Source organism: Passer montanus, unplaced genomic scaffold (genome assembly GCF_014805655.1).
Source record: "Passer montanus isolate IOZ18808 unplaced genomic scaffold, ASM1480565v1 scaffold15, whole genome shotgun sequence".
Lineage (NCBI taxonomy): Eukaryota > Metazoa > Chordata > Aves > Passeriformes > Passeridae > Passer > Passer montanus.
The window spans coordinates 8,961,379-9,011,954 of NW_024362051.1; the positions used below are offsets into that span (position 1 = coordinate 8,961,379).

Sequence of the window (50,576 nt, forward strand, 5' to 3'; positions counted from 1 at the left end):
TAGTACAAGAAATAAATTTTTCTTTGTGTTTCCAGCTGCTGCGTGGAACAACCAGCAGTAAAAAAATCCATGGAGAGAAATTTCAGAAAAATCTTTAATTTTTTTATTGGAATCAGCATGAATGTATGATTCAATAAATATATTTTATATACATTTAACAGCAGAAACTTTACATTCCATCTTCAAACTGCTGAAATAGAACTTCTGTTTTAAAATTTTTTTTACAAGCCAGAAAAATAATTTGCCACTGTGGCTGTGTGGTCATGCAAATTGTCTTAAGTTACAGGTTTATGTCTTCATGATGTAAAAATACTGATTTGAAGGAAGCAATTGCTTTGCGCTCTGACCAATGTAGCAAAATATCCTTAAATGGAGTGTAAGGCCATACCAATTTTGTGTATGTATAGATTTATACATATGTATATATAGTAAATTCATACAGAAAATACAGGGACATCCCTTTTTAAGGTGGAAAGGGAGAAGATATGAAAGTACTTCATGATTAAGCTGATTAATTTGAAAAATTTTACATCTTATGTTTTAAACACGACTGCACTTTATATTTTATATTTCTCACCTGCCTCCTTTGTTCTTGGAGAGTAGCATGAAAATTAAAAAGCACTGACTTTTCCATTCTTTTTTCAACTCGTGTAAATGAACCAGTAGAGGTACTCAGAGAGCACTTGCATTGCCCACTTCTTTCCTTCTTACATTAACTCCAGGGATTCTTACTCTGAATATTTTTCTGGTTATGTCCTGTGAGATGTGGATATTTCAGCACCCACCTTGCAAAGAAAACAGCTGCATACGCAGCTCTTTCATTGTTTTAAAGAGGCTCATGTGAAGTTAAAGGGAGATGAGTTTTGTCCTGTTGAGAGCAGCTGCTCCTTTTTCCTGTGCTGAAAAGGTGATCAAGCTGTGTCAATTTAATGTCACTGCTTCTGAGATCTTGGTGAGATTGAAGAAGAACACTCTGACCTTGTTGCCATCTTTTCCTGTTGATGGTCAATTTAATGTCACTTGGTGAGATTGAAGAAGAACACTCTGACCTTGTTGCCATCTTTTCCTGTTGATGAACAACCTTGGCGTGTTTTTTTTTTTTTTAGCAAGCAAATGAAACCCCACGTAAATAGCTCAAATCTGGATTCAGTGCTGACAAATAACGCTGATACAGGGGCTGTGGTGGACCTGTGTGTCAGGAGGCTCTGTCCTACAGCCAAGGTGTGGGTCTGTGTGAAACCCCACATCCTAACCCTGAGGGAGGGTGGCTGGCATTGCCCTCCCGGGGCACCCTGTAACATCTCCCAGTGCTGCTGCTGAACCCGCCCAGCCTTTGGCTGCCCCTGCTGTAAACAGCATCAAGGCGCTGTTGTGTTTGGGAACAAATGGGCCTTAGTTAGCCAAGTTTTGGAAACAAAGATTTTCTTCATACAAATGGCTTGCAGATGGGAGAGATACAGAAAATGGGGCAGTACAATGCCACTGCTTATTAGGCTTTTTTCTGAAATTTTGGTGAGTTATTCTTCCTAGATACCAGATTTTGAGGGTTTGATTAGTGAAGTAAATGCTGTGGGAAACTGAGATAACGTTCATCAAGGACAGAAGGAAAATGCTGTCTAGGTGCTGAACTGTTCCCACTTCTATTTGTTTTGCATATTTTCAATTGGAGAATATTTCTGCTGTGTGTATCTCCCCTCCAAAGCAAAACCAAATGTGCAATGGTTGTCCTGAAGAGAAATATCTTAATATTTTTATTTTTCTTCTAAATTCATTTACAAAACAATGTAAATGGGTGTGCGTTTATAGTTGGATGGGAGAAATTTGAGGGTCCTCCCCCCCCCTTTATTTATGTCACTTAAGTAAGTTTTTCAGTACTCCTTAGTTGTAATTTAACAAGCATGATATGCTGCACACTGTGGTAGAAGGTGAGAGACAACACAGTCCATAAAATGCCACTGTCCACGATGTTTAGCCTGTTCATGGCTGTGGTTTGATCTCAGGTGGGTGGTGACAACTGTTTGGGACAGGCTTGAGCATCTTCAAGGTTCCAAGGCTGTTTCCAGAGTGGTGTCACCAATGCTGCAGGATGGCAAACTGCGATGGAATGCAGTGACCTTTGCATGTCAGGCCATTTTTAGGTGAAGTCCTCTGTGTGTTGCTTTGTCTTTACATCTCTCAGTCTCTTAATCCACTGAAGTTTTGCTGTATCTCTCACACACACAAATATGAATGGCTTTTAGCACAGTTACCTCCTATTTCAGTTCTTTTGAAACAGTCAAACCTTTGCTGCAGCTCGGTAAGCCCATGAAAGAAGAGTTAAGCTCTGGTCATGGTTAGTGCTGTCAGTATGTCATGACCAGACTTGGGAACCACATAAACTTCTCTTTTTACGTAGGAATTCCATTTCACAGTAGGCTTGAGGCGCTCCAGGCAGTGCATTTTTCAGGATCATTCATTCCACGTGCATGTGGTGAGGTAAGTCCCTTGGCCTTTGTGCCTCAGGTACCTCTGGAGCTGCTGGTGTCCCCTGACCCACTGCCCTGGTCACAGGGAGCACCAGGCTGCTTGTACAGTGAGAAGGAGCTCAGAGGCAGAGTTCAAGCACAACAGCTCACTCTTCCCAGCAAGGGGAAGGTTAACTGCTTAGCTGCCTTGCAAATTCTCACATAACATCGCTGTTTGGATCTTAATGTTTGTTTCCCAAAAGTTATAATTTGAATGCTCCCAAAGCTGACAGATCCCCAGATTAACCTGCTGTTGTGACCTGATGTAAGGATGGATGGATCAATTATTGTTCTGAAATGTGTTTGTGTGTCTCTTAAATGCCCTGTCAAGTTAAGTGGCACTGGGCAGGGCTGGAGGGCTGTGAATGGGGTGGGGTGGGACATCAGTCTGAGTGTGGAGTTGCTGTTTTTACAGTTCTCCACTCTGAGTAGGTTAATGTGGGGATTTGTCAGCTTGGCTCATGCTGTTTCTGAACTTATTTTCTCATCTGATCTATCCCTGGAATTGGAAGAATGACAGTGTTTTGTACAAAAATATAGCAGATGTGGGAAGATTGGAATAGAAAGGAAAGTACAGATTCAGTGTAGGCAGAGCGGAGTGTTTCAAAGCCCTGGTTCAGTTGTTCCCTGGCCTAGATAAGCACAAGGCAAAGGAACTTCTGCTTCCTTGTGCTAAGATTTTGTAGGGTCAGGCTCTAGCTGAGCATCTCTTGTACAGCTGAGCTCTACTGCTGTGACCAAGGGACTGGCCACAGCCACTTAAAATGGTAGTGAGAAGATGCAACAATAGCCTAAGTCATTAGATATTTTTAAAAATTATTCTGGTTATCCTGATCAAAAGTGGGATTGATGGCAAGTAGAGGCATGCATCTGAACCAGGACTTGCCAGGATGGTTACACTCCTGCCTGTGAAGGATGTACCTGTGTCCCACACCTTGGCATGCAGCAAGGTGTGTTCCCAGCACCATTCTTAGGTAACAGGGGCTGCCCCCTCTCCACTTCCTTTCCTTGCTGGTTTCTCGAGCCCTGCTTTCAGAAGTGACACCGCTCGTGGTGTCCCATGTCTCTTCCATGGGACAAGTTCAGCCTCCTGAATTCTCTTTCCAGCCCCTCAAGGAATAAGCAGCAACTTATTAATTAAAGCCTTGACTCCCAGGAAGACCATATTGGTTGCAGTGACTGCACTTAACTACAGCAAAGAGTGACTACTCCAGGTTCCTCTGCCTTATGTGGTCCTTGATCTGCTCTTCCTTTCTCTTTTCAGATCCCTGCCTTCACTCTGCTTTGCCTGGGGAACCAAACTCTTAGGACTCTCCTACTTTCTAACAGTGCAGCCTCAGCAGAGCAGACCTGGCTGTGGTCACAACATGGTTGTGGCACATCACAAGCTCCAGAGCTGGCCCTGCTCCTCAGGAACTCCTTGGTTCTTCACCCCAGCCTGAGTAACTGTGGTGAGGATACTTCTGAGAATGTGTGAGTGCATACCCAGGAGAGGTGGCTAAGGCACCTCCCATGGCACAATCTCCAATATTGCATAGTTTTCGTTCAGTGAAGGTCAGTGTTCTGGGATTAGGTGCCAAGCCAGAAACACTGGAGCCCAGGCCCCAGCTCTGTTACCACTGCAGGCCATGCTCTGCTGATGTGTGCAGGGCTCTGACAGGGCGGTGCTGCTTTCAGCAGTTCCCAGGCCTCCTCTGTAATTGTGACTGCAATGGTGTCCTCACTGCAAAGGTGGTTCAGGCTTGACCCTGGAGCAGTAATTTAGTGCCCAAATTCTGTGGTGTGTTTAACCTAGGCCATCTGGCTCAACTGGTTGCAGCCTGAAGCCTGATTCATGTCTTTGTCAGACAGGTGACCCAGCAGTGCTGCAGTGTCACCAAGTGCTGGATAAGGCAGATATCCTCCCACAGACCCTCTGGGGAAGGGGATTTTGGCTTGCTACAGTGCTAACAGTCCTGGGCCCAGCTTCTCAAAAGCCTTAGCAGCAAAAACTACCCGTGAGCTCTGTGTCCCTCAGACCTGGCAGCTCCAGGCAGCTCAACCTGCCCCTGCTTGTGCCAAACTTGACTCATGTGCCACAGCAATGACATGATCACAGCCTGGGCACATGGTTACTGATGATACCTCATGCCCCAGTTTCCTGGATAGGTGAGGAGGATGTCCTTGTTTGACTTAAGCTACTTACGCAATTCAAGTGGAAAATCTGTAAATAAAAGCTAAATTCAAGCTGTGCTGATGGCTTATTTATGCTGGTATCATCCTCTGCCCAGGAAAACATGGATGATTTTGTACTGGAAGCGCTGACATACTTGACCCTCAGTCTGGGGACAGGGTTTTGTCCCCTCTCCTGGCTGGGAGCTGCTGCTCCCTCTCCCTTGTGCTTTTTGAGGCTCTGAGTGCTGCAGGGATTGTTAAACCAAGACTCAACAATCCCCCTGCCTTTCCCCAGAGTGGCAACGTCAGCTTGTGCTGAATCTGTTCCATCTCTTCCCTCTCCCTGTGCATGGTCTGGGTCAAACCATAGCTGACCCAGCTCCAGCACTGTTGGGACCCAGTCCTATCCCAGGATGGGCTTCAGCACTGTCTGTAATAGACCCAGGAGCAGGAATATCACAAACATAAAACTCCCTCGTCATTTCTGCTCAGAAATCTGGCAGTGAACTGCACAAGGACTGCAGCTTAGGTTTGCCAGACTTGATAGTCATATTTTAATACAATCATATAATCCATGCTGCCTTGCACCATCCTTGTTGGCCCTGTTGGCCTTGGATGGCAGGAGTGACGTGGCATGCAAACTAAACCTCTCCTGGTGCTTTTCCTTCCCCTTCCTCTTCTCTGCCAGTCTTTGCCAGGATCCTCATTTGACAATTTAACCAGTAATTTCCTCTGCTGAGGGCTGAAATCATCACTCTCCTTGTTTCCTGCCCTGTGGTTTGTGTCCTTTCCAATGTTACAGCAGCAGGCAGGTGGTGCTGGGACAGCACGATCAGGTAGGGAGGAGCTGAAGCAGGAAAGCTGCAAAGAGAGGTCATTGTTCCTGGGCTTGGGGGCTCTCAGGTCGGGCTCCCTCCCCTGGCACAGGCTGTGCTTCCCACTGCCACGCTGGCATTGGTGCCTCTAACCTGGGCTGTGCCCTTCAGTGCTCCTCCAGCCTGGGACCACCTGAGGGCATCACCCCAGGGCTGCTCATGCCAGCTGCTCTCACAGAAGGTCTCAGCCACTGCAAACAGCTGCAGGCAGAGCTGGAGCTCTCAGTGGGTGCTCTGCTCAAAGTGCAACAGCTCCTTCCACCCTGCCTGGTTCACTGCAGCTGATTTCTGGTGGGGGCCTCTGCTCCACACCACGGTAGGAGACAGAGAACGCAAGGAGCTGGTTTCCCATAAGCAGCTGCTGTATAGCTGGATCAGTGTAAAACAAGGAGCTGTACAGGAATAACAGCCAGAGACTGAATTCCCTCTCATTGACCCTGCTTTCTGTCACAGAGCACAGTCAAGAAAGCTCTCAGTGGCCACCTTGGCATTCCCCAGGAGTCATCTCCATGCATGGCTGGCCATGAGAGCTCTTCCCTAGGAGCTGTCACCATGGAATGGTTTTAGTGCCATATTTTGCCAAGACACCAATCTCAGGCCCTTCAAAGTCTGCAGTGCTGAGGAACTGAGCCCCACAGGAATGAAGAAAAGGGAGATGAATACAGAAAAGTGCATTAGACTCGAATGAAGTGAGAGGCTCGTGCAGGTTCATTTGAGCAAGAGATGTGCAACTGCCCTTAAGAAATAATTGTAAAGGAGAAAGGAAGAAGGGAATGGGAAGACTTAAAGAACCTGAAGTAATTTAAGATGCTAAAATTAATGACTATTAACTTCTGCTTTGGTGCTCATCCTAGCACTCTGAAGAACAATCAAGTATCTCAATTTTCTACTTAACTAGTACACTCCATGCAAATAATGGAAAACCATTGGTGCAGGAGCAGCACAAGATGCCCCTTCCATCCACCTCCTTTTGAGAAGAAGACAGGAATGTGTGGGTGCTTCCAAGCTGGGAATAGATCAGATAATTCCTTTGCTGAGCTGAACTCTGTGGGGTGCTGGAGCAGGATTGGGGTTTGAGGTACTGGGATCCACATTGTGCTGTGCACTGCTGCCAGTATCAAGGTTTTGGAGCAAGGAATAGCGTATTGAAAGAGATTGTCTGTCTTTGGCACAGGGTTAAGAACTATGTTTTATTAAGTAATGGTAGTACAGTACAAAGATATGATTGTATACAACCTTTGAAATATATGGCACCACTGAAAACAGCCTTTTCTCCTTTCATATGTTCCTTTCTTTTCATAAATATACATTGTAAATGCTTCTAAGGTTTTTTTTTTCCCTACCAGCACTGGGAAATGAAGTCTTTAAATCATAGTCAAGATAAAGGGAAGCCAACAGTGTAATTTGAATTATCTTTGCTTTGTAAAATGAAAGATCTTCAGAAGAATAAGAAAAAGCTTCCAGAAAAGTCTGAGGAAAACAAAGCCAAAAAACATTCTTGTTTGGAGAATATGAGATTATTCAGCATTTGAAACTGTTTGATAGTTTTAGAAGCCAAGTCCCCCAGGCCTGACAAGCAAAGTCTTCTAGGACAGGAGAATTAGGGCACCACCAGAGCCATGGAGGGAATGACCTGAGTGTTCCCAGGCAGCTGGTGCTTGGCCAAGGCCAAGGCTGAGCTCTGCAGATTGCAGCAGCCCACGTGCTCACTGCTCTGTCCTGGAGCCTCTTCAGCACCTCTCTGGCTTCCATGGCACTGAAATCCCAGATGGATCAAGTATTAAAGTGGGAGGAACTCCTGTACCTGATCAAAATATATTAAGCTGGACAATTTTACTCTGGACAATTATATTTATGCGTAAGGAAAAAGAATTCCTGCTCAAAAAGCAATATGTTTCCAGCAACATCTGGAAATAATATTTGGGATAAAGCTTTCTTTTTGCAAAGAAGCCAAGTGAATTAGGACCCAGTTTTCTCTCTTTACTGCCAGACAACTGCTGTTTTATTCAGAGATTTTGCTTCTGAGCCTCATTCTTAAGGAAAAATAACAATTATGGAGTTAAATTCCACCAATATACTGGGAAGTTACCCTGCAATATCAAACCCTGTGCATTCTTACTGATGAACATAATTGCTGGCACCATTAAAGCAGCCTGCTTTAAAGATGAGATAACTTATCAAAACGAGTTCTTTTGCAATACAGAGACTAAACACAACCTGATACAGATGGAGGAAAACGTTTGATTTTGAAAACTACCCAGACCTGCCAGGGACAGTCTAAAGTCTTGTCTGGGTGGTGAAACTCTCTGGCAGGACATCCCTGGGACAGTTATCTCAGCACTGTCACACCTTCACCAAGGTTCCCGTGTGTTTCCTGGTGGGGTGTGAGTGCTGCTCACTGTCACCCTGCAGGCAGCCCTGGGGCTGCAAAATGGCCCAGATGGAAACTGGCAGCTTAAGGAAGAGAAAATAACACTGCTCATGGTGAGCATCAAACGTGCCCAGAGCTTGGCAAAGCTCAACTGGAAGCCAAGGCAGGCTGGTAAAGAGTGTGACTCTTATTTCAGTCCCTAAACTTCCATGGGCTCCACTGGCAGCTGTGGTATGGGCAACAAACAGCATCTTCCTGATGATTTTTAGTCCCTACATGCCTTATTCTGTGCCAGGAAGTGGCACTGGAGCTCTAGTGAAGCAGCAGCTGTGACATAACTGCATCTGCACCCAGGAGGTGTGGGATGAACACGGGACTCTCTGATGTACAGCTGGAGCAGAATGAAATGGAAATGGAAATGCCTTCCTCCTCCTTGCTCTGCACCTGCCCTCGGTGCTTGGGTTTGATGTAGGACCAAAGCTCAGCTAGGTGGGAAGATGGGGGGTGGGATTTGCTCAGCTACAGGCAGCTCCTTTAGGAAGGAGCCTTGCTGTGCCCTGGAGAGCCAGCCCAGGTAGCCTGGGGGGACAGAAGGTGTGTGAGCCACAGCCTGATTGCCCCAATCCAAAGTGCAAGGTCCAGGCAGTGAGACAGGGCTGTTTTTACCCAAATGACAGCAATTTGAGGTCATTCACCTGCACGAGGAAGGAGCTGTGGTATGTGGGTTGCCAAGCCTCTGCTGTGCTGCCGGGCAGGGAAGGAAATTCCCTGGATTTGCCTTTCATCTCAGACAAGGACACGGCGTTTGAAGCAATCGCAAACCGCAGCTGGCACAGCCGGCCCTGCGCACGCGGGGAGAGCTCAATAATTCAGCAAAAAAGCCCAGAGCCAGCAGCAGACTTGGGCTCCAGCCAAGACTCGGGACGTTGCCCCAGCATCAAATAACGCCTCTGCTTGAGATCTCCCTGCCTGGGAAAGCACCGTCTGCCAGCGGAAGGAGAGATCCTCAGCCCACAGGTTTTCTGCTGCTCCAGCGGAGGGAAGGGCTGATGTGCTGGCTCATGCTCCCACTGCGTGACCTGGTGACCTGTCCCTGCCTCAGCACTACAAAGGGACTCAGAAAACTGGGTGGCCTTTGCCAAAACATTTGCCCTTGTCCACACAGTGACAGCTGTGGTTTTTATATTTTTTTCTTCTTTTTTTCCTCTTGCTATTTTTGTCCTTTGTTTCTTTCTTTCCTTTTTTTTTTTTTTTTTTTTTTTTCTTTTTAAAAATTTTTTTTCCTCTTAAACTAAAGTGTTTTTAGTGCTGGTGAAAGGTGCTGAATGGCAGCTGTGGAGATGGATGTCCCTCTACCCAGCCCCTGCAAGCCCTGGTGTTTTCTCTGGTGTTATTCTCCTGGCATCATCCCTGTGCAGGACAGCTGCAGGTCCCAGGCTCCCTTGTCCTCTCACCTTATCCTTTCTGTGCTGGTTGAGACACCCATGGCTAAGCATGACTTCACCCTCCCATCCCAGGCCTGGGTGCTGCTGACCTGGCCGGGCTGGACCTGGCAGTGCCCCGGGGCACTTTGCTGTGAGCTCCTGCAGCCTCTGCAGGAGGGAGCTGTGTGCTCCCAGCAAGCAGCAGATCCACAGCCCAGCTCAGCTCTGCTCCCATCCTGGGCAGGAGAGGGAGGAGGGTGGATGCACCCTGTGGGTGTCACTTTTCTCTCTGCGTTCTTTGGAGCCTAACCCAGACCTGACCCCAAGTGCTTCAGTGCAGACTGATTGTCTCTTCCTTGGTGCTCTCTTCCACCTCTCTCCCTAAAGTGCAAACAAACACAACGGAGTCCCCATGGGTGCTGCAGCCAGCTCACACCCAGGGGCCCAGAGGGACAAGTGGGACATCAAGCCCTTGGCTTGCCCACAGGCCCCTAGCCAGGCTTTCAAGTAACACCCTAGAGGTGCTTGGCACATTTCTCCCCACCCCAAACACCAATGCCAACCTGTGCTACCTCTTGGGCAAAGAGAAACCCCTTTGCTCACCCCTTCCCACCTCCCTCCCCCCTGTCCCCATCCCCACCAAGCTGTGCCAGCCTCCCCCATCTCTCTGCCAGGCAGCAGAGAGGGGCAAAGCAGCCTGCTCCATCTTCCCATCCGTGTTCAAGGTAAATGCAGCACCAAAATAGATACAAAAATAGAATTTTGGGTCCATTGGCCCAGCTTCACTATTAATATAACTGCTATGAAATGTCAGAAAATAAAAGCTGCTCTCTCTATACACACCTGCCCCCCACCCCCCTTACTGACAGTATTGCCACACGCCCGGTCCTGTCAAAACAAGGCATCAAGATGCCTGTTTTCTCTATATTTTAAATACAATTGCTTCCATCCCCCATTGTAAACAAACATGGCGGAAAGGGGTTTGGAAAAAAAAAAAGAACAAACAGAAAAGAACTATTTTAAAAATCCTTCATCGTTTCTAGTGTTCTGAATAACATTTCTGCCTCCTGGGACTTGAATCCTGCCAGGTTGTTTAAAAGGACAGAAGGTACCTGTGATTTCTGATGAAGGCCCTGATGTCCTTCTCGGGTTTCCTTTGGATGCTCTCTGGTGGGGATGACAGAGATAATGTATTTGCTTTCCTCTATGCAAAAGTCACAAAGTGTTTGATCGGCAAACCCGTGACTAAAAAAAGTAAATATATAAAATAAACAGCAATCCACAGCCTCTTTCTTAAGTTTCCCCATCTATCCAGTTTTCAAAGTGCAAAACCTAGAGAATGATTTTCTTGAGGTGTTTTTCCCCTTTTGTTAGGTTTTTTCCCCCACGTGCTTGACTGGAATGGCCTTTCTATAGCAAAAGTCAGATAAAGCATAATTGCAGTAGTTTCTGCACATGGAATCATGAATCATTCCAGTGACTTGAGAATCTAAGCTGTTAATAGGCTAAAAAAGGAAATTTTTTTGTTGGTCTTTTTTTTTCTTTTGTTTTCTTTTTGCATTATAATTAAGCATGAATATATATTACTATATTACACTGCTTGGATTGCTGGAGCAATCCACATCTTCCTATGCTGTAAAACTAACTCCCACCCTGCACTCCCCAGATCAAGAACTTCTTTTCTTCTCCCTGTGCCAGATACCCTCAGTTCACATGATTAAAAGTCCCTCCCAGCCCCCCTCCCCTTTTTTTTGTTTTTTTTTTTTTTAGTAGATATTGCCGCATTCTTAAATTCATGCATTGCTGCATTGCTATTGCACATATATAAAGGACTGCTCGCTCCCTCCCGCCTGCTCCCCTCCCCTCACTGGTTGTGCACGTCCTCTCTGCGGACTATCTTGTAGATGATCCAGTAGAAGATGTTGAAGATGAGGAAGGCCATGGGGAAGCCGATGCGGGAGATCTTGTCGATCTTCTTGGCTCTCTGGATGAAGAGCTTCCTCATCTCCTCGGGGGAGCGGGACGGCGGCGGCACCGGGTTGGCCGTGTTGTTGTTGTTGGCTCCCTTGACAGAGATGCCATCCTTGGCTTGTAGACAGGCTGGCCCCATCCCGTAGGCGGTGAAGTTGAACCTGCCTTCACCAGCTTCGTCCTCCTGGAACAGATTGAGCATGGGACTCTACTTAAAATGAGATATAGACAGTGCACCCTCGCTATAAGGCTCTCCGCTGACAGCGTCCTGCTCTGCACGGGAAAGGTGCTCCCACCATGCCCCATCCTTGGCACCCTTGGGCAAACCCCCTGCTCTTGGGAGATCAGCCTTATAGAGGGGTGCCAGCTGTGTGATGCACAGATGCAAATCAGGGGATCCAGGCACCCTGTGGAGAACAGGACTGACTTCCACCCCGTCGAGGTCTTTGACCTATTGAAGGGTTTGTGGCACTGCTTTCATTTTTCCAATTGCATCCCCTGTTTTGCTTCTGCCTCTCCCTATCCCCCCCACCTCCTATCAGCACCTTCTTTGCTTTGCCTGTGCAGTTTCAGCTTGCCCAGAAGGAGTGGGCTCCATGTAACTCACGTAGCCAAAGCTGCAGCTGCTTCCTACAGAGTTACATGGATGTGCAGGAGCCAGGAGCTGTCCAGGAAAAGAGCTCTGCAGGCAGCGTGCAACCAGCCCTCACTCGCCTGCCCACGGCACCCACAGCCATCCCCAGGAGCCAGCTTTTAGGTGAGGAACTGAAGTGTCCTTCTGTGGGCCAGTGGTAAGACATGGCTGCTTGTGGTAATGCCAATTATTGAGAAAAATAGAATTTGTGTGCTAATCTAAAGGCAAACAGTGTTGTTATTTGGGGTTTTTCTGTGAAAGCTTTGCTGGAACCCCAGAATGATTGAGCCTTATTTTATTGAACACAGGGATGTAATGACAGAGAAAACTAAGTTTGGTCCAAGTAATTCAAGCAGTGATTTGCAAAGGCAGAGTCAGAATCTGAAGTCTCTTAACTTCAGGTCACCAAGGCAAATTGTAGAGCAGTGGCACTAATTACTCATTAGCAGAGGCTGATCCGTGCTGTGACCCCCAACACTGATCTAGCAGCTCCCTCCCTTGTAGCTGCCTGCCCCCTGTGCCCTGCTGCCCCTTCCCCTGTCCTTTGAAGAGTGTCTTTTCTGGATGGCCCCTGCATCCCATGGGCAGCTGCATGAGATGAGGAGCAGAACACAGAGGACACTGCCATATCTGAGCAAAACAAAACTACCCAAATAAAATAAAGATCTGGCTTTCTGCAATACTCAGAGCTTATGGACCTTCTCATCATGTCTGTAATGTAGGGGTTCAGCAATACTTGGACCTTCTCATCATGTCTGTAATGTAGGGGTTCAGGTAAAACTGCCTCTGCCCCATTGCACAAACAAACACTGGCCTGTGTCTGGCTTAGCCTAAACCACTCAATCCTTAATTTACTGAATTTTTTTATCTTTTCATTGCTGAGGGGCCACTGGCTGTGACATTGTTTTGGCCACTGTGGCTTTGTTTTGGTGAGTGGTGTAGCAGGGTTAGAGAAGACAACAGTGCCTTTTTCAAGGTGCCATGTCAAAGGAGAAAGGCAAAGATCACCAGCCACACTGGGAAATACACTCCACGGAAATATATTCCAAATGCACTCCATGTGGGTCCAATGATGGTGTCATGTTAACCAGACTGGTCCATACCACTGCAACATGTCACTTTTTTTAGCCTGGTGTGTCATGCATAAATCAGTCAGAGCTACCCAGACAAGTCAGGACATCAGGACAGAGCAATTAGTGCCTTTGGCAGCTGCATTAGCCCATTTACATATTAGCAGTCAGCTTAGTTTTCTGATGAGCCTGCAAACCTTGTTCACTTAGCTTTTGCAAGTGTTTTTGTTTATGCTTTGCTCCAATTAAATGGCTGTGAGGTTGAGCAGGGACTGTGCTCACAGCCTTGTGTTCTGTGGAACAGCTCTGGCAAATATCTCTTAAACTGGTCTGTGTATTAGTGACTTTCTTTTCCTTCTTACTGTTTTATCAACAGACTGATCTGCATACAACAGCACAGATCCACAGACGGGATGCTTGAATCCAGATGAAGAGATAAATCCACCATGGAGGCACCCATGTGGGTGGGTTTAGCTCTGCCTCTGTTCAGCTGCATCTTCTGAACCAAAGCTTTGTTGATTTTGGGAGGCAGAGCCCTGTTCTGGTCAAACAAAATCAGTGGGTGCTGAGGGTCTCATCTGTTACTTCTTTTCCCTTGCATTTGTCCAACACTTTTAATCCCTGGTCCTGACTGGGTTGAGCAAAAATGAACAGTTATCTCCTGTTTTGCAGATAAATCTAGAAAAATACAGGGATTCCTGCCCCTCAGCCTCCACTTCCTCCTGGAATGGTAGCAGTTCTGCAAGCATGCACTGTGAACTAGTGCAGGACAGGGGAAAGACTTTTAGTGGCTGGGACAGTGAAACAATGGAATGGGAGAAGGTTTCTGGATGGGATGGATCATGGAAAGTAGACAAATACCCATGAGGAATATTTACACCAGACCTTGGTAGTCACCTACAGGTTTTCTTAAGATTTGCATCAGCAAAATTGCCTTTGTTTTTTGTCTCCTAGAAAATGTACTGGTTTTTAATGCTCTCTCAAGGGCAGCCTCTTGGGCCTGGTGCTGAAATTTTGCTAACCCCTTTCCTGATTCTACCAGTTATATAGGGACAATTCTTAGGTGCCTTTGGCCTTGTGATCACAGCCACCTTTATGTTTCTTTTTAACGTGATCTGTGAGGTGAGACCTTTGCTGTTGGAGGCCAGGCTGGGGAGCTGTCAGAGCTGCGTGCATGCTCAGGTTGGGATTGGGATCAGCCACGGCAGGTAAGCATGGAGCAGGCTAAGGCTCAGAATAAAGCTCTTTCCTTCCAGGAGGAATTTGCAGTCAGTCTGAGAAGCAGATGCTTTTGGACATGGAGATGGCAGAGACAAAAGAGGTGTCACTTACCTCGGGGCTGCTGCAGGCTGTTGTGATGTGGGTGCTGCTCTCTGACAGACACCCCTCACACCGCCCTGCCTGCCTCCCCCAGCCCTGGCTGCAGCTTCTGGGGAGGACAGCTCACACCAGAACATTGCTGTGTGACACTTGTCCTGTTGAGAACAACACTTTTGGCTAGCAAAACCCAGCTTGCTGGACTCCTGGGGTCAGCAGGCTGTTAGAGCAGGCACAATCCATTGAGGCAGCTCTGCTTTTTGGAGTGTGAGCCTCCTTAACATCTGACCAGACCCTGGGGACTTCTCTGGGGGCTAGTGGCTTGGTTCAGCTGACCATGGCATTCTGCTGGGACAGATTTCACTGTGTCCTTCATGCTTTATGTATTACCTTATGATGCCTCCTCTTCCTTCTGAACCTGAGCAGCTCTTTGTGCTGCCGAGACACGAAGTTGACGGCAGCATATTCCAGAAGGGCAGAGAACACAAACAGCAAGCACACAGCCATCCAGATGTCTATGGCCTTCACATAGGACACCTAGGAGTCAGAAAAAGAGACAGAAATGGGCTGGCTTCCTTACCCAAATGCATTTTTAGTTGGTGTTTTACCTGGCTGACATCTGTTCTTGGATACCAGAATCTAACTCATTAATGTCAATGCCTTATCAGGACACTGAAACTCCTCATGGGGTCTTAAGTAGCAATAATTCCACAGCTTTTAATTTATTCAGGCCTTGATTGTGATTGTTTATATGCAAGGAAAACAGTAATCCACAATGCCAGAAGCCCTTCATAAAGGGAAATTCAGTACTGTTATAAAAGTAGGATGGTCAAGTGACTAAAAAGCTAAAATGTAGAGTACAAGTCCATGTGTGGTTTTTGCAGGGATTTGTAAAGTACAGCTCCTGGTTACTGGGAGTTGTGGTGAGTGCTGAATCTTAGGGGAAGTTTTGCTGCTAGTCATAGAGAATATAAAAAATTTTCAGGATGGGGCTGGAATTTGCTCTGTTTGTCCTTACACAGGAATTGTGCAAAGGCAGCAGGAGGATCTGTGCAGGGATTTCCTTAGGTGCTGTCCCCAAAAGGGGCACGATCTCCCTGGTGTCCAGGGGTGTTCCCCACCTTGGGCAGTGATGCTCGGGAGCCAGAGCTCTGCGTGGTCATGGTGAGCACGGTGGTGATCCCCAGGCCCACACGAGCAGGTGCAGCATCCATGTTGATCCAGAAGGAGATCCAGGACAGGATGACAATGAGAAGGCTGGGGATGTACATCTGGATCAAGTAATAGCCCATCTGCCTCTCCAGGTGGAAACGAGCTTCTATGCAGGTGAACTTGCCTGAGGAGGATGGGAGACACATGGGAGGTTATTGGTAAGGCACAGTGAGCCTCCTGCTCTCAGCCAGTGTCTGGGGATTTTCCTTTTCCTTGTGTTGCCTAAACCAGAGCCTTGTTAGGGGAGGAAATGAGCAGCTGTTGCCCAGGGCATGTAGTGATAGGACAAAGGGAAATGCCTTCAAACTGAAAGAGAGAAGGTTTATATTAGATATTAGGAAAAAATTATTCCTTGTGAGGGTGGGGAGGCCCTGGCACAGGTTGCCCAGAGCAGCTGTGGCTGCCCCTGGATCCCTGGAAGGGTTCAAGGCCAGGCTGAACAGGGCTTGGAGCAACCTGGGATAGTGAAAACTGTCCCTACCCATGGCAGGGGGTTGGAGCAATATGGTCTTTAAGGTCCCTCCCAACCCAAACCATTCCAGGATTCTGCGAACATTAACACAGCAAAGAAAACCCTTTTGGCAGTATGTCCTTTGTCACTTAAATTTCAAAGACAAAAGAAGGTTCTAGGAGAGAAGATCCCAGCCAAACACCATTGAATTGATGCAGATGTTACCGGGGACAGGAGGGTTTTGCACATTTATGTCCATTAGCTTTTCATTTGCTATATATATAGTTTCCACATGCCTGTTATCTCTGGAAGTGTGGGACGAGGCCAGTCTGTCATCAGACAGAGCAAGAGATTCTGGCAAATGCACAGCCCTGAATTCCTCTCCACTGAACCCCTCAGTTAAGGGTTAACAGCACTGACCTGTGTTGTAGTGCTTGGTGCAGTATCTCAAGTCTTTTTCTTCTTTGAGGATAAACTGAGGCAATGTCAGCCCGTCAGCAACTTGCACTGCTCCTTTTTCTTGCCACTCAAATATGAGATCATTCATTGTGTAGCCAACTGTTGAGAGGAAGGGACAAAAGGCACATGAATCACACCAAATACTGATCTGGAAAGGGACAGTGTTGCAGGAGAGAGCTTGGAGGCAGGGGTGCATCCTGGCCTTCCTGACAGTGCTGTCATGAATGGGATTTGGGTTGAGGCAAAACTGCTTGTTCTTTTGGTAAGGGCAAGGGCAACAACCTCCACTGGAGCTGCAATGGATTTTCTGCAATAAATAACATTTTTTCCTTGAATTTGGCTTGCTGAACTGTTTTCTACTGTTTCCAACTTGACTGCTTTCTCTGGAAGCTTATCATCTTTCCCTCCTTTGGGATAGGCAACATGTACAAGTGGCAGATGTTCATGCAGAGAAAAAAATCCCACTTGCAGCTGAAAGCACTTTCACCTCTCCTGCAAAGTGAAAGGCCAATGTAAAATGAGCAAGCCAGGGCTCCTCACATGGGATCTTTTGAGGTTTGGCTTCTCTAGCAAATGTCACATAGGCTGAATGAATGGAAAATCCTGAGCAAGAGGTTCTCGAGCAAGACTCCAGTGAAGGCTGGGCTGGGGATGGGCTGCAGCTGGGAAAGGAGATGGCAGGGGAGAGCAGCAGGGAAAAGAGGTTTTCTCCTCTCTGAAATGTGCACAGGACTCACAGCTTTCCAGCTGCATGATGCACGTCTGGACGTCCATGGGGAAGTTCTTCAGGTCCATGGGGCAGGCCAGAGTCAGCGTGATCCTGAGGAGAGAAGAGAGCACAGGAGTGGCAAACAGTGGGCACTGCTGGGGGCTGAGCTGGGGGCATGACTGATCATCACCTCCTCCTGCCTGTGCTCTCACTCTGGAGCTGGAAAGCGCCAGAAATGCTGAACATGTGGGTCTGTGACAGCATTCCCAGCAGAGCCTGCTGCTCGTTCCATCGCAGTGATGTCTGTTTGAGACTGAGTTCCCTCACAAACAGTTTTGCTGCTTTTCCTGTCCTGCCTCAGGTTCACAGCAGGCTGGGTCAGCAGAGAGCCCAAGCTGGAACCCTAGAGGCATTTCTAGAGACTGACACTGCTCATAAGTCTCTGAACAGAACATTGGTGTGACAAAAAACCACCACAAAGAAGTGTGATCAAGATCATATGTTTGTGTGTGGGGAAAGAAATACTTCAGTGGAATTTTCTGCAGGGAAAATGCCTTGTGATAAGCCAATATGAACTCCTGTACCTTCCTGAATTCCTGCAGAGCCCCTGAGACCTCTATTTCTGTCTCCATTTTCCATTAGGTGCAGGCTGCATTTTCTGTGTTATATTGCTGTGCTGCTCTGAACCATGATCTATGCTTAAAATGTTTGGTTGGTTCAACAAGCTGATACTAAATTATTTGCTCCAGATAGTTAGACTTGAGTTATTTGGTTTGATAATGTTGCAAATGCTGTTTCCTGAAGTGTTTAGGGTTTTCAGCTTTTTGCCTTGATCTAGAAATAGCAGAATTACCCAGGGGAGAAAAATTGAATTTTTCTATCATCAGACCTACAAGAAACTTATCAGGAAGGAAAGATACTTTAAAATCTTATGTTGTTAGAAATTCTCAGCTTGAGTTTGGAGGCATGTTGGGACAGAAGATGTGACAATGTCCACCTTCTTGTAAATGCCTTGCCTGGAGTTTGATTATTGCTAGCAGTAGCAAAGAACCAGTTAGAAAATGGCAGAGCACACTATAGAGATTTTTTTATTTTGAAGGGAAAGACTATTTCTCCTTCTGGAAACTCTTTGAATTTACAGTGCGCTCTTCTTTATTTTTAATTTTCACAGGAAAATGTACTTATAAAGAAACCTATATTTTCATTCAGAGATGAGTGAGATAGGAAAGTTGTTCTTTTTAAACAAGAACTGAAATATTTTCACGTTTTGCCTTGAAAATGGTGATTTTCCCATGCTCCCTGCTGAGTCATTGCTCTTCTTGGCAGAGCAACCCCAGGGCTGGGCACCCTGTGCCCCTCTGCCCCTGCAGACCCCTGGAACAGGGCTCTGTGCCATGCTCACTGCCAAGCTGCTGCTGTTAGTTTTTCTCCTTGTCTGGTTTTTAAAACAAAGAACTGTGAGGTTTCCCCATTCAGCCAACACACGTGGCAATTCTCTCGTTGTTTTGGCCATCAGGCCTTGGGGCTGGAAGCACCTTGGTGTTTGATGGAGGCCATCCACTTTGCAGCATTAAGCTGTTTATTTCCCATTTTACAGCTCCACACTGCTTTTCCTTCCCATTGCTGCCCCTGGGAGCTGCAGTGTGGGATGGGGTGTGTGTTCCACAGGCAAATTTACATTACACATGAGGTAAAAGATCTTCAATACAGAGTTAAACTTTCCCAGTCTAAGCCAGTGGAGTTTGATCTTAATTTCATTGGTTTAAAATAAAGTGTGAATAGGGTTGGAAGTGAAGGTGGGGGCTAAGGTTGATTTCCTCTGGGAAATTCAGTGTAATTAGTTCAATTTTGCTGGTGTAATCCTGGATCTAGCAATAAAAGGATATCTGGGAACAGCTAAGCTGAGACAAAGCCATGGGGCTCTACTTAGCATTTTTCCTGATTTTTATTTTTTTTGGGTCAGGAAATGCTGCAGTTTGGAAAACAGAGTGTTCATGAGCTTCTACTGTTTTCACACAGCACAGCTGGTTTTAGGCTTCTACAAGCACAAGATTTCTGAAGTAATTTTACATGAGGGATGTTAAGGAATCTACAAGCAGAAGTCCTTGAACTGAAAGAGGTGAAGATGAATTAAATTCCATCCCAGACCAAGTCTCAATATGCTTTAGCAAAGGTCCCTTTCTGTCACATTCACATTTTCTGAAAAATCCCTTCACCCTGGATTTTTCTCCTGAGAAGCTGAAAAGCCTCAGAGAAAAAAACAAACCAATAATTATCTCATTTACTTCTCCTGTGTTTTATGCTTTTAAAATGTGCTTAGAAATTGTATATCCACAGGTGATTGTTTTATTGGTTTCTGCTGTGAGTTATTTTGACTTATTAGCCAGTCAGTGCCAAGCTGTGTCGAGACTCTAGAGAGAGTCACGAGTTTTCATTATCTTTTTAGCCTGCTATAAGTACCCTTTCTGTATTATTAGTATAATATAATATAGTACCCTTTCTGTATTATTTAGTATAATATAGTGTTCTTTAATATAATAAAGTATCGTACAATAAGAAATTAGCCTTCTAAGAACATAGATCAAGTTTATCAGTCCTTCCTTCATCGAAGCACCCTGCAAATAAAATACTTTCCCACCACATTGCTTCATCACTGCTAATTGAATGATCTCACACCTTAAAAATCCCTAAATTTCCCTTTTCCAACAGCATGCCCAAAGGCTTGGACGACCTTGGTGGAGTCTCCTCACCTGATGCTGTAGAGGACGTTGCCATTCCGGGAGATCCTCAGCAGCTTGTTGTCCGTGGTAATCTCGTGGAAATGGGCTCCTTTCTCGTTAGCAAAGAACAGGTCAGGCTTCCAGATGGAGTCCAGCATGGAGGGGTCCAGGTCCAGGGAGTCGTCGGGGTACTCGTTGTAGGCCAGCCGGGGGTCGTTCCACTGCTGCCGCAGGAAGATGTTCACCCTGTAGTCCTGCACACAGACACACAGCAGAGCTCAGAGCAGACTCAAGGCGCTGGCAGCTGGGGAGCACACACTAAAACCATCCTGAAATGAGCCAGACCACGTCCAGGCCTATGGCTCCCAAGCTGTGCCAAGTGGTTTTGGTATTATTCCTCAAGGAACTGTTATTAATTTTTAGCTTTGTATCTTACAGCTATGGCATAGCATGAGCAGCTGCCTGTCCGTGCATCCCTCTGTTACAGCAATTGTCAGCTGTGTGGGAAGGGCCAGGACCTCTCTGTCTGGACCCTGGGGCTGCAGAGGCAAGGATGGAAAGCAGAATGGCCACTGTCAGCAGCAGGAGGTTCCAGGGGGGAAAGAAACTGAAACCAGCTTCCTTTCAGTGCTGGACTGTCCCATATTGTGACTATCTGTAGTTCCCCCAGCACTGGGAAAGGAAAAGGAAAAGATACAGGGAGACAGATTGCCCATGAAAGAGAAATTCCATGTGTGTCTGCTAATACAAGGATAACTCAGATGAGCTGATGGGAGCAGCTGCCCTTGGTTAGAGTTTGTGAGCAGGAGATGGATGTGCATGAAGTCTGCTCTCCTAATCCTGGGCATTCTGGGTTCCCCTCTCTAATGTCAAAATGCCATAAAGGCAACAGATTTTATAGGGTGACCATCTTCCTTAATTGAAGGTAGTCCCTCAGCACTATGCAAAATTATACTTGCTCCATAACCATAAATTCCCCAGGTCAAGGCTGGCTGCTGAGACTGAGTTCAGACACTACTGGAAAATTAGGGGCAGTTTCTCTTCTCCCTGTCTGACCAACATCTTCCCATGCTCCTTTTCTTCTGACTTTCACATAAGAAAGTGAGCCAACAAATTGAAATGGAGAGAGGATGTGCCAGCTATCAGGAGAGGGATGAAAGCTCCACAACCATAAATTAATTGACATTTTCTAAGTATAGAGGCAGACTGCGTCTGAAGAGCAGCATATAATAAACCAATTCCACTGCCCAGGCCCAAATGAATAGTCCTTCTCATGATTAAGGGTTTATTTGCTGCCTTTCTAATATAAATGTACTTTGAAGACTTTTATTAGGACACAGTTAATGGAGGGTGTCTGATGTGCTTGCTGCTGTCTGCTACCTGCTGCAAGCACTTGGTGAGAGGCTCCCCTGACTCTGCCACCAGCTCTGTTCTTTCCATCTGGAGAGCACAGAGCTCTGGAGTTGAAGGGTGCCTGTGTAGGAGAGACTTTCTGATGCTGCTGCCTCAAGAGCTCACTTGACTGTGAACCTACAGCCTCTTGTCAGCAAGGACACAACTCTCGTGGTGTCCAGAGGCACTGGAGGGTTGGGAGAGGATGTTGCAGTGAGGTAGAAAAATCATAAAGAAAGGCTTCATAAAATCAAGCCTGCTCCCCTGGAACCAGTGCTGGCCTTGTCAAAGCTAGCACTTTGCAAGTTCTCATGTGAAGCAAATCTGGTGGGAGCAGTTTAACATAACAATCTATTCCTGGGTAAAAACAACCAGCAGCTGTATAAACTGTTTTTACACCTTAGATAGAAACATGAAAACTGTCTCTTATGAACAACTTTCCCTGCATGTACACACCAGGGGTTTGAGTGACCAATCAATACAGGATAACAACTTGTGACTAACCAATAAAAGTTGGCAAGAAAACTACTGACCAATTGGAGTCCCACACAAGGTCTGTAAAACTGTATAAAAATGAGTTATTTGAATAAAGAATAGCCTTTTTCCACCATGAAGAAAATGGAGTCCCGTGTGGTTTATTCCCATAAGAGGATTGTGTTGGGTGCTCTGTGTTTTGGGCAAGGCAGTTCTAGCCAAGCACATGGTCTGAAGTCTGTTTCAGGCCACTTGGTGCCATCTGCATCCTCAGAGCACAGGAGCTGCTAATGACATTAATGATTGTGACAACTGCAAATGAACCACGGACTTGACGCTAAAAGGAGCAGACCTCTGAACACAAAAAAGAGTTGCAACACTCTCCTTCTGCTGATATTCCAAGTGTCACCTTCACAAGTCCTAGTGCATCCCTCTGACTTAATTATTCATCTCTGTCGACCCTGGATAATGTGTCTGGAGGAAATGTGAATAGCTGGGGACAGCTGGGGACCAGGGCCTCAGCAGGGGCCAGCCCATCATGCAAGCCTGGAAAAGGAAAGGAGCCATGAAATCCCACTTTCCACAGCAGGCAGCAGCTCCCAGAGCTACCTGTATATTTTCAATTCTCTCTTTTCTGTGCATCAGGGTCTGCAGCCATTGCAGTCAGGGGAAATCAATGTCACTGACCTAATAGGTAGAAAGCAAAAGGTTGTTTTGCTTATTCAGCTACAAATAAGCTGGATGCTAGCAGGTCAGCTCCAGTTTGGGTCTTCTGTCATGTACGACACAAATTAAACTCATGTTTGGAAGAAACTTCAGTGGTAGCTGCCCAGAAGTGTGCTCAGCCTGATGGAGTAGTAGAAGGGGGGAGGGAATGGAGCCAAATTCCCTCCAACAGCCTGAGTTACTGTGGGTAAGCTTTGTTAATGGAGTAAATTCACTGCTTCAGCTCCAAAACTTGCCAAAAGGACAGGAAAGGGTGGGACAGGAGGTGCTGAATTGTTTATGTTGCCACCACAGCAACAAACTACAGGTAGAATGATATCCATAATCTTTGTAACCACGAGGAAGTATCTCAATTAAACACAAATGAAAATTAACCTCTTACAGTGAGAAGGCCCCTCCTAACTCACCTCCAGAGTGACAGTGACCTGTCCTCATGTCCTGCTGAGAGCAGTCCAGGGGCACCCTGTGAATGGGTGGTGGGAGGAACTGCCCCACTGCCACCCCAGGGATGTGCAGCAGTGTGGGGAGTAACTCTGGCTTGTTTTACCCTGTGCTCCTCCTTTGGAGACAAGTGTTAGCTGTGGATATTTTTTGTTTTGGAATACAGAAAACAAGGCTTTTGTGCTGTGATATAAAACGGGCAAGGACATAGAAATATGATACATGCACTGAATGCAATTCTCTGGCTTTGCCATTTCGGGGCATTAATATTTTACCTCTGTGTGTGCATTTATGCAGATCTTCCTTCTCAGGGAGTTTACTCCACAGTCCTGGCCTGCTCACTGAGAATGTGGTTTTCTCCCAGATGCCTTTGTCCTTATGTCATTGCACTGCAGTGTTGAAGGTTCTGAGCAGCCTTTTAGGTTTCTTGTGTCGAGCCTTATTTGAACACAAATGTAAAACCGAGCACTGTGACTGCAAACTGGACATGACACTGCCTGAGGAGCCAGCAGAAGGCATGGGGAGCAGCCAGGGTATGTCTGTGCTGTGACACAGGCTAAGAGAATGGTTGCAGTGTTCTGTTCCAGCTGAGCATCCTCTGTGCTGGAAGCTTTGTCCTCAGCATTGCAGTCAGGCTGAGAGGTGATGAGCCAAGCAACACTCACTCCTTGGCTACCTGGAGAGATGCAGCATTTCTCCTGGATGCTGTATAGGAGATCTTAATTAGCATCCCCAAGAAGTTCAGTTATTCCTAAATGATGGACAGCATTGGCCAATTTCTGATGTGAACTTCCAAGCAAAGAAAGAAGAGGTTTGACTGGTGCTGCAAACTTGGAAAAAAATAAATTCTCTTGCTCCATATCCTTCTTATCCCTCACATTCCTCATTTGTGTGCCCATCACATCCAGGCATTGATTATCTTGTGCAGCCTGCTCCTCTGGCTGGCTTGGGAGAGGGGAGCAGCAGCTCTGTGCAGTGAAGGCATTCAGGAGCTCTGCAATTTGGCACAAAGGCATTTTACTCCCAAGGGGGAAATGACACAAGGCAGGAAGAGAATAACTGGAGTGATCAAAGTAGTTCAATTTGATAATGCTGAAATGAAATTCTGCTTAGTGACCTCGCAAGGAGACAAGGAAACAGGAGATCATTTGAGACCTTCCCTTCCCAGGATCCCACAGCCTTGACATCTTGTGCTGAAAGCAGAGGAGGCTGGAGGCAGGCTGAGCAGGAGGGATGGAGCCCCTCAGGACACTCCATAGCTTTCCCCTCCTGACACAGGGGCTCTGCCAGAGCAGCCTCTGCACTGAACAGTCTTGGGGAGAGATTTCCCCTTTGATAAATTTACATTTTGCTGGTGGAAAAAACAGGGTAGAGAGACTGATCTCCTTCAGAAGGGGATTCTGGGACCTCAGCAGAGCATGAGGGGCTTTGTGAGCATTGAGTTAATTCTCTAGAATAGGAATGAACAAACACTTTGAAGGCAACCTGCCTTATCAGGGAGGTACAACAGACTGCAAACACACCAAGCACACCAGGAGCAGCCCTAGGAAGGTTTAATAGCCAAGTAGCCAATTTGAAGCCTGTGTGAAACCACACCTGAGCTAGGGGAGGAGGATTCTGTGTCAGAGAAGGGCAGACACCTGGTGAGGGGTGGGAGCAGTACCTTGGTGCTTAATAAATGTGGGGATTTTTATGCTGGAACCCAAACCAGAAAGATTTTTCTGTGTCTTCCTCCATAAAGTGGGGGATATATATCTTTCTGAGCTAGTAGAGCTGCTGGGATGGGAGCTGTAGCCAGCACCAGGATTGCAAATGTAGGTATTTAGTAGTGGGATCTTGTTTTTCAGCTTGGGGGGGTTTTTGTGTCCTTGTATTTGAGTTGCACAGTTGTATTTCATGGCTTCTTTTTGCTGTTTTTTCTTTTCCCCCTCCCTTCTCCATTAGTGCACAAGCTCCAATCACAGACAGCTGGAACACTGCAGGTCTAACACTGAGATGGCAGCAGACTGTGAGTAGCTGTGAAAACCTTTTCATTTTGTGTTGTGTGACTTGTTAGGTGCTTATCATCTCTGTGGGACTGATGGCTGGGTTTAAGAATGACTGACTGCAGGAAATTTTGCTCAAAACGTAACTTCTGCTATGGGCTTTGTGCATTGAAACTCATATATTTTGCTGATTTTGGAGTGAGTGGGGCCAGTATTAAATGTGGGACCCAAGTTCTTCATCAGAATCTCTGCTGTACTGTGGTTTGTGAGCCTTGATTGAATTTCCTGGTCTGCTTTGCAGGATGCTTTGTTTTCTCATTGGGAATCTCATGTGCAGATGTCTCTGAACAAGCACTTAACATTTGGACAGTTGCAGCCTCCAGCTTCTCCTGTCCCCAGGAGATGCTGGGAGCTCAGTTGTGGCTGTGCTGCAGCTGGCTGGAAGGTCACATTTGCTTTGCTCTTTTCAGATGAGATAACTATGGCATGAAAGCAGCAAAAATGAATTTGCATATTTACACTGTGTCTAAGGGAGGCTGTGCTTGCTCTTCTGTGATTTTTCTTTCTTTTTCAGTCTCTTTGCTGTGTGTGGATCTTTTTTAAAAGAAAAGTCTAGCAAAGCTCATCCTGAGTCCAGCTGCTGGCATTGCTAGGTGATGATATAAAAATGTATTCCTTCTTCTCCCCGTGCCTCCACTGTGTACAAAATGCTCCCAGTTGCCTAAGCCAGTGGAAGGCCACAAAACTGCAGCTTCCACTGGAAGAGTGAGCAGGGGCAGCACTTAATTTCAGTTTGCTGTTATAGCAGGGAATTTGTTAATGAAATGCTCAGATAATCCTATCTGTTGCCTCACGCCCCAAAGAAAAGCCAAAAGCTGGTGCAGTTTATTCACTTCAAACCCGAGACCTGTTCCCAAGGTGCTCCACTTCCATTTATTTGGAATGAGGAATTTGTACTTTTGCTATAGGTTTCATGGTCTGGTATGGCTGGGGAGTTGTTTATGCTTTTGAACAGCAAAAAGGGATTTAAGAGTTTGTGTTTGGGGGTTGTTTGGTGTTTGCCATTATAAGAATTGCAGAGAGTGGCTGCACCTTGCGCTTGTCCTTGGGAGCCCCTTGCTGTTGGATGCACTGGTGCAGTGATGCTTTGGGACAGGAGCTCTGGCTGTTGGGGTTGGTCCTGTCCCTCCCCTTGGAGCACAACAAGGGATGTGTTCCAGTCTCAGCCTCCCTTGTCCTTAGAGCTCCAGGCAAGTGGGGCTGGGTACAAGCTCTGAGCTGCAATCCAACATAAATGTCCCATCAATTATGTGCAGCACTAGAGGTTTTTATGTTGGGTCTCCAGCTCTGCAGGATGCTTAAAGGAGTTGCTTCCCTTGCTCTAAATCAGCTCTGCCTTAGGAATTCAGTTTGGTGGGTGACTTTGCCTTTTAATTTCTGTTAAATTCCCCCAAACCTTGAATCAGTTTTCAGATCTTCATTTCTTGCCTTGTTCATTTTGAACCTTTGTGGGGCAGGTAGCAGCTTTCTGCCCACTCTGGGCAGTTTGTGCCTTCTCTTGGCTGCAGCTCATTTTCTTTCCTTCTGAGGTTTGTAGACCCAGCTGTCTACATCAAATACCCAGGTTTTTTTCTATTTTTCTGTATTTTCTCCTCTTCCTCTACCCCCCATGAGGCCTCAACCCATAAGTGAGCACTCTCCCTCTAATTTCTCTGATCCTCTGCATGGTGAGCTCATGGTTTGCACTGATTTGTGATATTCAGGCAGTGTCAGCTTAGAGGGGAGCAGAGTATTTTCTCTAGGAAGTATCAGCCCACTATGGAGATATTTTAAAGCCTTCTCTGACTGCTTGTGGGGTACCCATAGAACCCTGTGACTTAGCAGGCAATAGTGTAATAGTAATGAAATATAAGGTGATGTAGTACTCGGACCTGAATCTGACCAGGCTTAGAGTGCCTAATAATGGGGGTTAAAATGAAATTTTCTTTCTCTTTTTGGCCAGTGAAGCAGCTGGGGGAGTTTTGCCATCATCAGTCCCAGGGGTCATTTATAGGCTATGGCTTTCTTTCAGGTAAAACACTGATTTGCCCCTCTCCATTTTCAAGCTTCCACCCCTTCCTCTGATGTTTGACCATTTGTTTGACTTCAAAATGGTCAGGCCTGTCTTAAAAACCCTTCAAGACAGGACAGTCTGCTTTTCCCAGAAGCTGTTTGGGAGCTGACACTGCCTGTTTGTCCTGCTGCATCCTCAAACAGCAGGGAGGGGCTGGCTGCTCTGCAGAGCAAATCCCAGGCTACAAAATCCCCAGGACCTCTCCAGCCTGCTGAGATCTCCTTTTCAGCTGTTCCAGTACCTGTGTTCTTGTGTTGCTGTTGGTGTTTACAAGCAGAGCTGCTGCTCCCACACAAGAGCATTAGCTCAGGCTGCGTGCTGCTGCGTCAGCCTGACATCTGGGCTGGCTTGTCAGAGCTGCCTCGGATATTTCCAGACAGAGCAATGTGCCCACAGGGTGTTCTCGGGCTCCCGTGGGGATTTTTTTTTCCCATGGAAGATTGCCTATGAAATGAGTGGCATCTGGAGATGATAGCAAGTCCCTGCAGCGTGTCTTGGAGGTGAACTGCATCTCTCTTGTGCTAGTCTGTGCTAATTTTATGGAGCATCCTGCTTACAGGGATCATGTGGCATCTTTGGCTGCTCCAGTGCATCTCACAGCGTGGGACAGATGCACTGAGAAACACTTCAGTGGGATGTGCTCTGTGCATTGCACAGATCCTTTGAGGGCTTGTCCTGCTCCCTCACACTCTGGGCTGGTGTGCAGGAACAGCATTTATTGCCTGTAAGGCCAAAGGAGGTAACCAACAACCAGTAAATTAGGAACAGATGTGTATTTCAGTGGCAGTTCTTCCTCTTTTGCTTTATATACCAATGAATCCACGCTGCACTCCTCACCTGTGAGCTCTGACAAATTCTGCAGGCCAGGTAGGAAATCTGTTTCCTTGTGCTTGGACAGAATAACAGCTTTTGTTTTCTCCTCCACTACCAGAACTAAACTGTCCCAAACCAAATATTTCCAGCAGAATGATGGAGTGTCAGAAGAGACTTACAACCTGAGCTGTATGGCTGTGCCTCTCCTCTGACAGTGGTGTGCATGCCAAGTAATTTGTTCAAGTCAAGGGCTGTGATCTCTATGCAAAGCCTAAATCTTCCTGCCTGAATGCACAGAATGCCTGAAGCTGGAGCCTGGCATTCTTCATTCAGCATTTTTCTAGAAAAAGAATTACCAGAGGGTAATTAAACACCATATTTCTGGATTATCTTTAATTAGCACAGCAGTAAGGCACAGTACCTCCAGAGTTTTCCTTTGCTGTTCACTGGTTATGTCACAACCAATCTTTAATAGTTTTCAGATGGAGCAATTATCTCCTGTTCTAGTGATCCTCTGCTCCTAGTGCCTTGCCAATTAGATGCAGCCTTTAGCCATGCTCACTAATTTTGTATGAAGTGAGCCTTAACTGAGAAATATTGGTTTTGATTTTCTACTAAAAATCATTGTCTACCAAAAATGTCTCCAAGAAAACAATCATTGTGGTCTTTAATAATTCTCTTAGTCTTTGGGAATTTGAAATCCTGGTGCAAGCTGAATTTGAGTTCAGCTGATTTGCCTTCTCTTTGAATCCAGATTAATTTTGGATTTATGCCCACTTAAACACAAAGTATCTGTAACTGTCGCTGAGCTTGGAGCCTCAGGCAAATCTTCAGAAAAAGATTATTTGTTTTCCTTTCTGACCCTTGTCCTTTGCTCATGGGGTGTTTTTATAAGATGCAGATGGAGACTCTGTGATTTTCAGCTACATGGAATGAGTCTTTTTGACCATTAATTCACTCAAACTTTGAGTAAGCTTGGGAGCACTGAGTGTTTTTTCCTGGTCACTCCGAGGAGGAGGGTGATGCTGCATTTTCTGGGAGTGCAGTGAGGCAGAGGCAGTAGCTGAGCAGCTGTGCTGTGATTTTTACTTACCATAGTTGTTTCTGCAATCGAGCCAAAGCTGTTGATGAAAATGTTGCAGCTGACGTTCACTGGTGGGCCTGCATGACAAAACAGATTGGAACAGCAGTTCAGGGTGTGCTTGTGGAACACAGGGTTTCCACTCTGGAGTTAAAACCTGCACTGGGAATGGGGGGAGCAGGGGAGGAAGGCCTGGGTGCCCTGCCAGGTCCAGCCTGGGTTCTGATGCTGCTTTGACACCAGAGAGGGCTCGTGCTCTGCCTCTGCTCCCCTCTTTGACAGTGTTTACAGATCTCTGCTCAGATGAACAGGAATAGATCAGAGCCAGCCAGGACAGTCTCTAGGTGTCTTGGTCTGGCTATATAGGGGTGGTAATTTCACCTTGAGTTTGATAGCAAAGTATCCCAGAAAGGAGCTGAGAGATAATTGACTTTTATTTAGAGCTGTACTTATGAAATAATCCCTGTTCCTGAACTAGGATGATGTTCTCCCTTCAAAGCCAGTGCAGCAGGGTGAGCTGTAGGGATCAGGCTGCTAAAGCAGCAAACACCCCACATGGTGATGGTGGTGTTGGTGGACACTGCCTGCTTGACCCTCTGCATCCTCAAACAGCAGGGAGGGACTGACTGCTCAGCAGAGCAAATCCCTGGTTACAAATCCCAAAGACCTTTCCAGTGTCCTGAGACCTCCTTTTCAGATGTTTCAGTACCTGTGTTTCTTATGTTGCTGTTGGTGTTTCCAAGCAGAACTGTCTGTAAACCCCAAACCCCAGGTGAGGACCCTGATCAGGGCTCACAGCTGGGTAGGAAAATTCAGGACTCTGCCAGCAGGAATTGTCTGCCTGTCCTGTTTGGGCAGAAGGTAATCCTGGTCTCTGGGCCATGCCTCTCCTGGGCTTGATTTGCTTTCAGACCAAAGATTTGTTTACCCTGTTCATACTGGAGAAGTTAAGGGGTCACCAAAGGAAAGGAGTAAAGGGATGACAAGATTGTGGTTTGAGGGCATGGGGTCAGTCTGTGTGGTACTGGTGCCCAAAGGTGTGACTGGAAGTGTTTCATAACATGGCTTGGGAAATCTGAGGTGGAAATGGTGCATTTCCACAGAGGGAGATGCCAAGAGCTGCAGTTCAGCACAAAGCAAAATGCTGGGGAATATTTTGGAGCCAGGGCATACCTGGTGCCTGGCAAACCTGTGGCTTGCTCACACATAATGAGATGATTTTTTGTAGAGGGTTGAAGCAAAAGGGGCCTCTGGAGGCTGCCAAAGGCTGCTGTGGGCAGTGCCCAGGGTGTGGTGGAGAAAGGCAGCCCAGGCAGAGAGTAGAGACACTGCCCCAGGGACCAAGGTCCCTTTTTCACCGGGAGTTAATCCCATATCATCCCTGAGACAGATGCTTCTGTGAAGATAAGATCTGTGACAGTAGAGAGTGTGGATTTTCAGATTATTCCCCCATTTTTTATGAAATCAGGGATGGTGTCTGCATTTCAAGCACTGCCTGGTGGCTCAGCCTGGTGGGGGAGTGATGTTCCTGTTAAGGTCACATCTGCAGTCTGGCAGTTGCTGCAGCATGAAATACTGGCGGGGAGGAATGGCTTTAACGAGAGCCTTGTGCCTCTAATCAGTGCAAACTTCCTCCTGTGTGGAAATTAATGGATTTTCCTGATTACTGAGGAACATTTAGAGCTTGGTTTTCTTCTCTTAATTTCTTTCCTCCTCTCCTGCTTTGGCCTCCTCTGAAAGTTTGTGTCTGTCCCCTGCAGTGATGCTCTCTGCTGGGTTTTCTTGGTGTGAGTCCCAGGCAATCTGAGCAGGCTGTGTCTAACCAGCACTGCCAGCTCAGCAGCATCTCACACTGCTCAGTCTGTGCAGCTTTCTCCAGACTCTTAAACACTGGCATGGCTTGAGCAATCAGACACAAAAATGTATCTTTTTTTCCCCCCTTGCCTTCACCAACCCCTCTTATCCAGAAGTTTATCCATAAGCTGAAAACACACAATTATCAGGCTTTAGTACTTGTTTAATCCCTTCTGTTGAGCTCAGGGGCATGGTTTTTCTCTTCTGGATCCATTCATGAACCACATAAAAGCTCTTTGAAAAGGTGATTCCCCTCCCAAAGGGCACAGTACAAGGAAAGCACTGAGCTGGTCTCCTGGATGACTGCACATGCTCGTGACTCTGACAGGTGGGGAATATTTTGGTCCCCCTGCTCCTGAAGCAGAGCTGACATGAGGCTGAGTGTGGGGTGGGTTTGGCCCCTGCATGTGAAGGCTCCCTGGGGCAGCCCAGCTCTTGTTGAGGCACTGAACTCTTCTCAGTGTATCTAATCCCTGCAGAATTTGGTGATTGTTGGTACATTTTTAGCTTGTGAGAGGCTCTAGAAAATTCCCTGCCTGCCACTGAAATATTCCTCCTCTCTGCAGGGATGCAGCTGTGGAGGAATGGAGTTTTCCAGCAGCAGGGATGAGGGCACAGCCTGGGTGAGAGATCCCCTGCCAGGCTCCTCTCTGTCCCTGCTCGAGCTCCTGACTTCATCCACCAGCTGAAAACCCAAATGCTACTTATTTGTTCTCAGGATGTGAATCTGCAGCTTTTCTGTAAATGCTGTAAAGTCTGGACTTAGCTGTGATCTTCTTTTTGTTAATCTTCCCCTCCCCAAAAATCAATCTGATATGGATCTTCGGTATTATTTTCATTTAGATCTAAGCAATTAAAATGTCCTTATGAGTTACTGCAGTTAATTTAAATGATGTGCTTTGAGAGCTACAACCCCAAGCTCTGTAAAACACCTCCTATGCCTCCCATATAAATTGGAGCCTGATTTATGTGTGGGAGGCTAAGCCAGCAAAACTGCCCTGAGGGGAAGGTGTAGTTCATTGAAATAAAACTGAAATTAAATTATCTCAAATAAAAATGCAATACAGCTGCCTTCAGCAGGAAGTGAATGTATACATTTCATTAAATATTAAAGTTTAATTTGTGTGTGTGCATAATTTAGAGGTAGGCAGGTTTACAGGGTGGTATTTTAACTCCTTGTGATTTGGATAAGAACAGCAGTGTCTTCTGTTGCCTGGTTGGTTACTGGGACAGAGTTTCCTACATTTCTTTGGGTTTAAATGCCCAGCACAGAGTTTATTGTTCAAAGCTGGGTGCCAGGTGCTGTCACCAGTGATTAATGGGTCCGGGGAATCCTGTCAGCCCTGCCAGTGGCTCCAGGGGAGAGGGAACTGGTTGCAGGAAACAAAAGAAGTCAACAAAATGATCTTTGGAGATGGCTGGGCAGTGGCTGAGAGGAGCAGGTCCTGCTTTATCTCTGGGTGTGATGTGGGGCCAAAGAACCCCGGGGAAGGTGAGCTCAGTTAAAAAGAAAGCAAAACAAAAAATCATAAAATGTTTTGAATTGGAAGAGCCCTTAAAGACTCTCCAGTTCCATCCTCTCTGCCATGTGCACGGACATCTTCCATTAGACCAGGCTGAAAAAACCCCACACTTGCCGGAAGAGGTGTTTTGAGGAGAAAAGAGGTTTTGTGGCCTCTGCCAGGGTTTGATTCAGTGCTGCTTGCTTGGCTGCCATGGGATATGGGATAGACTGGAAATCTGGGTGTGAAGCACAGAGCAGTGTTGGGCTGAAGAACCCCTTTGCTGTGGGGGACAGGGATGGGTTTGGGCTGCCCCTGGCATCTTGTGGGGTTTCTTTGGAGCTGGTGGGAGAGGCTGCTCTTGGCTGTAAGGGGGGAGCATTTCCTGCCATTAGTGGGTGCAATGAGTCACTGTGGGGAGTGACTCCAGGGGAAAGGCAAGTTGGGGATTTTATCTTTACCTGTAAAGAGGTTCAGCTTCCTGCCAGTCACTGCTTGGTTGGACAGGATCCTCGATCTCTATATTGAGATTGATACACTGGGATTCCCTGATCCAGGCAGGGACTGGGGGCCCCCTTGTTTACAGTATGTGAAGTTCTTACAAGGTTGTTTCCACTCTGAGCAGACATTTGTTGATGTCTTTCCAGAAATCTACAGGGACCCATGTGCCAAATATCCTTATAATACATACTTGGTAAGAACATAAATATTCATATTTCATACAGCATTAGGAAGATATTAATGAGGATTGGATGCAGTTTGCAATCCCAAAATGAGAAAAAGCTGGTTTTTTTGCATACCTTTAAAATTTGGTCTGATCCTGGCATCATATCCTGAAGTTCTCCCCATCAGCTTATCCAAGAAGTCAGAAGGAGACATGGGTTTGGGGGCTGATCGAGCTGCTGCTTCAGCTTCCTTGGAGGCTGCCAGGCTGTGCAAGTAGAAATAAAGAGGTTTCAGTGTGTATCCCATGCTGGGGAGGGCTTGGGGTCCAGAAACAGAGCAGTCAGCATCTTATTCCTGCTGAGGCAGGATGGGTACCCATGTGAATTCCTAATGAGGCTGGTCTCAGCTAATCTGTTTGCCCAGCCCAAACATCTCCAAATGCAGAATCCCAGCTGCCACCAAAGTAGAAGAGAGATGATGAGCAGTGAAAATCCTTTTGTGAGTTTAGGTATAGCTCCTTGGTGTGCCACTAAATTACAAATGTGAACTCTGGCGCTGAGCTCCACAGGTAAAATACACTCTGAGATTAGCCTTGGGCAGCAATTACTGCTTAATTACAGGGCAAATAGCAAGGAGCATATTCAGTACTCTGACAGTATGATTTTCCAAAAGGCAAGTAGGATCAGAGAAATCTGGAGTCTGAGGTTTAAATGAGCATCATGTGGTGCTACAGCTCATGCAGAACCTGTGGGGCTGGAGGGAGAGGGGTGGTTCTCCTGATCAGTCCAGCCTTTGCTACTGGTACCTGCAATGCAGGGTCTGAGTTCAACACAGAACTGGAGTGGCTGGAGTGTGAGCCTGCAGTTTTACTCGTGTTGAAGATGAAAGGAAATGGAATCTTTCTGGGACCTGTGTGGACTCAGGGGCAGAAAGAGTGAAATCACTAATTTATCTGTAGAAGACAAAAACCTATGGCTGGCAGTGTGCCTTCTGACTCGAGGGGAGTCTGCAAGATCTGCAGGGTGATGATCTGGGCTTAGGAAATCTGTTGTTGCCATCTACAGAGGAGCAAGTAACCTTTGGTATTAGGTGCTCATTCTCAGCTTTGCAGGAAGGTTTGACTCCCTAGACAGGAGCAGACACCATTCAGTGTCCTCCCTCTGGTTTTATGGTGTCTATTTCAACACCAGTCTCTTCCCAGGCTGCAAGTGTTGAGTAAAACTGCCTAGATGATCCAAAAAAATCCCACAAATCACCTATGCAATGTGGTTGGGGTGAGCCTGTGGGTTCAGGTGCCTGGTGCTGAGTAAAGCCTGCAGGCAGCATTGCAATGCAAATGTACAATGAGCCAAAGGAAGCTGCTCAGGAGGAAGTGAGTGCTTCACACTCTGCAAAACTCCTGAATTATTTAAGTACAAAGGCTGTGGGAATGGTGAGGAGCCCCTGATAGAGCAGCTGGGAGGTCTAAGGTAGTTTAAAACAGGCATAAGATATTTGGCTAACATTCCCCACAAGTGACACCAGGTCCTCTGACGGCATGGGGAACCCAGCGAGCAGCTGGGAGGTCTAAGGTAGCTTAAAACAGGCACAAGATATTTGGCTACACATTCCCCACAAGTGACACCAGGTCCTCTGACAGCATGGGGAACCCAGCTTGGGAAGTTTTGCAGCAGTGAGACCTGCAGGAGTGGTGCTAAGTACTGACACAAGATTTTTCTGGGAAAAATTTGGGACTGTAACTATGATCTTGCCCCCAAAGATGAGCTATTCCAATCTAAATTTGAGCTGAAACCTCAAAGAGACATGTTCTCTTGACAAAGCCTTGATAAGAGCATTTTGAACCATTTGAGTCCTCAGAACTTTAAAAAATCAGATGGGATTCAACAGTGCTTAGGTGCCTAATTTCAAAATCAGGGATCTGCTGACCTCCATTGCATTGACTTTCTTTTCTGGTGTCAGCAGTGATGGTTTGCCAAGCCTTGGTTTTCAGTCCTGCAAACTCACAACTGCAGTCTGGCTCCTTTTGCAAGTTGCAACAGAGTTCTCTGATTGCTGGATTTTTAACTGTTAAAAATAGTTTGATTTGCAGTGGAGAGGGGAGATTAATTCCAGATGGCTTCCGGTGAGAGCCTAACACTGGGATTTTGTTCACTCCTTTGTGTATTCCAATCCACTCCCTCCCTGGACCATTTCTGAACAGGCTGCTGCGCTTTCTCTCTGACAAGTTGTGGATCTTGCTCCTGCTACAACCATGTCCCTTTTCTTGTCTTGTCCCCTTCTCTGCCCCAAGAAAATACTGCAAAGCAGAGCCAGTGTGTTTCAGGGGTAAATGGGGTTGTGGAATGGGTGATGCTTTTTAATTTAATTTGTTTTTAGAAGGAAAGCAACAGGGTGCAATTGATTTGCAAACGCAGAAGAAAGCTGGGAGTGGGAGGACAATCAATACTGGCTTGACTACTGCATTCCAATGGAGTGTCTGCATGGCAATGAGTCCAGAGAAAAGATTTCAATTAAGCAGCAAATGACTTGGTAACCAAAGTCTTCTGCCACTTCAGCAAGATGCCAGACAGTGCAATACACTGATTTCTTCTCATTAACTGTAGACTGGATGAAGTATATGGAAATGGAAAATGTGTGTGGGAGGGGAGAGGCAATACAAACCTAATAAGCATCTAATAATCTTTAAGTGGAAAAAGATAATTAGAAACTGTAATTCCCCTGGCATTTGTTTTAAAGAATGAGGTGGAAAAGCACAGAAGTTGGTGCTCATCTTTCCCCTAAATTCAGTGTGAAAGCCTCTACTCGATATATTCACCCCACTTCCAATGAGTGAATCTGTATTTCTTGGGTGCCATTTTCTGATCCTTTCTGCATCAAAGCTGCAAATAAATTAATGTCATGGGCTCACTTCCCACATGGAAATAAATATTTGGATAACTGAAGCTCAGAAAGCTCTGGGAGAGGATCACCCTCTCACAGCCCCACTGCTTCCTGCAGCTTCGTGCCCATCCCTACAACCAGTCCCTGGCAGCACCTCTGGGGAGGTGCTGGAACTGTCACACCAGCCTTCAGTGGCTTGATGCACGTTTTAAAATCTGTCTGCTGCTGTGTGGCTTTACCTGGGCACAGTGAGTTCTGAGTTCTCTCCAGCTTCTGTTTGGTTACTAGATGCTTTCCTAAAACTAGACTCTCCCTGGATTTAACAAGAAAAGGCAAGAAAAGAGTGCATAGGGAGCAGCCTTTCTAGAAGCAGGCAGCTGAGTCTACTCTCTAACTCAGAAATAATGGCAGAAAACACCACTGGGATCTGCAGAGAGGCTGATCCACCCCACTGCTTTAGGTGGATGGATTTTACCTAGCACAGCCCCAAAATCTTCACTCTGGTTGTGATAGCTGAGCTTTGCAATGTCAGCTTAGCTCAGACAGCACCCAAAAAATCTGCCAGCTTCCTCTGTCCTCCAGGTCTGTCTGGACTTTATGTGCTGTCTTGGGAGCATTCTGGGATTTTCTCCATCCCTCAGTCCTTCCAGAACACCCTCAGAAGTCCCACAGGACTGTTTGTCTCCTGGCTCACAGACACAAGGAGAGGGGAATTGCCAAGTGATTCCAAAATTATTGGCGATGGAAGAGAATTGGAAATTTGGAAACATTGGGTTGTTGTGCTGCTCAGAGAGAAGATTTATTCTGTGAATAAACAAAGAGAGGCAAAGGCTGTAACAAACCCACCGAGGATGGAGTTTGCAGTGGTGTAAGAGTTGTCTGAGCCGAGAATCTCGGCGCATTTTAATAGCAGTCAGACAGAGGCTTATCTTATTTATGCTGCTGTAATCCCTAGTGGATCTGGCTGAGAAAGTGCCATCAGGCAATCATCACAGCAGCTACAATGGGAAGGATCTCTTCAAAGGGTCGATGAACTAGCATAATCTTTTGTGATATTAATGCTGGCGTGTAAGCAGACACCAGCAAGCCCCCGGGAGGTCCAGCCACGAGCAGGATGTGAGAGTGGTGGAGATGAGCAGCCCAGCAGCTCAGGGTTGCATCCCTTAAAACAGAGCAGTCGAGCTTTGCAGGACATCTATTGCTGGTTTTTCCCAGCCTATACAGGCACTGTTTGCTCTGTCTGCATCATTTTGTTTCAGCTAAACAGATGATATATTCTTACAAACAATTATTTGGTTTAGAAAGTGGCTCTTCTGTAGTCTAGATGTGTCTGTTCACTTGATTCTGGGTCCCCAGTTGGCTGTTTCCTTCTCTTCCTCCTCCCATTTGCGTGATCCTTGAGCAATATTTTTTTAAAATTTTTTTTTTTTTGGCTGTGGCTATGGTTGTCCATCTAATTAACTCCAACATCACAAAATGCCCTGTTCTGGCTGAATGCTGATACTGAGAAATACATTTTTCTTTCTTTTTTTTTCTTTTCAAAGAGGAGTGATGAAGGAATTTAATTAGCACAGGGCCTCTATTCCCTTGTCAAATAATTTAATTGTTAATCATTAATTCTGAGTGTAAAAAATCATGTCTGGCAGCAGAAACAAACTGTTGCCAAACAAGTGTTTGCAAAGGAAATATCTCTCTGCAAAGTATGGAAGACTCAGTTCCCTGTGAAGGTAAAGGTAAAGAGAAGTGGGATCTCTGCAGGCTGGGGAGACAGAAGGTACCCCACCCCTACCCTGGTTCTGTGCTGCTCAGCAAAGGTTTCTGAAGTGGTTTGATTGGGGCTTTTATTATTTTTGAAACACAGCAAGCCAGAAACCTTGGCAGGGATGTGCTGGGAATAGCGTTCAGGTGAGCTGCCTCACACATTTGTCCTTCAAATGAGACGTGTTCTTTAAGAAGGTCCCAGGGAGGGAAATATCCATCAGGTCTGAGGCTGAGGGTGCAGAATAGCTGCTTCCCCCATTACCTTCACAGCCAGGCTGGGGCAGTGCTGGGGGATGTGAGAGGATTCACTTTTGTTTTGTTGACTGCAGTGGGCTCTGAGAGGGGCAGCTGCACAGAGACCATCAGAGAGCTGGGCAAAGAAAGACATCGTGCTGTCCATGGTTAACAGTGCAGCCCTGGGTAACCTCTTCTTCCTCCTCCTGAACCCTCTCCCCAGGCACAGAGCAGAGCCTGGAGCTCAGCAGAGCCCAGCCTGCATTCAGATGATGCTGGGGCTGCCTGTCTCTCTCTCCTCCTCTGCAGCAGGAAGGACAGATTGTCCTGAAAAGAAAGAGGGGCAGCCCTAAACTCTGCACCCAGACATTTATTTCTGACTGCACACCAACATGTTATCTGGAAGGGAATGCTGCCAGACCCTTGCTGGGAAGGCTTGGCAGAGACTGCAAGCAGACTTTTTATTTTAATGATTAGATTTACTATCAAAATTAATAGCACAATCAATATTGATATGCAATTCAATTAAATAGGATGAAACTCATTGCCTGCCTGTTTTTCTCCATCACCTTGTCTGAATTTCTGGCCTGCAGCATTAGGGGTGGAAAGGAGATGGAATAGTGGAGGTGTGTGGGACAAAAGAGCCCCAATACTGAATTTTTGGCCTATCCTGGTGCTGAGTAGAAGGAGCTGAGAGTGTTGCAGATGTGCTTCTTGCACAGTGGTGATCTCAATCTCTTGTGCTCAGCTGCTGGTGTGTTACAGCCCCTGGTGTGTGGGTGTGAGGTGCCCTCAGGGGTCAATTTTAAAGTTAATTCTCACAGGTGGGAAGGGAATTTGGACATGGTTGTTTCCTTAATTCAGTTGAGTTCTTATGCAGGATAGGCAGAGAGCAGGCCTGAATACAGGATCAGGACAGGAAAGTGGACATGTACAGTCAGGCTGGAGAAATAAGGAAATTGAGAACCTGGGGAGAGATTTCACTCGGAGAAGGAAATGGGCAATGAGCTATGATTTGTCTCCATTAGTGGCAGGAGGATGAGGACAGAAAAGAAAGAGTAGGCTTGTTAAATGTTTCTGTCCTGGATGGCTGTGCTCTGCTGCTGTGAGCTCTTTAAACCAGTTCTAGCTCTTGCACCAGAAGTAACTGCATTGCAGTAGTCACAGGATGTAATCAGTTAAAGTTTTAACCCAAAGGATCCCAAAACACTCTCAAAGGTCCTTCACCACCCCTGTTGTCACTGGTTCCTGTGGCTGTACCTGAGGAGAGGAGCTGGGAGGCACTTTTTCATGAACCTCAGAGAATTAACCCTCTGTGGTCATTCCCATCCAGGGAAAGCTGTAACAACTTCACTGGAGTGAGAAAAATCTCTTCAGACTGCAGCATTCTGGTGTCTGTGCTCCACTGCCACATTCCTGCAGCTCATGGCTCCTATGCCATATGGCAAAACACTCTGTCCACAGCTATAAACCATCCCAATTACACTGATTAACTCTATGGAAAGACACCAGCACTTGGAACATTTGCTGACGCTGCCTGGACAGAGCAGTAAGAAAATAATAAATGACTGGACAATTGGCTGGGGGGAGGAGAAATCTGCATGTTGTATATAGTTGGGAATAGCACAGGGAGACCAATAAATTGTATGGGAATAATGCTCAGTTTTGTGCTGGGTCTGCTCCTCACAAGGACTGTTGTTATGTGGTTACTCTTGCTTATTGCATACTAAAAAGTGTTTGTTAAATTAATTTTTGAGCCACAGGCATTATCTTCAGTGACTTTCTAAAGTATTCCCTCTTCCAGAAGCATCTACAGCTCTTGGAGCACATGCAGTGACTTTCTGGAGATGTGTGTGATCCTAAGCCTCTGAGACAGATCTGAAAACAGTTCCAACAACAGAGAAACACAAGTCAAAGCTCAGGTTTTAACCACTTGTGAGATAAATCCAGCAAACACCAGCACTGACTCTCACCTATGCCTATACTGAGAGGCTTACAAAAAAACCCAAAGTTATAATTGCTTTTTGTTTTTTGTTGAAAAACAAAGGGGAAAACATCCTTGCAAAGACAAAAGCATGTGTCTGTAGCTTTACACACACACACTGCATATTCCTTTTAAAGTCAGGAGGGCTAGTCAGATATTCAAAGCCGTGCATAAACAGCCCTCCTGAAGGCAGCAAATAAAGGGGGAAAACATCTTAACAAGATGAAACTTCATCATCTAGGTAAGAATATTCTCTTTGCTGATGTGCTCCTGATTCGGTGTTTGGATGGAGAGCTGCAATGGGAACCTCAATTGACGTCAGAGGGTTTCAGATCACAGAGCAGACAAGTGTCAGGGAGTTACGGGAAGTCGTGGGTGCTCTTCTATCTATAGCTCTGCAGTCGCGCTCTCGGGCGCGTTCCCGTCAGTTCAAATAGCTCACCACGGCAGCTTTTTAGAAATTAGTTTTAGTTTAAGGATTTATGCTGCTTGTTAAGATGGGGTAAGGATATTGTAGCTTTTTTGTGCTAAATCAGAAGTGATATGACACGTAGTGCGGAGTGCTGGTGGATTTTATCTTCTGAATTGGAACTTTTTGCTGCAGATCCTTTGAAGAGGTCTCCTGAGCTAACCTATGTAACCTACCTACAAAAAGTGTGGGTGCCACGGTAAAACTGGGGCTCTCTGATGAAATTTGTGCTCTGTAAAGTGAGTTGTGTGATGAGAGTGCTCAAGTTGATATTTTCTGATGGAATTGATCATTGTAATTGCAGTGCAAATACCCTGCTGGACTTGAGTGCTCCCTCTGTGCCATCTGTGATTCCTGGTGTAATTCAGCAGTTTATTCATGAGTAATAATGAACTGTAACTTCTGGAAGGAATGGCTAACCCCTGGGTCCCCTGCCCAGGAGGGATTTTTTCCTCCTCACTCTGACTTTGTTTTGTCAGGGAACTGAAGAAACCAAACTCCATCTTTTCAGCCCAGGAGAGCAAGTTGTGTTTGATGAGGCTGCTGCTTTGTCAGCCACACTGCTGGGAGATGATTTCAAAGTCCACAGCTCTGTGTCAGGGTGTGATGGATGGGGCTGGAAGCTGGACAATGATTACAATTCCCAGGTCCATGGGGTGGCAGGAGAGGTGGGATACACACATTTTGGGTTGTAAATGAGATCTTGGGAGACCTGATGCAGGAAAGAATTCTGTGTTGTGTGTGGGTGTGCCAGCAGCTATTGCCCTGGTGAGCAGTCCTTCCAGAGGGTGGAAGCACTGGGAGCAAACAGAGACAGGACTGTAAACATACCCCTCAAAAAGTCACTTTGTGAAGACAGGCTGTGGACAAAATTCTTATAAGGAAAGGTTCCCTCACCCAGCAAGCCAGAGGTTCTCCACTCCTCACTGAGGTTATACCTGTGGTGAACACACCCTGCTGTAATGGGGGACTGAACCAACATTGCACAGGCACCGTTGGCACCAGCAGGGACGTTTGGAGCTAAAGCTTTTTTAAAGGGTGCTGATAACAGCTGGCCCTTGCAAGCTCTCGGCTTTTGTAACTCCCCCATAAGGCAGAGGAGGAGGAGGGGTCTCTGCTCGAGGCTTTGTACAGTGCATCTTTTTAGGGGCATCAGCTGAAACAAAAAAAATAAAAACAAAATTGGAAAAAATCAGGTAAAGGTGATAAAACCATGATTTTGCTTGGACTTCCTGCAGGATTCCTGCCTCAGCTGTGTTTTGCTGCTGAGCCAGACTGATCCACCCCTGATGCCCCTTGCGCTGCTGTTTAATTGATTTGTGTGTTTGCTCGGGCCCTGCCGGGGCTGGGCACAGGATTTGCATTCTGGGCGAGTGGTCTGGCAGGGCTGGGGAGCTGCTGTCGGCAGCTCTGCTCTGAAGGCAGCCCGGGGATGATTGATGGCACTGCAAGCCCTGCTGTTCCAGCCATGCGACACTCCTGGGCTGGCAGCCCCTGTGCTCTGCTCCCTCTTCACCCACCCACAGTGAGGCACTGATAAACACCAGAGGGTTCCCTGCTGGCTGCTAAGGCACTTGGGTGTTTTGTCCTTTTTTTAGCCCCTTTTTATTTTTTTTCTATTTGTTTTGTGAGCCTCAATGGAAGAGTGAAGAGGGAGAAATCAAAAAGAAAGCAGGAGTGCTAAACTGTTTTCTTATGTTTTGCCCTCCCTCTCAAAATCTAAATTTTGTGAAGCTTGGTAAATTAAAATTTCTCCTGCTCTTTTTGCTGGTGCTTATACCCAGCAGAGATGTATTTACAGGATGCCAACGGTGCCCACGTACCAGCCAGATGTGGTGCAGTCCCCAGATCAGCAGCTCACCGTGGGCACTGTATGGATGAACTGAATGTCTGCATCATGGGCAAAGCTCAGCTCCTGTGAACGATGGGTGCATCTGCCTCCATCTATTTCTGTTCCCTGCAGGCCCCCTCTGGGCTTTGGCCTTGCTGAGGGGAGGACAAATATTGTATTTCTGGATTTTTTCAGTTTTTGTGCATTAGTCTCTTGAAGCATCAGGGAGATTTAAGAGCAGCTGGGGGGCGTGTATGGGATCGATAGCACCAGATCAGCTGGACTGTATCAGCACTTTCCCCAGAGGGGAAAGGAACTGCAACATTTTGCACCAATCTTGGCTAAGAAATCCCAGTGCAAACCACCTCCTTTGGAGGGAAATGGTTTCTGTTGTGTCTGCCTTTGTAAACACAAATGTAAATTGTTTGGATACTTTGGGGAGAGGGGGAGAGAAAAGAAATTGGTGAATTTTTTGTCTCTTTAAAGGGCACTGACCTGTTGAATTAGCAATAGTTTATTATGCTGGCACAAGAAAAAGTTGCTCTTTCCTGAGCTGTGCAAGTAGGTCTGCAAGTCAGCAGTCAGACAGTCTGGTGTTGTTTTCTGGGCATGGCTGCTGCTGAACCTTCCAGTGCCTTGCAGGAAGAATTCTTCCTTCTCTCACTCCTTCCTTTTTGCTTCATGTATCCCAAGCTGATGTTGGGTTTTGGTGTGCCATTGGTTTGGTTTTTTGTCATTTTGTTGGATTTTTTTCCAAACTAAAGCTAGCAAAAGTTCTTGGAATTACTTTTTTTTGTCCATCAAAAAGTTGAATCCAACTGTGGTGGGAAGAGTGTGCTGGAATGACATTTTTAGCTTTTGAAAGCTTATGATGAATCCTTTCTCTTGGAAGGAGTGAGGTGCATAGATGTAACCATAGTTAATGGAAAAACCCAATAATTTGTGCTCTTGCTGAAAGGTAAAGGTCAGTAGAAACGTGCCAGGTAATGGGAGCAAAAGGGTAATTTACTGGAATTAGTGAAACCCTAATTTAATGTGCCACAACAGTGAGAGCTGATACAGGCAAATAAACCAGATGGAAGTCATAATTTGTAAACAGCCTGTTTGTTGTCTGAACACTGATCACTTTGGGATCTCAGAAAAGCTCCAGGTTATAGAAAATGAGCAAGTGAGAATAGGTGATGTGATTTGATATAATTAAATGTTGTGAGTTAGTGGGATTTTTAAAGCATGATTTATTTCTATAAAACCCTTGTCTTTCATCAGTACCTAAATAGCAATTCTATTCATTAGGTGGTCTGACCCCTTGTTTTAACACTGGAATTTGGAGAGTCCTTTTAAGCTGCATGCTGGGATGAAATGAGAACAGGCCTATCTGCTGGTTTCCTATTGCAGATGAATGATTGCTGCTTGGTGCTGGGATAATAAAGTAATTTCATTTTGGACATTGATTAACTTCTTAATTCAGACATTGAGATCCTTTTCTATCCAGGTCAGCTCATGAGGGTTTGGTGAGATTAATTTCTTCAGCTCACAAGGGATGTGTTTGCCCAGGACCAGGGGAGCTGCCCTGTGCTGTTGCTTAGGAGAGCTTTCCTTCCTGGCTTCCATCACTTGATCAGCAGCAGAGTGAACTTCCTGAGCCTTCTCCTGTGCTCTTAAACCTGGGACACTCAGAGTCAGAGTGCTGCTGACCTGCTTCATACCTAAGGGTCTCCAACTCCTCTTATGGGAGAAGGAGAACAAGAATTCCCATGCCCAAATGGTTGTTTTTGAAGGAAGACTCTGTAGTGCCTTTGCATGTAAGGGCAGGGTCTGACCATTCCCTCCACATTTCTTTCTCTTTTCAGAAGCAGCAACTCTCAGGTATTTGAACAGCAAATCTCTGTTCTGCCAGTGGGACTTGCTGCAGTGTGGGGTAGTGTTCAGAGCGAGCCAAGGTGGACAGCCAGTCTGCATTGCCTCAAATCTGCCCAGCACCACTGCCTTAGACACCAAGGGCATTTTATTAGCCCATGTGAGAAACTGCAACACTCCTTGTTATGGTTTTGATAAGTTGGTTATTTAGGATTTTCCTGCTCTTTGTACCCAACCTAAGGTGGGGGGAAAGAATGGGGTTTTTTCACAGATGTTTGTGGAGCCTGTCCTCTGCTCTGAGCCATCCACAGAGCAGGTCTGGAGTTGTTTAAGGCAGCTGTTTGCCTAAGAAGAAGGTTAAGACCAGGCTGTCAGAAAATGTTTTATGTAGTTTATGTTGATTTGTCTTAAATGCAAGAGTCAGGATGGATGGATCAAAGTCCCTGCAGAAGGCAGGGTCCCAGACATTTTGTGCTTTTACTGCAATGACACTAAATTAATCTTTCTTTACAGAATGATTTATAAGGGTTTCTAGAATTGTCTACATGGTCACATTTTCAAACCTTGTCTCTGTAACCCTTTTAGCAGGGTCTCTAATGGGGCTATTAAAGGTTGCAGACCAAAGCAGCTAAAGAGTATCCTTTGAACCATCTGGTTCAAGACTTGCTAAATCACTTTTATTTCATGGAGATGAGGGACTCTGCAGAGGCACAACAGGTCATAAGGCACAACTTCCTGTGGATTTTAGTTAGCATGGAAAATATTCTGTGACTACTGACAATATCTGCTACATCATTTATCTTGTGGCTCTGGAAGTCTCAGGCTGGGGCTTCACTCTGTAATGTTACCTCTCCCTGCAGAGCTATAGCAGGAGCCTTAGAGATATGGTGCAGGTTATTCTTCTCATTCTTGGTATTTTCAAGGAGATGAAACCAGCAGCTCTTCAATCATCCCCTTAATTGCCAAGGCTGTTTTAGGAGATGGTTTGTTTGTGGTTTTTTTTTCCCTCCCCATGAAGATGAGGCTTCATGTGCGCAGTGGCACCTTCTTATTGTTTTAAAAACTGGCAATGAAGAGCTCTATTACTGACAGGAGGGAATATAAACATGCCAGTGGGAGCAATCCAATAGGGACTGAGGCTGGCAGCAACTTTTAGCCTGTGACTCACTTGGAGCAGCTGCCTGGAATCACTCCTGCTAGCTGACAGATTGTTGTTCAGAAGGGGCCAACCCTGATCTTGAGTCACGAAGGTCGTGCTGCTGATTCCTGATATTAGGACCAAAGTCAGGCCCAGAGATTTTCAAAGCCTCACAGGACAGTGTCCATTTGGGTAAGGGGTCAGTTCTAGAGCATCTTTTCTCTCCTAATTTGACAAGGTGCATTCCTACCTCCAGCTTATGCAGTGGTGTTTCTGGACCACTGCAGCTATGAAAATTCAATGGCACCACAGAAAGTCCAGGCAAGATTATCACGGGATAAGGGAGCATTTTGTTATGCATGAAGGAACTCACAGCTGAACACTCAGGGTGTGCAGTTAGACTTTGGGAGAATGATTGATTGTAAATGTCTCCACAGATACAAGCAGGACATCTGGAAATCCCTGTGTCCAATTTTGCTCCAAACTGTCCAATCTATTTTAAAGAACTAGCACTTTGCTTTACCTAGATAACTGTAAGGAAAGCTTGGTCAAACAAGCTGTCTTCATCTCCCATCCCAACCCAGTTCCCATCCCTGCCCAGGTTCCCAGGAAAAGCCTGAGTCACAGCTAAGTGACTGCAGTCTGAGGAGGCAGGTAGCAGGATGGGAAGTGATCTTCCATAAAGAAAGACATGTCAGAATAAGGCATATATCACAAATTCCTTCTAAAACACCCCAACTGGAACAGAAACAAATATTATATTGGCAATACCATAATGTTTGCATTCACACACCAGCTGTTACTCTTTCCCATGGGGTCTTGTTTTTTAAATGGCTGGTGGAGGACATTCATGTTAAGCAACAAATCTAGCCTTATTTTCTATATTGGTTTATTTTCCTATATTGGCTCTATATAATTTTCCTTGGAACGTTAGATTTTCCTTTTTTTTAATATATATTTGTGTGATATCTATGCTGGCATACAATGGATTCTCTTTGACAGGCTGACAATAAAGCGTGGTGCACTCTGTAATTTAAAGCAATGCATACTTCTTTTATGGATTATTGGATTATCAGCTTTGGGTTTGTTAAACATCGTGTATGACTGAGTGCAGGAGTAATTGACACACTAAATTTATGAATGACTGTTAATTAATAAACTTCTCTTACTGAAACTGAAATAGCAAAGCTATTCCTGGATTAGAAAGGCTGGTAGATTTTTGGCCTGTAATAAATTGAACACATAACACAAAGGGGGAGAGAAAAAAAGAAAAACATTACATAGAGTCAGTTCTGAGCAGGAATTACTGATTGGTTTTTGTTTGGGCTTTTTTTAACATGTCTAAAACATTATTGCAGTATATAAACCAATTTGATTTCTTCCTTTCCCTGTTATTGTGTTAAAGCATTTTCAAATATTCTTAAATGCTGATTTTGAGGAAATTAAAGTTCCAGAAATACCTTTTGGATGCAATATGATATAATACCACATATGTCTGTGTACAATCTATAACATTATGAACCTTTTCATTAGGATCTGAAGTGACAGGTTTAGCAGGGATTTCAATGCCCATGACTGTGATGGATGAGCTGGGAACCTGTCAGCGCTCACACGAGTGGTGTGGTGGAACACAAGTGTGAGCAGGATCTGCAGGACGAGTGTGCATCAATTTCACTGTGAGTGTGCATCAATTGCACTGTTCTGGCACTTCAGAGGCTTCAGTACCAGGGACACAGCAAAAGCAAGCCTGGAAATACTATTTTTCTTCAGTTATGCAATTTTCCTTTTGCTTTCTGGCGTTTGTGGTGTTTAGTCTTGTTTGTTTTGCTTGTTTTTTTAACCCACTGCTTCCCCACAGTTGAACTAAGAGTTCATTGCACATCCTTTTGCTCCCACTGTGTCGTGCAGGGCTGCAATACACTTTTGACTAAGATGAGAAAGGATGGCTCTGAAGTGTTGGTTGTTGGGCACTGCTTCTCAGAGACTGGTGATTTTAGTTATTTCCAGAACTCTTGTTTTACCTAACATAAATATTTACTGCTTTCAAATAATCTTTCTGTCTCTGAATTTCTGTGGAATTAGAGGGAAAAAATGGGGATATCCAATTTTTTATATGTAGAAAGACTTTTATGTTCAAAAGGAAAGAGAATGCTAGCTCAAAGTCTGGCCAGTATTGGCAGGTCTGCTGCTGTGATTCCTAAAATAGTAAGTATTATGCCAGTGATTTTATGCAAATAATGTCTGTGTTTTCACATTAAACTACAAGATGAGACTTTGGCAAAACAGAGAAGTAAGAGCCTTGCAACTGAATGGAAACCTGAGACTGATGAGCAAGTTCAGGTCATGAAGCAGGGGTTTTTTTTGCCAATTGCTTATATCTGGTGTCTGTCTTGCTATAGCAGCCTGCATTTTTCACTGAAATATAGAAGCCTCTACCATCCAATTTTTTTTGTCCGTTTAATAAAAGCACTGCAAGGATAGATGGACAAGAAGCAATTCTTTAAGACTAAAGCTGTTCCTTCTACCTTAGCTTTAATGAGAAACTGCACACATCTAAACCAGAGTCAAAATACAGCTGGGTTATAATAGGCATAATTGGAAAAAGCTCCCCCCCTCCCCTCTGGCTTTCATTTAGATTCTGCAAAGAAAGAATATTCAAAACAGCATGAAAGAAAAAAAAAATAAGTTGGGAAGGAAGGAGATTATTCTTTGCTTTCGGTGATTTTAAACACAGCCAGCTAAGGACAGAGGGTGAGCCCTCAGAGGGAGGCAGTGGAAGCATCCCACGGAACTCACCTGCAACCCGAGGATGGGGAGGGGGCGAAGTGGGAATATTTACCCGGGCAAATTCAAGTGCAGCATTGCCAGCCGCCACTAGCTGTCACTTTGCAAGCAGCCGGGCTCGGTGTTTTCAGCACTGCGGTTAGCGAGATTGCGGTGCTAATTAACCGGAGTAACTCCCCGAGCCGCCGAACGTCCCGAGCCCGGGGCTGGGCGACAGCGAGCCCGGGGCACCGAGGGGTGGCAAGGGGCAGCCGGGGGGCAGGAGCCGTGCCCAGGGGCTGTGCCCCGAGCTGGGCTGGGCACGGTGCTCCTCGCGTTAAGCCGAGCCTTACCTGAAGAAAACGATCGTCTCCCACACGTAGACTCCGAGCGCGTTGACGTTGCACATTTTTCCAGCTCTCGCTGTTGTGTGGTCTTTTTTTTTTTTTTTTTTTTTTTTGTACTCCGTGAGGGGTGGGCCGGCGGGGTTGGCCAATACAGTACCCGGGCACTAGGGGAGAAAGAAGCGGTGGGGAGAGCGGACCAGCCCCGGCGCGGGCGGCTCAGCACCGCGGACAGCGGCGGCGGGCTCAGCACCGCGGACAGCGCCCGGGGCGCGCCCGCTCAGCACCGCGGACAGCGGCGCCGCTGCCGCTGCGCTCGGCCCTGCCGGAGCCCCCGCCGGGGCCGGGGCTGCCCGCTCGGAACCCTCCCTTCAGCGGGATGGCGCTCCGGACATCAGGCTGGCGACACGGGCGGCCGCAGAGGGTGTAGGTTTGCCATCAGGGTGCTGGCGGTGAGGTGGGAGGTTGTGGGGAGGGGGGCGCGGCGACCCTCAACAACCCGGGGTTTAATCTCCGCTGCTGGCCCGGGTGTCCTCCTAATTACATCCACAGGAATTGGTCAGCGTGGAGCCGTGCTGCAGTCCCGCGCGTGTCGCTTTCCTGCCCGCCGTTTGGCTGCTGTTGATTCCGGCTTCCTGGGCTGTTTTCCTCCCGAATAAGTTATTGCTGCTGTAGGGAAGGTGTCCCATTGCTCAGGGCTAGAGCGGAGGGGAGCGAAGGGGAAGTTTCTTGGGAAGCACTTCCATTGTGCTCGGAAAGAAAGTGGCTCAGTGTCCTCCTAATGCATCTCATCTCCCCTCTGCCCTCTCTCCCCTGCTAGGACTCGCCAGATCTTGGGAGTTTCTTGCTGCATTAATTTACTAAACTAAAAAAAAAAAAAAAAAAAAGAGAGAAAAAAAAGAAGGAAAAAAAAAAGGAGGGGGAGGTGGAGAGAGGGAAGGCAGAGGGGAGGGGGTAACTCAGCCTCTCTACCATCCCAAGGCCCTCCTCTTAGCTGTGCTCATTGGTCTCGGGGCTGAAAAAACTACTCTAGGACGTGGTTGGATAAACGCATGTTGTTCAGCAGAGGCCGTTAACCTTTAAAGCGCTGATACGTTTTGCTTTATTTCAATTTTTTTAACCCGAATTGCTGTCTTTTTAAGAAGTCTCTGAAACCGTTTCCCTTGACAGGGCAAGTGAAACGTGCCTTAAATCTCCATCTCGTGGAAGATCTGCTTGGCTGGCAGCTGATATGTGTTGCTGTGGCTTTTAAGGAACATCTCTGTGTTGTGTTTCTTTTGTTGTCTAGCTTTGATTTTTTTTTCCCTTTTTCTCTTTGTTTTGTTTGATTGGTTGTTTTTGGTCTTTTGCATTTGGTTTTTCAAAGAGCTTTGGCAAACACCAGAGCCATCAAGGCCAGGGCAGGTAAGGAGCATTCAGTAGTTCAGCAAGGAGCATTCAGCTCCAGCTGTGCTCGCAGGGTGCTGAGCTGGTGGTCGGGGCGGGCAGGATTGGGCTCCTTGGTCACTTTGTCCGTGTCACTCTGCTCGGCTTCCCATCAACTTCTGAGAATTGAAAAACTTAGCTCTCCTAAACAATCCAGGATTAATTTCCTTTTTCTCCTCTATTGTCCCGCTGTATTGGAATTCTTCTTTAAGTTCTGTTTTGTTTACTTATCCTGCGCTTTGCAAAACTCCCCACGGCAAAGGTTTGCTTTTAACCCCTGTTTAGCTGTCTTTAATCTGTTCAAGGACTTTTCCTATCCCACGCTGAAGGGTGGAGGATGACTGCTTTCTCCACCACTGTTGTAGTCCCTCCAGGCTGGGAAATAACTACGTTTTTCTTCTCTTTTTGAGTTGCATCTCAAAAGATCTTACTGCCATACTAGAATTCACCTGATGTTTTTGATCTGCTGATTTTTTTTCTTTTTGCTTTTTTTTTTTCTTTTTTTTCTTTGTTTTGATTTTGTTTTGTTTTAAAGCAGTGTGTTTATGTAGTGAAGCAGACAGAAATATCCTTTGGGTCACCATTCAAAAGAAAAGAAAGACCTGCTTGGCTTCTAGCCACTGGTACAGTGGGAATTTAATCGGATTTACTCCAGCTCCTGGGTCTCGGTGTCTGGATAGATTAATCACAGGCTCTGATTTCACCTCATGGAGATTCCTGGGGACGTGATTCCATGCAGCATTCCCTGCCTGCCTCTTGCTGGCTCCTCTCTGTCCCTTCTCTCCTGACGTTTATCCCCCGTGGATGAGCCTCTGTCGCTGCGCTTTTCCAGCCCCCTGTGTGCTGGCAGACCAGAGGAGGAGCTCCAGACCGAGAGTGTTAACAGGACCCACGCAGCAGGAAAGAAATGGTCTTTCCTGTTTGTTTTTTTTTGTGGTGTTTTTTTTTTGTTTTGTTTTTTTTTTTTTTTTT

At 46.2% G+C, this 50,576-nt stretch overlaps 1 protein-coding gene and 1 long non-coding RNA gene across 3 annotated transcripts; one reads left to right on the forward strand and one right to left on the reverse strand.

Annotated features, from left to right (window-relative positions):
* Positions 1-11,192: 11,192 nt before the first annotated feature.
* Positions 11,193-48,273, reverse strand: GLRA1 (glycine receptor alpha 1). 2 transcript variants are annotated; one of them, XM_039701534.1, is made up of 9 exons: positions 48,189-48,273; positions 33,053-33,183; positions 28,909-28,976; positions 19,902-20,125; positions 17,180-17,262; positions 16,404-16,541; positions 15,442-15,656; positions 14,711-14,857; positions 11,193-11,483 (listed from the first exon to the last, which is right to left on the reverse strand). In XM_039701534.1, exons 1-9 carry the CDS (start codon positions 48,242-48,244, stop codon positions 11,193-11,195), a joined length of 1,353 nt encoding a protein of 450 aa, XP_039557468.1. In that variant the 5' UTR covers positions 48,245-48,273. The 2 variants fall into 2 exon arrangements, with proteins under 2 accessions (XP_039557468.1, XP_039557467.1); XM_039701533.1 differs by having other exon boundaries at positions 11,193-11,507.
* Positions 24,619-31,828, forward strand: LOC120498584. Its single transcript, XR_005626695.1, has 3 exons — positions 24,619-24,718; positions 24,849-24,912; positions 31,317-31,828. It is a non-coding gene; the product is annotated as an uncharacterized LOC120498584 (long non-coding RNA).
* Positions 48,274-50,576: the final 2,303 nt, after the last annotated feature.

What these genes read in the sequence shown, in the direction of transcription:
- GLRA1 (XM_039701533.1), bottom strand. Translation starts at nt 48,244, where the DNA reads ATGTGCAACGTCAACGCGCTCGGAGTCTACGTGTGGGAGACGATCGTT. An exon ending in GAGACGATCGTTTTCTTCAG is followed by an intron (nt 33,184 to 48,188) that starts GTAAGGCTCGGC and finishes CTACTTGCACAG; the next exon opens with CCTGGCAGCCTCCAAGGAAG. An exon ending in GATCAGACCAAATTTTAAAG is followed by an intron (nt 28,977 to 33,052) that starts GTATGCAAAAAA and finishes TTTGTCATGCAG; the next exon opens with GCCCACCAGTGAACGTCAGC.